This window comes from Solanum dulcamara, chromosome 10, assembly GCF_947179165.1.
Source record: "Solanum dulcamara chromosome 10, daSolDulc1.2, whole genome shotgun sequence".
Classification (NCBI taxonomy): domain Eukaryota; kingdom Viridiplantae; phylum Streptophyta; class Magnoliopsida; order Solanales; family Solanaceae; genus Solanum; species Solanum dulcamara.
Window position 1 is genome coordinate 65,201,876 of NC_077246.1, and position 72,089 is coordinate 65,273,964.

At 32.7% G+C, this 72,089-nt stretch overlaps 2 protein-coding genes across 4 annotated transcripts; one reads left to right on the top strand and one right to left on the bottom strand.

The window, feature by feature from the left end:
• Nucleotides 1-3,095: 3,095 nt before the first annotated feature.
• Nucleotides 3,096-3,605, bottom strand: LOC129869883 (E3 ubiquitin-protein ligase RHA2A). Its single transcript, XM_055944463.1, has one exon. The coding sequence runs from the start codon at nt 3,603-3,605 to the stop codon at nt 3,096-3,098; it is 510 nt and encodes a 169-aa protein (XP_055800438.1).
• Nucleotides 3,606-24,146: 20,541 nt separating this feature from the next.
• On the top strand, nt 24,147-55,360 carry LOC129870105 (DExH-box ATP-dependent RNA helicase DExH5, mitochondrial). Of its 3 annotated transcripts, none has more exons than XM_055944707.1 (19): nt 24,149-24,685; nt 27,225-27,379; nt 27,456-27,543; nt 27,787-28,017; nt 33,854-33,949; nt 41,270-41,458; nt 41,554-41,713; nt 41,797-41,927; nt 48,488-48,655; nt 48,731-49,003; nt 49,372-49,566; nt 52,229-52,432; nt 52,607-52,676; nt 52,763-52,911; nt 53,032-53,337; nt 53,609-53,668; nt 53,746-53,898; nt 54,032-54,142; nt 54,306-55,360. In XM_055944707.1, exons 1-19 carry the CDS (start codon nt 24,317-24,319, stop codon nt 54,759-54,761), a joined length of 3,564 nt encoding a protein of 1,187 aa, XP_055800682.1. In that variant the 5' UTR covers nt 24,149-24,316; the 3' UTR covers nt 54,762-55,360. The 3 variants fall into 3 exon arrangements, with proteins under 3 accessions (XP_055800684.1, XP_055800682.1, XP_055800683.1); XM_055944708.1 differs by having other exon boundaries at nt 24,600-24,689; XM_055944709.1 differs by lacking the exon at nt 54,306-55,360 and having other exon boundaries at nt 24,147-24,685; nt 53,746-53,959; nt 54,032-54,118.
• Nucleotides 55,361-72,089: the final 16,729 nt, after the last annotated feature.

Below are 72,089 nucleotides of genomic sequence, written 5' to 3' on the forward strand. Positions count from 1 at the left end.
TTGTTATACATTAAATAGTATGTTTGGTAGAAAATAAATATTCTCTACGACAAGTATTTTCTTAGAGAATGGATAAGTTTCTTACTTTTCTGTATTGGGTGGGGATAGGTTCTATTAGAAGATGAGGAGGAGATAACTAATGTGGAATGCTAGTAGAAATTAAATCGAGAATATTTTTTATGACAAGAAGGCTATGGAATATCACTCATATGAAACTTGTTTTTCCTAATTCTATTGAGAAAGTCATTTTAAAATGTTTGTCAAACTCCTATGAAAGTATGCAAGTTATCTTTGTTTAATATTTGTAACTCTTACAAGATGTTTTAACCAAAAAACATGAAATTATATTGATATCAAAAATAAAATAAAATGAGATGATGGAATAATTTTGAAAAGTTTAATTTTGGTTATATAAAATAAAATAATCAAAAAATTATTATGACGTAATTTTTTATAAAATAAACTATTGAATCCTACTATTGACACAATAAAATAAAAGAGACATTTAATGACAATAGATGGCCCTTTAACTGCAATATTTATTATAGCAAAAATATTGAGTTGCAATTGAGTTAATGCTAACGTTTATATATAGAGTGTTGTTATTAAATACTCATATTTGTCATTGTCACTAAATATAATATAACAACAATTTATTATTGCTGCTAAATAATTATTGTTAAATCATTTATTTATTGTAGTGACACCCCAAACATGTAAAGATTATATTAAAAAAATAACTAATTACTACTTCTATTGACCGGTAATTAGTGAATCTTTATAAAGTAATATATTTGAAAATTTGTAGAACGTAGTATGCAACAACAAATATTTATTTATAAAAGAAAAAAGAAAATATGCAATCTATTTATCCGTAATTTAAGATATTTCGATATTTTGTTCATGAATTATGATATGTTCGTGTGATAAAATTGTACAAGAATAAAAAAAATTACTAATTTTCACAATTGTGAAACATTTCTATTTACAAAAAAAAATATAATTTAAAATTTTTAAATTACATATTTAAGTAAACATTTTATATTAAAATAAAAAAATTATTTTAAATTAATATAATTTCAAATCATAAGATATCATATCGACCTAATTAAGCCCATCTAGGTAGGTGGAATTTCTTTTAAGTGTGGCTAGAATTAGTTTGAGACTAACGCGTTTTAAAATTATGTTTTTCCAGTACACAATGATTAAACCAAAAAAAGAACGAATGGTAAAATCCAAAAAGAAACAATAGAACACTTTTTCTTTCTTCTATCTTTTTTTTTTTTCGAAATTTCTACGTACTTCCATTATAGACGGTGCGAATATGAGGAGCTTCACATGACCCCGATTGGTTATTGAAATGACCCTTCACCTTATTCTTCAAATAATTTTTTATAATAATTAATTACACACTTAAAATCATAAATAAATTGTTTTTTATAGCGAATTTGGAATTGATAATTTTGAATTCTATTTTTATAATTCAATATTACAAAGATTGTTGGACAGGGCAAAGCTAGATAGGAGCAGGGTTTATTCGAATCTCGAATAATTATAATATATGTTAGATTTAGAATACACTCGATAAAAGAAAGGCACAGTCTCTTTAGTCACAAACTTATTTTTTTTCTTTTTTTATTCATCACTTTGTTCCTTTATATGTGAAAAAGTAAGGACAACCTATAACTAACGATGCACTTTCCTAGAAGAAATTATTGGAAAACAACAATATAGTACTATTTTTTAAGAAAACAAACTGTTACAAAACGCAAAATAGAAAGGGAGAAAAAAGATATAAATGTGAACGCTGAAAAAAATGGTTTTTTACAGAAAAAAAAAATTAAAACTTTTGGAGGTAAACTTTTTGATGTACATAAGGATTCTTAGAAAATTTGATTCATTTTTTTATTCTTTATTAAAATACGTTTTTTAGACAATATAAGTTTTTTATTATTTTTCTTTAACTATTATTTAATTGTCCCTTCACTTAAAAAAATAAAACCGACTATATCCTAAATTATTTATTCATATTATAAGTTAATAGGAATCATAAGAGAAGAACAAGATAGATTTTTATGGCTCAATTTTTTCCTTATTGAACTATTCTGTTAGGTTTAGAACTCCATTCTTCATTATATGATTATACCTAAATAATTTTTATAATTTAGTGACTAAGTAAATTGAAAGAGAAAAATTGGAGAACTATAGAAAATTAAATATCCGTACAGTTAACACCTCCTTTTTAGATCCCTGCTAACATTATATTTGAACGGAGTAAAAATAAATTTTAAAGTATTAGAACCTTAATTCTTTTACCAATACGTGCCACTGACATTAAATAAATAAAAGAATCTAAAACATTAAATAAAAAGGTTCTTGTTTTTTTTCTTAAATTACTTTTTAACTATTTTATATAAAAAGATAAATATGATATTTATTTTATCTTCAAGTCATCAATTGCTATTTGCTAATAATTTTGTTCTTCTTACATATGACTTTATTAATTAAAGTAAGATATACATACAAAACATCGTACACTAAACAAAAAATCGAAGCTTTAAGAAATAAACTTCCGAATTATGACAAATCTGAAAATATGAATGTACTTAAATTTTATCCTTCTTAATCTTACTTCGGCAATAGTACAATTTGAAAAAAAGAAAATAACAGTGTGTGAAGAAGCCAAAATCAAATACTACAAAAATATGGTCCATAAAAAAAAAATTAAAAAAATACAACTTTATGCCCCAATGAGTTTTTAGTTTTTATTTTTTACGAAGAAAAATTGCAAAATAAATATTACTTCCGTCAAAAACTACCAACAAAAAGGCAACCCCTTCCTTTTTACAGTAATGGAAAAGAGCTTCACATCAAAGCTCTTCAAAAACTGGAAATAATTCCCCAAAAACTATTAAAAATTATAAAATAAACAACCAAAAAAAAAAAACTCATCGTGAAATTCATCACTTATCATCACCAAAAGATCATTTCGTTTAGTACGAGATGGCTTCACACATCGCGATGAAGCGATACTTACGCCTTTCGTCTATCGAAGTTCCCGGTTCATCACATTGACTGCATCATCATTAAAATTTTCACCTCAACGAGAACCAATCAATCACATCCCACACAACGCGCCGCCGCGTGATGTCCACGCGCTCATCAGAAACCACCAACGACGACCGGCAAATCGGACAATTAAAATTAAACGTATCTAACCATCCATCAAAACACACCTTATGAAAAACATGCTTACAATCCAATTTCCTCACATTCTCGCCATCACCCAACCGGTTCAGGCAAACAACACAGCTCGAACCGGTGGCTTCATCTCCTTGAATATCAAATGTATACGAGAACATCCGGTTCAAATTGAGCTGTTCGGCGAGCACTACAACTCCGGCTAAACCGGAACCAACGGCGTCGTATAGAGTGTTATCTTCCATTTGAATCGGATTTATCATCCCAGAAGTCGACATGCCGAGGAATTGGAGAAAATCGAAAACGATTGAACGGAGATTAGCTATGCAATTAGCGAGAAGAGTTACGAGCAGAATTGGGATTGATTCAGTTGATACATCAGTTAATTGATTTTGTAATCCCATTTTTCAATGACTTTTTTGGTAATGGAATTTTGAAGATTAGTGATTACACAAAATTTGGTGTGGAGAAAGAGAGTATATATAAGGGGTTGAGGGTGGGGGTAGGCGTGGGGTAAGGAGTGGGGGTAGGGGTGTAAATTCGGGGTTAGGGGGTGGGGGTTACGTGGAAAGGAAAAGAGAGGGACAGACAATTAGGGTGTTCTCAGTGTCATCGCAGCGTATTTTGCAAATTTCAAACTTTACGTTATTAAATTATTATTTTTTATTGGTTGAAAAAATTGTGCTAACTTACATAATAATATGCTTATTTCACTTCAAACAAACATATATTTTACTTCTTTTTTTTAAGGGATAATGCACAAGTAATTTTTGAACTATGACTGAACTAATGTTTGATTAAATATTGGACAAATGAGAAGATGATAAGTGGAATGTAGAATAGCTCAGAACATTTAGATTCAAGGATCTCGAATTTGATGTCATATTTGTAGATCTGCTTAATTTTAAAATTATGAGATAAGATATCAGCCTACAGTCATATAGGATAAGAGTAAGACTCAATCGTTACTAATTATTCCCTATGTAATAGAAGTAGATGTGAGTAAATATAAATTTTTATGAGGTTGAATTTCACAAATAATATTCTCTAAGATTTAGCTATAAATTAAATAGTCTCGTATTCATTCATCTTAAGACATCAAATCTTAAGCTATGCGATTCATTGTTTTGAACAACATCAAGAAAGATTAAGCTTATTTAATAACATTATCAACAACACTGGTTCTTAAGTCACATTAGCAGAATAGTTACTTATTTCAATTCACAAGTTCTTGAGTTATATTATATAAATTTAATTATATAATTCTAAGGATAAAAAATAATATTATTCTTTTTTATGTTTTTCTCTTTCGAAATACATTATTCAAAACTTTAATATCATGAGATATTGAGTAAAAAATCTAAGGGTATGTGTAGATTTTTAATCTTGCACAATGCACACTGAGGAAGCAATAGCTTGATGATAAAATTAGCCAGTGAGAGCGTGGAGGTAACGCATGGGGCAAGCACAAGTGGGGCGGTTTGAGGAATAGTAGTAGTATTTTTATGAAGAAAGAAAGGGGGTGGCCAAAATAGTTGGAGAATTTCACTAGTATAATCAAAGTGACATGTGGGGGTGGGTCAAGTTTTGGGGGATAAGCGATGAACCTATAAGCTTTGTCCACTTTTATAATGTTTGAACTCTTATTAAAAAAACATTATAGAGTAAATGCACCAAAAAAGAGCATAGAGAGATTAATATCTTATTCAACTTTAAATTATTTTTTAAATGAATTAAAATAATTTTTTATTTATAGATGAATTAAAATTTTGTTGGCATCAGTGTTTTAGAAGGTGAGGGCGTAAGACGAGGCGTTTTATGCAGTATGGAGCGAGGCGTAAGCCTCGAGACACGGAGCATAAGTTTCTTGGATCTACGGGGCGTACATCTCATGTATATTCAATTTTATAATTTTATTACTTAAAAAATAAGGAAAAGTAAAATTTTCGATGACTTTACAAATAAATTTTAATAAATAATCAATAATATACATAAATTATTATTTGAGAAAGGTATTCATAATTAATAATATAGAAAAAAGTATTATAATTACTATTTGAGAAAGGTAACAACTAACAACACAAAAAAAATAGCTAAAATAATCTTTAAGATAAAATTATCATTCATCTTCACATTTACTAGTTTTTCTCACTCTCAATTAATATTTGCACTGATTATTGTTTTTATGTTATAAAGAATAAGAAAGATAAAAAGTGTAAGAGTAATGATAAAAAATGAATAAAGTTGTTCAGAAACATAGTGTTATGAAAGATCTATTTTATTAATTTCAGACACTATTATCTAAAAAATTATCTATAGCAATGTCATTTTCTATATGAGTTTATTTATACATTTTAGAATAAATCACTACAACCTGAAAAAAATATGATAACATAAAATATAAATATCATTACACCAATAATATAAAATATAATTTAAAGCAAAAATGGATTAAAAACCCCAAAAAATAATTAATGTCCGGAGCGTATGTTTTTACGCCAAGACTTACGTTTTTACGCCCGAGGCGCCCCAAATTCTAGGACTCATCCCCTATGGATCTACACCTTCAATTTGCGCTCCGGAGCATTTTTGATACGCTCCGCCCCGTGGATCGCTCCGAAAACATTTTTTAAAACACTAGTTGGCATAGTTGCTTATAAACTTCTTATATGAACCTACTTGCAGAGTTGCTTGTAAGTTGCTTATTAGGAACCTGCTTATAAGATTAATAAATTGACATCCTCAATTAAGTGTATTCATAGCATGAACATTTCTTCCTCTTTTCTTCCCTTTTTGTCATAGATAGAGTCCGATTAGATTAACAACTACTCATTCATTCTAAAATAGTAATAGTTTTGAAATGAAGTCGTATTTATTAGAAAGTGCTTTACATCTTAATGCGAAACTTTTAGGCATGAATTCAAATGTAACTGACTGCAATACAAATATTATATATCGAACAAACATTAAAAAGGAAAAAAAATGACAAAGGGAGTGAGGTAAATGAAAAAGTATGTGTAGGGAAGTTGCTTTAAAATACATTCAGTCTTTTAAAATTAGTGCAATTTAGCCTATAACAAAAACATCAATTAGAGAGATTTTATCTCAAAAATCCCTTACCATGCATATTTCAAATGTAAAAGCTTAGCTAAATTGAAGAAGAATTGGTGGCTTAGAATTTAAGTTGAGGAAGTTGTTATTCTTAAGCTTGCGTTAGGTCCACTACTTATCAATGAATATTCTATTATTATTTTTATTATATGGAAAAGTGAAGAGGACACTTTTGTCAATGCACTCACTATCAAATATTTTTATTGATTAAAAAGGAGAATCATAGTGTAGATTGCTATTAAATACTTTTGCACCTTGACTATTTTACCCTTCCTCTTTCAAAAGCTACAACAATGAATGTCATGCCACAAGTTCTCTCAAGCTATTCTAACCGTGTCATTGTTTTCACTTTTTGTCTCTCTGTTTTCTTTATGCCCACATGATTTTCACTTCCTATTTTCATAACGTTTTGATTTTGGTTTTGGTTTTGATTTTGGTCGACTAATCTGCACTCATATCAGATAGTGCACCATTCGGGTGTCCTATCAAAGAATATTTTATACACAGGATTCAAACTCAAAACCTCAAATTAAGCGAGAAGTAACTATATTCACTGTCCATCTGCACCACATACTTTAGTGATTTTTTGATTTTGATTTGATGGGCGGTGGAATGAATTTAAACAGGGAATTGTTCCAAATGAATTCAAATATTAAAAAATAAATTATTATAATTATTGAATATTTAGATTCAGATATTTAAATCCTGTAAATATATGGTTCGATTGTTCAACAAATTTAATCTAATAATAACAATTCATTAGAGAAACCAAAAAATAATAATGAATATTTCTTTACACCTTTTTTCTTTATTTTCTTGTTTGTTTGTTTGTTTTTTCTTCATCTTGCAAAAGCTGCAGCAGGCTAACAACCAATTTTTTAAAAACACGTTGAGGTCCTACTAAATCGAGAACATCTCACAAATTTGTTTTCTTTTCGAATAATTTTTTATTTTATTTTAACATAAGTATTTGATCAGAAAATTTTCAAATTTAATTTAAAATATATTTCAAAAAAATTTATAATTTATAACTTACTTTTAAATTTTAAAATTATATTGAATAAATTCAAATATGAATTATTTCAATTTATGTAACAATTTTCTTGCTTTTCTTTTTTGGCGATTCTTGAAATTTAACTTTTCACATGACATATGTAATATCATAAAATTAAAAAATATTTTAATTATATAATATATATTTTTAATTAAAAAAAATTACTTTTTTTATACTCTCAAACACACATAGCCGACTTTCGTCCCGTATACTGGCGATTCAAATGAAACAAAAAGAAAAGATCTCAAGAGGAAACCTTTTTCCCTTTAAATTTATATTAAAAAGTTTCATATTATAAGATAAATAATTTCTAATAGGAAAAAAAATTAAAAAATGCCCTTAAACTATTTGAAATAAATAAATATGTCCCCCATTTATAATTTGGTCCAAAAATATCATTGTCGTCAATATTTTGGTCCAAAAATGTCTTTATTGTTATTTAATGGATAAAAAATGCCCCTATTATTACAAAATGGGTCAAAAATACCCTTTTTCGAATCTTTTTTTTAAAAAAAATAATAATCTTGTTCCTTATAAAAATATTACTTTTAAGGAACTCTATTCTTGTTTTCTTCCTTTTTAGATCACTTTAAGTAATAAAAATGTAGGAATTTTTTTTTTCTTCTTAATCTCATTTTATCAATTAAAATAAAATAATTTCATGTACTCTAAGTTTTAACGGATAATATATGTCATATATATAAGATCATAATAAATCCATCATTAATTTTTATTCAAATAATGATATAAATAATTATAATAAAATAAAAAATATTTTTAATTTTTTAATTCTTTTCTAATTGAAATAGAATAAACATTTGTTAATAAAAGAAATATTATTAGGAAAAATATGTGTTCAAAAAGAAAATAAATAATATATTTATTTGAATAAGGACATTTTTGACTCATTAAATAATAATAAGGACATTTTTGGATCAAAATATTGACGACAATGATATTTTTTGATCAAACTATAAACGGGTGCTATTTTTATTCAAGCCAAATAATTTAAGGATATTTTTAATCTTTTTCCCTTTCTAATAAAGACAAATTTATATTTAAATAAAGTCAAATCTAAAAATTTCTAATTAAAAATAAAAATAAAATCACTTCACCACTATCCTCATTGGTCAAGAGGAAATCCTGCATAAGAGGAAAGAGTCAAACCATTGCAAATTGGCAGAAAAAACAACATGTATGTCAGTCATGATGTGTATCACTTGTTCCATTAATAGACACTTATTAGATTCTGTAGCAAAAGAAAATCTCTTGCTTATTTATGATAGGGTACACACATATATATATATTTATCTATATATAAAATAGGGTACACATATATATAGAGAGAGATACATTCATACCAACAATGAAATATAAAAGTATAGTTTATAATTAAGAGACAAGTATTTAATTTTATACATTATATTTTTTATACATAATGAGAATTTTTAAAAATTATCAAAGATAGAAAGAGTTTTTGACATTTGCTATATATAAGTAGTACAATAAATTTTGAAATTTGTTGTGTATCAGTGATATAACAATTAATTTTATATATATTGATGTAATATTGATACAAAGCGAATTGGATCAATTTCCAATAGAGAGCAGATTTCATAAATTATTATGTCATCTATATACTCCGTTTAGTAATTCCAAACTAGTGTTATATTTAATGTTGGTGTATATGTATTTTATTATTAAAATAAAATATTAATTGCATAATTTGGTGGATATAAATTGATAAGAATATGGTCAATTATTTTTGGCGTAACTTATATAACAATTAAATCATGTTTTACCTTATTATGTTTTGTAATATATGTAACTTTCAAGGCATAATTCCTCCATTCATTTACCTACATTATTATCCACTTTATTTCTATTCAAGACAAAGAGGAATTCACTACCTATAAATAGTGATGTTTCTTCTCTTGTGAAGTGTATGTCAAATAAGATGAGAAGAAATATGTTTAAGTGTGAAAAAATATTCTAGCGTGAAGTAGTGAAAGAGAGTGTTAAAAAAAAAAATATTATAAGTCTTCAACTATATTCACTATCCAAAAGAGGATATCTATATGTTAAAGGAAGGTGTTCTTTTTGTGGAGCTTTGGACTCTTCAACTAATCCGGAGTTGTTTGAGTTAGATGACGTTATTGGATTGTTGTATTCTGGATGGGACAAGTCAAGAGTATTAATGCTGAATCGGTGTAAATCATGTCGCAGTGGACTTGAATCTCCTTAAAGAGAGCGAGATATCCGTGCTTCAGCCTAAATATATTTTTATTTATTTTGTTTATTTTATTTTCAACTATAATTTATTATATTTATGATATATTACACCAAAATTTAATAATTAGGCCTTAAACTATTAATATTTTAAATTTTCTCTTAGTTTAATTTGTTCATTTATTGAAGTGGAGGATATAAATCTTATCAATAACATGATTGGGGGTTGGGGATTCAACACACCAAATACATTAGTTGATTTGTAATTTAGAAATCTCTATAAATAATACATGTTTAAATTATGAGAATTATAAATTATTTACATAAAATAATATATAAATTTTCTCATAATTCAATTTCAAAATCTAACTCATGGGAGATGATTGCTCAAGTTCATCGAGACCACATTTTTTTTTTGAAAACTCCAGGATAACCCACAACCGCTACAACATCTGCCACAATCTCTGTCCTTTGGCTGATCACTTTATGCGCACTAGGTAAATCTCCCACTGTAGTAGCCTGCAAATCACACAGGAGATGTAAAGCACGTTAGTAAGCGTTCTCTGACAGACTCGACTCAGAAGGCACTGCAAACCAAATGAGCCATCCCAAAGGATGAGACCACAGATTTCATTAATTAATCATCAACGTGGGGCTTATTTCATTCTTCAATACTTCATAATTAATCTATATACTATTAATATCATCATAACTCTAACCAACTATTAAAAAACCTAATTTTGATTATAAATTCAAATATAATTATTTTAAATTTTATTTAAATTTTTATAAATATATGTCTAGTAATTATGTCATTTTTCGATGAGAAGAAACAGTGCCGCTCAACCCCAAAAAGATGATGATAGTATTGTAACGAAAGATTTTATTTTATTTTTTAAAAAAATACTTAATACATACAAGATATTTACAGGTTACTAAATTTCATCAAATTACATCAGAGAATGAATTTTTTTCTACCTCCTATTTTTACGTTAGAATTAATAATAGGTACTATATGTGGCTGGCATAACCATTAATGGGGTTTATCAGAATCTTTTAGGTCGAAAAATTACATTAGTATTTAGTAACTATTTCTAAAATTACTCACTTAATTTAGCTTTTAAAATAATTTCAAATTTTTTTGAAGTGATTATAGTATTAGCACTTCCATCTTTGGAAATTTTAGTTTAATCGTAGCATAAGTTTAAACAAAATCATAACTTTTAAGAGTGTGTTTGGTATGAAAAAAATATTTTCTTATTTTCTCATGTTTGATTAGTCAAAATTTGTAAAATATTTTTTCTAGAAAAATAAATTTCTTAAAAATTAAAAAAATGACTTCCTTAATGAAAATAGGGAAAACAAGTTGTATATATGATATTTTACGTTTATTATATCCTCCACACCCACCCAACGCACCCAACTCATACCCCTTGACCATCTCTCCCCCGCCGCCCCCTTCCACCTCTATCGTGTTTCGCTAAATTGCATATTAATGCTCTTGAAATAACTTTTCTTGCTTACTTATCAGTTACCAACTTTTCGCTAAAAATATATTCTTTCATGCCAAACACACCCGGAAGATGACATTAATAAGTCGACCACTATTTTCAGAAATAACAACACAAAATACTACTCTATCAAGTATTTGTCTATGATATTAAAAATATATGACTATTTTTATTTGTCTAGAAATGATTAATTACTTTTATTGCCTAAATTTGTTTATTATTATTAGCTAAATTATTTTAAAATTATTAAATCTATTATTTTATTAATTATTTTAAAATGTGTGTCAACTGATAAATTAAATATGAACAAATAAAAATGGACGGTAAAATTCTTCAAGTCATCAATGAGTTAACAGTCGCGCGTTTGTTCAAATCATCATTGCGACTGGAGTTTATATATATTTAACATTACTTTGAAAAAGACCAAATTTAATAAGAAATAATTAAAGACTAATTATTAATTAATTATAATTAAAACGCGTTGGGCGGTGGATGATTAGGCCATTCTGAAAGCGACCATCTGACTGAGAACAAGATTTGCCGCGATCTTCGAATGCAACTTGCAAATTATCTGAATTTCATTAAACAAAATAAATAAAAATAATTAATCATTAACTCCCACTATATAATATTTTAATCCGTCCTAAAAAAAATTATATTAGAAATAATTTTTAAATTTAAACTTCTTAGTTTACCTTTTAATGACATATCATATTCAAAATTTAAAGCTTATGAATTTCTACAAGGATCTCAAGTTAATATATATCCTCTCTGTTTAAAAATAAATAGTTTAGTTTGACTTAATACGGAGTTTAAGAAAATAAATAAGACTTTCAATCATGTGATTTTAAATTAAAATTATGTCAAATGTACAAAAATGCCCTTTAATCTTGTGGCTTTAAATATGTCACGTGGAAAGTTAAAATTAAAGTGTTGACAAAAAAAAAGGATCATTCTTTTTTAAACAGACTAAAAAAGAAAGTAAAAATTTGTGTCAGAGATTTCCTTTGTCCAGAATGAGCTTCTACATAGGTTCTTCTATAAAGGGATTTTCCAATCTATCTAGCTTTGGTGTGTTCTTTACTTAATTAAAAGGCATCCTCCTTCTACTCCAATCGTCGGGGGTGGTCAAGAGAACTATCAAGTGTAAAAGCTTTAAGAGATTGAAGAAAATTGATAGATTAGTCCATGCTCAAGTACAGACGGAGTTAGCAAATGAAGAAGTATAACATAAGCTAAAAGGGGTCACAAGGAAGTCGAATTTCAATCACAGTGAGTTACGCCGCTTTCAAACCAGTAATAATCATGTCATTCTTTTTTAAATGGAGGGAGTATAATAATAGTTGTACAATTAGACATTAGTTATCTTTATGTTTCCTTAAGAAGATTTAGTAAAGCGATGAATGTTTTTATATTTTCATACCAAGTAACAAATTAAAACAGAAAATAATAAAGATTTTAGTCTCTAAGTTCAGAGTAAAAAATAGCTAATATTTTTGTCTCTCAAAAATAGAAATTAAAATTAATGCAAAATTTATTAACTTAAATATAAATTTTAGTTTTCGTTCCCACAAAATTCAATCGTGTCTCATTAAGAAATTTAATTCTCTCATGTTGCTCAAAGTTTTGGGTTAATTTCTCCTAAAATAAAATGAAAAAAAATATAATCTAATAATGATACTTTAGATTATAGAACTTTGACGAACTCAATAAATGAAGCAAATCATACTTGATATTTACTATAAGAAAATACACTTTTAGTGTAATTCAAAATTAGTGTGCATTTTCTCATTTTTGTGAACATATAAACTATATTCTTCTGTCATTGTCACACATATAACAATAATTTCATTAAAATCCTAAATTTTAATATTTTATTTAAAATTCATAGCTAATCAAATATCTTTATATAAATTAAGACGAAAACATATATCTATTAAGTCTATGATAACATGAGATGAATAAGAATAATCATTAAAATGTGCAAGAAAACTCCACCGTGTGAGAAGATTTGCATATCCACCGACTCATGTTTGATGACCCAAAATACCCTCTACTTGAACCCCCCCCCCTGCACCCACACCCACACACTAAAAAATAATAATTTTATTTTGGTTATTTGATAACATCGAAGGGAAAGAAATATATTTGGATTCTAAAACAATTAATGAATAGGCATGATTCATAAATGTATTTTTTAATTTGATCTTAACTGACATCGTTATGCCTTTCATAAATTTTGAATGTAGACAAAAAAATACTTAAATTATTATAAAATTGAATAAATAGACACACACGTATTACATAATAAGTTTCACGCGATTTGCTTTGTTTGGAGGCGTGCATCTCACACGATCATAGAGTACTTCATTCTTTTTTAACTCTTATTTTTTACATGTCTGTATGTGAAGGTTTGTTACCTCATTAGAATTGATAAGCTAAAAAGCTTAGTTATTGCTTGCACTTCTTTCTTCTAAAAATTTTATTAATAAAAAGTTGTTAAACACTTTGTTTAGTGATATAAATTCGTAATGAAAAAAAGAAGACATACTTAGTAGTAACATATTTTATTGGTGTTCAAAGGGAGAGCAAACCATATATACTTAGAATTACCAAAAAATTGTATATGTAGAAACTAACAACACGGGTAAGAGATTCACGAGAATGAAGAAAATAACACATATTTTTAATTTGATTTTAGATCAAGAAACTTTGAAGGAAAAAGCTTATACCTAACTTGAAAAGAACATGTGAAAGTAAACCAACTTTTTTCAGTAAAAATTGATAACATAATCAGAAATTTTCCGTCAAACAAACGTCATTAGAGAAAAGTTTACCGAGTAAATGTTAGGTATTTTTGCAAAAATTGAAAAAATAATAATTTAATAATGTTTGATTAAAAGAAGTTTCAAAAACATTGAAAATAGAGTTCTATAAAAAAAACTCTTTTTTAAAACAAATACCATATTCGCTTGAAAAATGATGAGTAAAGATGACGACGACGATAACAACATACTTAATTAGTATAGTTCCATAGTGAGGTCGGAAATGTAAGGTTGAAAATAATATTTCTAATAAATTCTGAACTCAAAAAATATTTTTAAAGAAGTATTGTAAGAAAAAAATAATTAAATATGATAATAAAGTAGCCAAATACAAAGCAAGTGAATCATCAAATAGTAATACCCATCGATGACTGCCATTATTAAGTAATACTACTAATAAGGAGAAGAGGAGGTTAGTCTACTAATATTTTATTTTAACTATCGATTTTTATATTTTTCTATCTGGAATTATATTCTTATCAAACTGCAATTATGTCATGTCCTTAAAGGTGCTTTATTAATATGCTTTTTTATTGGCCGTTAAAATTATCAGAAATTTATTTGATAAGATGAATTGTTAAATTGAAAGGTGTATAATGGGGTCATTCAGAACAATCCAGATATATATTGATGATAATGAAAACGACGGTACATCGACAGTAAAAGTGATTTAGAAATGATATTGAAATTTTTATAATTCACCCGTTTTAGTTTATTTGTCTAGTTTTAAATTGATACGTATTTAAAAAAGTAAAAAAAAATAAAATAAAATTTTATATTTTTTGAACTAAAGATATATAAAATGTATCAAAATATCCTCTATTTTTATGGTCTTAATTCTTAAACAAGTTATGTGGAAAATTGGACTTAAACAGTTGCAAAAACAAGAAAAGAGTCATTGTTTTTAAATCAACTAAGAAAAAAGGTAAATAAATTGAAATAAAAATGAGAGTGAGAAATAAAAATCACCAATTAACTAACTACTTTTGATGTCCCATGATTCTACTAGTTTAGAAACAAAGGATAAGAACACCAGCGGAGGCAAGCGCTAAATCAGAAAGATGAAGTATTTTATTTTTGCTTCAAACATTGTCATTTTTTTCAAATCTATGAATCCTTTTCAACAATTAATTATTCAAGTTAAAAATAAATTAAGATAATGAAAAACATAAAGGTACTTAATTGTTTTTCTATGACTAATAGGTTATTTGAAAGTTTTTAGAAAGTACTTATATTTAAAAAAAAAATGGTGTTTGATAAACTTTTCGGAGAAAATAAATAACTTTAGGAGTAGCATAAATTGTTTTCAAAAACTAAATTTTTTATTCTTTTTTCTAGAAGCACTTTTTGGGAAAAAACATTTTTTCATTTTTCGTAAACATACACTTATAAATGAACCAAAGGTTAGGAGCCTCGTGAAAATACATATTGTTGTGAGAGAAGAAAACTATAAATATCGAATTCCATTTTCAATTAAAATGAAATATTGTTATCGATATTACATTGTACATTCAGAATAATTGAAAAAAGCACAATCCAAGACGCTTGAGAACTCATCAACATTTGTGAAAATCGAATCTATCAATACTCTATTTTTTTGATTTTTATAATTTACTAATCTCTCCCTCTATATATAAATTGAAGTCTTAAACGGAGGAACTAAGCAATGTCATTCTTGGGATAAGAATACCAAATTTTACATATATTTTGTTAATTTAGTTCCATTAAGATGAGGAAGTCAAATATTGGTAATTAAGTTGAATAATTGTACTTGTTCTTGACTATGAAGAAAAATCAACAAAATGTCCCTACCAAAAGGGTCTTAGTTCACCGGCCAAAAGCCTGTGTAAAAGCATATAATATAAGACAAAATATTACTAGAAGACATCAATCCCACTATCATCAATGGTTATATGCACTCAAATTTGTTGCATTAAATATACATAGGAGTTACCCTTTTTCAACGAGAGTCATATGATATTCATTCGTTGGAAAACAATATCATATAAATACGTAAAAAATAATTTTATATATGTACATATTGAATCTCATTGACATGTTATATTTATATTTTAATTTTTCTTATTGAAGTTTTTAACTCCGCTACTTTAAGGATAAAAAGGAAAAAGAGTAATGAATGAAATTAAAAAGTGGTAAAACTGATGACTAATTGGACTCTAGCTTGCAACCAATATGAAAAAATTACTGTAAATATTTCAGCACATTCATATAAAGATTCTAAAAAGAAGAAGAATGAAACTCAATTTCCAAATGTTTTACAAGTAGAATTTAACAAACAACTCAGTTCAATGCATGAAATGTTCTGCATTTAAATATGATTCAAAAAAGGGTTGTATAGCATCGCCTCAAGGGGGTATAATAAGGCATCCATATACCTTATTGCAAATGTATATATCAATGGCTGATTCCACTACTTGATCTGATGAGTTAGCTATATACAAAAATTGAACTAGAATTTTTAATTTATAGGATCTAAATCAATATTCTTTTTTTCAATAAATTATTTTTATATATTGAATGAACTTTTACACAAATATAAAAGTCAAACCAAATTTAATTATTGAATTCTGTCAAATACGTAACTTTCTGTATGACTTCAATCCTGCCTTTATATAGGTTAGATTGAGATAACTTTTATACGGCTGATTCCTGTTTTGATGAGAACAATTGGAACAAATAAATAGAACACAGAGAGATTGAGATTGATTGTTGCAATTTTGTTTCTTTTTGGTCATGACAAAAGTTAATAAATGAGTAATTAATCACAAGAAAGGGACATGGTGATAATCACGAGTACAAATCTACATTTTTCGTGTAGATAACTTTTACTATGCATTCATTTTTACTTTGTTAAATTTCGGACGAGAACTAATTTAACTAATTTGCATACTCAAATTGAATTAGATTAATATTCTAAAATTATATAAAAAATATTATAAATTATAATATTTTCTCATATTAATATGATGAAATGCATATTAAAATATTAATCAAAATTCATATAATTTGATTTTTGAGAAGCAAATAATGACAAGTAAAAATGAACGTAGGGAGTATGTTGATCTCCATATTATTTTATATTGGGTACTTAACATATAGCTATATGATAATTGATATGTCCAAGAAAGAGAAAGGCTTAAAGAAATTGTGCCCGAGCTAGCTAGATCTGTTTTATTCTATTGCATATTCACACAAAAGTCAGTTAGTGAACTCATCAACATTCCACAAAAATAGCAGTTAGGTTCATTAAACTCTTTACGGTGAGGTTTGAGAAAGGATCAGACTTTAAAGGTTTGTTATACATAATTTTATCTTATATTTTTATAAGAGATTGTTTTCACGACTCGAATATATGATAATATTCAAATAACATAACAATAACTTAATCAATTACGTCAAAATCTCTCGACTCATGAAAATAGGATTAGTGGTATCAACTGTCAATTTATGTCAATAGAATTAGCTAGAACATTTCCTGTTGGCAGTTCGAATAGAAAAAAGTACTTATATTAAACTGCCTGCAAATGATATAGGATCATGACAACTGAGAAAAGACTCATCTCTTCATTGAAATTGAGGTAAAATTCACTCTTTTTCCCCTTTATTTTGAAGCAGCCGTTAGTAAAAAGTGTATTTTTTTTAAAGTCATTTGGCTAGTTGAAGGATATTTGTTAACAAGTTGACTAACGACGAAGACATTTTAAAAAAAAAAAACATAACAAAGGATAAAATTAACCTATTCCTAATAAAAAAAATAAACTTATTCGAGTAATGTCTCGATAGTAGGACCATTGGCTACCATGAATAAAATATTTTATCAATCTACAATAACATATTCAGTGAAATTTTATAAATATGATCCAGGGAGGATAAAGTCAACACAGATCATACCACTATCTCATGGAAGTAGATAAATTGTTTACGAAAGACTAATCTAAATACAAAAAAAAAATGATGTAGAAAGGAATATCGAAACACAGTAAACAACTGACGATTTATGACATCATAAGTAAAAACTACAATAGTACCAACTGATATTAGATATCATCAGCCAAAGACTACATGAATAGGCTAATACGACGACTGACATGGTGCTCTATACGAATGCCCAACCAATTACTTGAAAAGACTAGTAATATGACTACTCTTAACTATCAAACATGACAAAATCTAAAAACATGTTTTCAACATACCAAACACACCCTAAAAGGATATTTGTATTTGGCTCCATCAAAAAGCAGTACCGAAAAGTTTAATCTATGAGTTAAGTGTCAAAAATACGCCTAATTTTTTTTTTTTTGAGTTTCATATCTAAACTATTGAAAGTGTGAGTTTCATACAGAAACCATCACTCATTTGTTTGAGAAACATACCCCTCTCTTTTACTACACTTTCTTGATGGTGTGTGTATTATCCTCTCTCTTTTATTTAAAAATAATTATCACATGACACTCCACATGGACAAAAGATTCTATATTTACAAAAATTAAATAAATTATTTAGTATTAGTTAAAAGTTAACGATTAAAACAACACTATCAAAAAAATTCAGAATTTTTCTTACCCCATTCCACCACCTCGTCTGTTACTGCCTTAACCTGCCGTAAATGGTATCCACACTAACCTACCAGTGGGAGAACCCTTCACACAACCCAAGATAACACACTTGTGAAATATGACAGTTAAATATTTGCAGAAGCATGAATAAATCAAGAATTAATACCAAGTCCCCATAAACTTAGCGAACAATCTAAACAACAAACTGAAATGCGAAAACATCCTAGGAACTGAAAATCGTTTGTACCAAACCTCTAACAAAATATCAGTCTAAGACAAGGAAATACACTCCCAAAAAGTAGTTATGAAACTAAACAGTGTTTGAAATCTTAATCCTCGAAAAAGGACTATAGTACAAAGGAGAGTCTACGACAGCTTGAAAGAAATAGCTCACCCTTGAACTCGAACGAATCTCACTCCTCTAAACGAGGTCTCTCCGCAGCCGATTGAATATGCCCTGTACTCAACAAAAGATAAAGCAAGTGTAGTATCAGTACACAAAAGCAACTGTGTACTGGTAGAATCACGCGATTAGATAGTAAACGGATCATAAATAGGTAAACTCAACAAAATAACCCATATATATACATAATAAGTTAACCATTTCCACTCAATTCAATACTCAGCAAGATCACAGTTTAATAACCTCAACTCGTATAACTTCACATAAGAGTCCTCTCGTAGGACCTACAAACACTCAACTTGTGTCGGAACGTGACACCCGGTCCAAAGTTTGTGTCAGAACAAGACATCCGATCCAAATGTGTGTTGGAACGTGACACCCGATCCAATTTATATGTCGAAACGTGACACCCGATCCCAACACATAAACAACCACAATTTCATTTATTATTCATCATTATATCACCAAGAACAGGTTCACCACAAAACATGCAACATGTGATCATTTCACATATAATCTAGCATGTTTCCCTAAAAAATATACACATATGCATATCATGAAGCAAATTAACAAGTATATTAAACATATATCGGAAACAAAACCATCACCTACCTCGAATTTGAGCTTTGACCACTCTAAGATGCAAGAGTTTTCCCTTTCCGGGTACTTTCTGCTAGTACTTAGTCTAAAAATAAGTCACATATACACAAGGATCAATAAAATGGCCTAATTCACAAGAACTATAACATAATTCCCTCCTAGGCCAAAACTCATGATCCTAACACCACCGTAGGGCTATTTTCCACCATTAGTTTCATTTCAAACTCTCCTCCAATGATTGCCAATCATAGTTTTTAGGTTCTAGAAATCAAATGATGAGTTTAGAGAGTAAAATCCTTACCTTAAGCGTGAAAATCCTTGGAAAATTGATGAAAATCACCCTAGGTGGCCTCCTGTCGTTCTAGAACCGTTTTTGTAGAAAAAAAATCATTTTTGGGGTTCTTTTCGACTTAAATCGTGACTGTCCCGCTCTGGAGGGAGAAATCCCACTCTGGCGGGATATGCGAAACCAGTGAGATCAGATTTTGAGCTCCAAACCCCTATTTCGCAACACCCCCCCTTTTAAAGACGTATTGAAATATACCCTTCACGCCAAATTCAATTTCGGGAGTTTTACTCGCCCGAATGCGATTCCGTGAAGCCGTAAATGCTTTGTATCGTCTTGAATATCATCTTACCCACTCAAATTAGAGATTTGATCCCCCACCATTCACATGATTACCCTAGACCTCACCTGACTCAGAATTCATCCAAGTCTGGCTTAAGCTAAATTTTTTCAAAGTTACTATCCGAAGTTTTCTAGCCCAAAATCCTTTCACATTGACCTATCCATAACGACGGAAACATGTTGTTACATCGTCCCACCATACCCCACCAACACCACTCCCCCCTCCCCAATTATTTGTTTTAAAAAAACAAATCCTACCCATCCAACCTAACCCTGTGCTCCCGATTTTTTTTCACATTTTGTATTAGATATATACATATGTTTTTAGAAAAATATTTTCTACTTTTTATACGATTTTTTTAAAAATAAGTTTTTTATTTCAATTATATTCTGTACGCAAGTAGAAAAAAGTGTCGTACCAAAGAAATACTTTCCTAAAAACATATGTATATATCTAACACAAAAAGAGAAAAACGTAAAAAAAATAAAAATAGGAGTGGAGGGTTAGATGTGTTGTGGTAGAATTTTATTTTTTAAAAATAAAAATAATATCTATTTCTTTTTTTTGGGGGGGGGGGGGGGGAATGGAGTGGCTGGTTTGGGTGGGAGGGAGGGGGTTGAAGTAAGTTTTTCTTAAAAAATAATTTTGATAAAAGATGTTTTATAAAAATAAAATAAAATTGGGGCTTTGGGGTGTGGGGGGGGGGGGGATTGTCTAGGGGTAGGGGGGAGGATGTGGTTGATTGGCCGGAGCAAGAGAAATATTTTAAATTTTATTTTAAAAAAAATCAATTTCTATTTTTGGGATAGTGATCATACTTTAATCTTTAATTTTTAACTAATACTAATAATTTATTTAATTTTTGTCAATGTGGAATGGCAAGGTTTTTTGAAATAAAAGAGAGAGTATTGTATACACCACTAAGATGTGTTTTTCAAACTAATGAGTAGTATTTATATATGAAACTCACACTCCCAATATAGATATGAAACTCAAAAAAAATAAATTAAGTGTATTTTTAACACTTTAATTCTTAATCTTTTAAAAAAAATGCAAAAGCAAACATTCAAAATTTCATCATTAACCAACATTATTCATGTTATTGTCATTAGGCCCTATCTATATTTGAAATTTCTCCTATTTTACATTATTATATGTTAATATATAAAGTATATACATAATTACATATTGAATATATAAAATGTACACACTTCATATATCTTTCTCTTCCTTCAAAATTCAAAGAAGAAGAATACGTTACAACTTAGAACTCGAGATAAATAGAAAATGAAAAAAATTGTATGTGCAAGATTTGATGAAAAAGATTGCAACTCACAACGATATAAAAAGAGATAGAGAGTCAATTTTTATGGTTATACAATGAAAATTATATAAACATTGTATAAACAACATATATAAATATACATACCTTTCTGATGTATAATTATACATTATATATATATATATATATATATATACTATTTATGCAGTATTAATGCATGACATAGACATACGTTCATTTTTATAATTTTTTGTTGTTGCCCGTACAGTTGAAGCTCTAAAAACAGATCATAAACCAAAAGTTCAAACCCAAATTCTTTTTTTTTTTTTTATAAAAAAAGTTACCTTGTAATTAGATTTTGTTAAAATTACTAGAATAGTAATTACAAGACATGTTTGATTGTCATAATATAAATTTAATAGTGTTTGATTGCACAAATATAGTTAAATAGTTAGATCTTTTAATATTTTCAAATGAAAGTTATATATAAGAAACTAAACGTTCGTGCTAAAAGTGAGTCTTGATTCACGATCGTCCATAGGATGTTTTAAGCATCTTAGATTTATTATTCAAGAAAATATAAAAATTGATGATTACATCACACACCGTATTGGTACAGAGTGGGCAATATGGAGGTTCACTTCCAAAGTCCAATGTGATAAGAATATACCATCAAAGTTTAAAGGAAAAATTTATAAAATGGTGATTAAGTCGATTGTGTTGTAGGGGCGGATTGTTGTCCATTAAGTACTCTCATGTTTATAGGATATGAGTACAAAATGATGATTTTAAAGTGAATGTGCAGGCATATCAAGAGAAATAATATTATGAATGAAGACATTCATGAGAAGGTGGAAGTAACTTCGTTGGTATACAAGATGAGAAAAACAGAGATAAGATAATATAGGCATGTGAAGAAGAGAGATGTCGATTCCCTAATAAGGAGGCGTGAGGGGATGACTATTGTAAGCTTTATGTGAGGTATATGTAAATCAAATAAGATAGGAGAGATGTGATTAGTTAGAACATGACGATTGATGTATTTGAGTACATGACCGTAGATAAGAAGTTATGAAGGTTACATATTAGAGTGGTTGATTAATAGGCAGTAGAGTGCCATCTTGTTGTCAGCGATATATGTTTTTTATTGCTTACTATTATACTAAGGGGTTGTTTGGTGTGATGGATAAGAAAGGTTAATCTCGGAATAATTTTTGAATGCCCTTTCATTCATTGTTTGGTTGTAATGGTTGGGATCACTTATCCCAGAATTAACAATTAGTACTGAGATAAGTTATCCATCCCAGAGAGTAGAATAGTTATCTAGGATAACTTATCCTGGATAAAGAATGTAAAATAACAAAAATACCTCCTTTAAGCTCTCTTTTATACACCACTTTTTACATTCATGTACATTAATATAAATTTTAATAACATTTATAATAACATTCACAACCTTATTTAATTGTTGTTATGATGATAATATATTTTTCTATTTAAAATTACATTTTATAAATACAATTTCTATTTATAAATATATTATAAGTTGAATTTATTTCTCTAATTCTTATATTTATTTATATTTTGATTTTTCTTAAAATGTTCACTCCACTACTAAAATACATATTTTTAATTAAGTAGTTTATTACACACTCAAAAACTATATTTTATATACCAATTATAATGTGGATAACTTTAAAATGTCGATAATTTTAATAATAAAATTTCTTTTACTTTAATAAACTTAAAATTAAAGTTTTATTTTTAAGTTAAATAAGATGAAAATTTTATTTAAAGGTAAATAAGATGAAAATTTATGTTTAAGTTAAATAAGATGAAAGTTTAATTTTAAAAACACACAACACAATCATGGAAATGTATACAAAAAAATATTTAAGTTAAATAAGATGAAAATTTTATTTTTAAGAATGAATAACTAAAGCTTAGAAAGAAAATATTGAAAAAAAAACTAAATAAGGAAGAAGATATTTTTGTAAACAAACAACTTATTCTTAGAAATTATAAAATGAATATAATTTTGAATATGACAATCCAACATAAATTATCTCAACATAACTAATCTCAATCAAGCGACCCTAAGGCCTCGTTTGGTCCCAAGTTCCTAAATATTCTTGACAAGTTATTTTTGGAATAAATTTTGGTGAAATTGCACCATGCGTTTGGCCCAAAGTTTTTCCAAGTTTTGGTGAAAATTCAAAAAATATTATTTTGTACCTATAAGTTCTAAAAAATATTAAAAATGTTATCATTTTATAATGAACATGTTCCGTTAAAAAAAATCTTTATAACATAATTGATAACAATCAACAACAACAAAATAACATTATGTACAACACATTAATCGTTTCATTTTACATACACTTAATGATCATATTATAGATAAGTTTTATTTAATGATATTGGTTGATCATATTAATGAAGTAAATTGATAGATAAATATTTAATTGGAATCAATAAATAATTAATGTTTATATAAAATATAAAAATTAAGGCTATTTTTAAATTTTCAAAATTTTCCAAGTTCCCGAGATTTTTTTTTTTAAAACTTGAGAACTTGGAGATGAAACAAACACAAATTTCTAAATATTTTTGAGTTTTTTCTTAAAAACTACTTGGGCCAAAACTTATCTGCATTCCACATCCTTCCATAGAGGTTACGTGGGCCTCTACCGTTTCAACATATACTCACGTGCACATCACGGGATTAAGTTTCCTTCCTGAATTTACAAATCATCTTCACTCTGTCTTCCTCTGAAAAACTAGCTTCAGTTCCATCCGCCGTGAAGGTTTCAACTTCCGACTAACCGCCTGTACGCCGTCGCTATAAGACGGAACTCCGTTACCTTTTTCTCCGGAGTGGACTCGAATAGTTTATGAGTCTATATCCTCTCCATTTTTTCACATACATTTCACATTACAGAAACCTTAAACCCTTCAGCATTCCACCACCGTCGTTAACGATGAAGGACCGGCCGCTGTCATCATGCGGCGCTGTTTACGTCCCTCCACATCAACGCCTCCGTTCAGTAATCACTGTTCCCTCTGCTGTTTCTCCACAACCTGGCGGCTTACGTCCTACAGCAATCGATCAAAAACCTAATCCTAACACTTTCAAGTCCTACTTTCCACCTCAGAAGAAAATTCAGCAGCAACCAGTGCGACTGCAACATAAGAGAAGTTCTGAATTCGATGAGGTTTCTGAGGAAGGTTCCGCTTGTGATATTGAGCTTACGCCATATCAGGTAGGTGAGACACGTCTATCTGTAGCACTTTGAAGTTTAATCAACATGCATTACAGCTTCAGTGTTAAATGGACAAAGTATTTCAACTAAATGGCCTAAATGGAGCAGAATGTATAGATAGGATTCATATTATTGGCCTCAACTAGTTTGAGATTGAGGTATGTTGATACTTAATTTACCGAGGTAGCTTGAGCAATTAAATGTGCGAACTAGTTTATAAGAATCTTGGGGTCCAAATTCAGTATCCACATTGCTTATAATTGTTTAAACAATTAATTTGAGGATTGTTTCTGCGAGATAACTACCAGTATTCCCCCTTTATTGCGCTATGTTTGAATTGTTGTATAATGATCCAATTTGACTTAGTAGGAACAAGTTAATTGGTTTTAGGAAATGAATAAATGTGGAAATCTCAATGATGGCCTAGTTTTTATGGAAAAAAGTGATTGTCTAATTTCATATAGAACTCAATTAGTGCCTAATTTCCATTAAAACTCGGTTTCTGAGCAAGTTAACTCAAACCAGTGTTTTGAAGTTTCAATGGTATGTTAAAGTGGATTTGAAACTTAAATTTGTGTCATGATTGTACTAAGTAAGCTTACTTCAGTAGTTACATAATCTAAAGACGGGAGAATATTGTCATTTGGTTTTGGTTTATGGGTGATATACTGACATTTTGATCTACAATTTTGTGGACATTGCATCTTTGTGTCGTCTTGAATCTTTGACTTCGGTCTTCGTTTTTAACATGATGACTTGTATATTTTGATAAGTTAGATAACCAAATCTACATATCTGAATATTGAGTTTTGGATCTATGATGTGACCCTATGTGAGTAAAGATGTAATCAAGGATCATTTGTGTTTAAGCACTGAAGTGCATTGGCATGCATCACATGCATATTAACTTGAGTTAGGCATGGTTGTTTTCTTTTGCCTTGGACCTTTGGTGTTCAGGCATGTAGCAAGATATGCATAAGAAAGCCTGATTAAAATTTCCAAACTATGTAATTAATATAAAGAATAATAAAGTTGCCATTGCCAGCACCTACAACTTTGTTTCATTAGATAATTGGTGTACAATGCGGTTATGAGTTGACTTGAATTAATTAATTAATTAAGTATTATCAAGGAAGGGGAATTTTGGAGTAACTGGTAAAGTTGCAGCCATGTGACCAGGAGGTCACGGGTTCAAGCCTGAAAACAGCCTCTGGCAGAAATGCAAGGTAAGACTACGTACAATAGACCCTTGTGGGCGGGCTCTTTCCCGGACCCTGCGCATAGCGGGAGCTTTAGTGCATTGGACTGCCCTTTTTTTTTTTAATCAACAATATAAACAAATTAAATTCAGTCCATCCCTTTTCCTCACACTCTTCTAAGCTATTCTTTTTTGGCTCAATGACTTTTCTGCACTAGTATGGCTCTTCATTCTTCTTGGACTTTGTAATTCTTCTCATTTCTTTTTCAAGTTTTCCATTTAATAAAAAGCTTGTATTGTAGTATACATGAAAAATATAATCCCATTCTTCATGCGGAATTAGATACTATCTTTATCCTATCCTATCTGGTGTTGTTGAACATGGATTAAGTGCTTCTTCTTGTTAGTCTTCATGATATGCTCTTAAGTTACTTGTCCTGAAACCTGCCTAGTTAACAATTAATATGCTGATCAGCGGTTGCACTAGTTTTTTTCTGGAGTTAATAGATTATTTTAATTCTGGAATTTGCTGCAGTTATATTCTTATCCAGATATATATAGTTAATAGCAATTAACTGAAAAATGTTACACTCAAGTGGTGTGACCTAGTGGTCAAGGAAGTGGATTGAAAACTCTGAGAAGGTTCAAATCCCAATAGAGGCAAAACACTAGGTGATTTCTTTCGATCTTTCCTAGCCTTGTTGGATAAAGTTACCAAGTACCTTTGCCGGTTAGCAGATACCCATGTAATTAGTCGAGGTGAGAACAAGCTGGTCCAGACAAGACAGTTATAAAATAAAATAATTTAAAAATGCTACAACTTGTTTAAACATAAATATGGCATTAGTTTGCACCTCTTCGGTAAGTTGCATCTGAATAAGAGTGTTCTTGTGGCCCTAATATTGTATGCGTCAACTTAACTACACATTTATGTTGTCAGCATTTCTCTGTTGCTGAAATGATGGAATCACTGATCTGGACATATGGTGAATGAATCAACATACACTTGGATGATAGGAACACACGGCGGAGACATGAACTTGACTAGTAATCTAAAGGAATAAACCTTAACCCATAGGTTTCTGACATTTTTTTTATTTGGAGCATTCCTGATGTGGATGGGGTTTTTAGACTTTCTATTTTGATCTGATGATGAGGTTTTAAACGTGTCAGCGAATGTTTGCTTTGTCATGGAAAATAACTGCTCATGTCCAGCTACCTTCAATTGCATATACAATCATAGCCATGTTATGGCGTGCATGCATTTACAGCTAATTCTTCCGTCTGCATGTATCACAAATATAAGCCACCTGACCGTCCTATAACATCAATGGATTCCAGGGTGCTGCCACATCTGATAACGCTGAAGCATGGAAATGGAACCTCACCGCTCTGCTACACAACAATGATAAACAAGAGGTTCTCTCAAGGGAGAAAAAAGATAGGCGTGATTATGAGCAAATAGCAGCTTTAGCAAGCAAAATGGGTTTATATAGGTATCTTTGATCAGGAAGTGTCTTGTTTCTGCATTTGTTTTGGTACAGGACTTTAAAATTCCACCATCCTTTGCAGCAACCTATATTCAAAAGTAGTTGTTGTCAGCAAGCTTCCATTACCTAACTACAGGTTTGATTTGGATGATAAGCGTCCTCAGAGAGAGGTATGTTCTTCACCTGTTTTTTAGTCTTATTCAGTAATTTAAATTCTGACTCAACACCAATGTTTCCACTTATATTTTCTCTTATTTTATTGTCTTTGTCTGGATTTACATTCCTGTTGCTTCCGACTTGATCAGGCTCTTCTGGTTTTAATTCATGCCTGGTTCCTGTATTCGCTATTCTTCTTCTCTTTCCTGTCCTTTATCTCATTAATGATAAGACTGTGACCTTTAAACAATTGTCAGGTGATCCTATCTCCGGGTTTACCAAGACGAGTCGATGTTTTTCTTGGAGAATACTTGTCTTGTAAGCCAAGGAGCATGGATGTACTTTCACGATCAAGCAGTAATGGCAGTATAACTACTGATGAGGGCCTATTTGAGCAGTCAGAGGCACACCCTCAAAGTAAGGCTTCCATGAAGAAAATCCTTTGGGAAAGGAGTATGCAAATGCAATCAGAGCAGAAAACTTGGCAGGTTCAATCACCTCAAAATTTTTAAAGCACACTGACATCTGTAAAAATTAAGAATTATCTCCCTCTTCCAACCTTGTCTTTTCTTCAAGCAAGATGCTTAGTTTCCTTGGTCTACTTTCTATAGGTCAGACATGATAATCGGAGTTTTTGCTGCGGAAACCTCATAATGGAGTGAGAATTAAATGTTGTAATGAACTAATGATACATGCTTCTTAATTTGTCTGGAGTCTGGACTAAGCAATGAAAATAGGTGTTGAGATTTCATTCTGTCCAATAACATGCTAAAGGTGTAACAATACAAGTAGGTGCATGTATTAATCAAGTACCATAGAGGAAACGGGAATAAAATTACGCTAGCTGATCTGTCAAAATGTTTATAGATAGACCATGTAGTATTATTTTTCTCGTTAATATAGTAAGACACCAGGAGCTAGAGTTGACAGGCCAGGAGATATGCACAATCTATTGCAGGAAAAACTTAGTACAGACTTTTATCTTCTAAATACTTCCTTAAGCAGGTGCAATTGAATCTACAGTTGCTGGGGCAGCCCTTAAAATATCAACGACATAATTAGCTAGTAGCTGTTTTTTTTCCCGCACACATTTGTTGGAAAATAATTATCTTTTCTCTAACTTCTCTAGAAAGGAAAAAAATGTTGTTCACTTGCTGTTTTCCTCTAACCAGCGTATGGTGAGAGATAGGACATCTGTGAACTTAATTGTGGTGCCAAAACAACTCTTATAATTTGCTGAATTATTTGTGGTATTTATGTAAAAGATAAGGAAGCAACATACTCAAGTCAAAAGTTATAACTGTTGTTTATTTGGAAACGCTTTTTATTTTTATTCCCAAAGGATTATACAATTATTCCCAGTTAGTTGAGAAAATAGTAACAGTTACAGGATATAACACATCATGATCTTGCTTTTTCCTATATCCTTTTTCTCCAAGATGCCCTTACTTTTCCTAACTAGGTACTCTCATTCTTTCTCCACCAGTTCTCTTTTCTTTCTCGACTCTTGAGGGGCTCACACTTCGTTATTTCAGACTGCACTTCAGTTTTTTGATTTTAGCAGAAATATTTGGGCATTCAGATAAGAAGAATTTTAGTCATCTTTAAGTTTGGTGAATTTGATGTCTTGATAGGAACAATATTGATCATATTTGAGTTATGAAGAATCTGATTCATGGACCTATCTAAAATAATTGAGGGCTCTGGTTTTAGTTGATAGATGTGATAGACTTCTGGTTTAGATTCTCAAATTAGGAAGTGTAAAAGCACGAAGCTTTGTTCCTCTTCTTATAGGTGAGCTACTTTGTTCCTCAGCAAAATGTTCCCTTGTTTTTCTCCACGTTTCATTCGATTTGTTGAAGCTTAGGTGGTGGAAAATTTGACATAAATGTTGGCGCTAGCTGGAGCTTGCACGTTGTGAAATGCTTTAGTTCATATAAAAGCTTAGTATTGATAGAGAAACTAAGAAAAAATCTCAAGAGAGGTCCTTGTTCATAACGTCAAGCAAAAAGCCCCCCATGTCTTCAACTGAATTGCATAAACAAAGGTGCAATTTCTCTAGTCTTAAGTGATTTTTATGCAAACCTATAGTACCTGTACTCAATAGGAAAAGAATATCTTCAAATCTTAATATATGTCTGACAACTTTAGCAACCAATACTGAAATTTTTTCAGAAATGAATTTCTGAAAATCGGTGTAAGTGGAAACCCAGTATCAACTGTTTGTAGGGAGAACGGTATGTGATAGAGTGAGTAAACAGTCTGCTGTGACTTTGTTCCTTTGATCCTTTCACATAGATCTTTCCTGCACTATATGCTCTATGCTGTTTCTTCTCAGATTGCCTCTCCCCCCCTTCACCAAAAGCAAACCCTAGCTGCTATTGGGTTAGGGTTCAGCGAACCCATATCCTTTTTTTTTCCCTTTCTCGTTTTTTTTTTCTTCTTCTTGCCTCCTCTACATAGAGGAACATACACCATCAGAACGCCAGAGCGATTTTGGGGACAGCAGGCTCTGCTCTCTAGTACGACTTGGGTCCTCTGTTCTTTCTGGAGTATAGCTGCGTATTGGACAGCAGACAACTTCATTAAACAGTAACTTCGACTGGCAGCAGTGCTAGGATATCTACAAGCTTTACTCAGGTTCTACCTGCGGAGTTAGTACCTTCGGTGCACCTGTTGATTCTTTAATTTCCGCTCTTGTGTATATATATATATATATACTGCTGCATGATCTGGTTCATATTCGATATTCATATTTGTTGTGAACAATATTAAGCTTTCTCAGATTTATGGTTTTAATACTGTTCACCGCTATATGCAAATTTAGTTATTGACTTTACCTAATTGTTGATTGGATAGTATCTTTCATCTTGTGTATGTTCTTGTTTTTCTTTGGTTTTTGGATTTGCGAGTGTGTTAGACTCTGCTTGATTCAGATTTTTAGTAGAATCTTTGTCGTGTGCTTGTTGTCTAGTTTTACTTTTGCCTAGTGGCTTGGAAGAATGATGGTGGGCTAGGGTCATGTCTTCGGTTGAGGTCGGGGTTGAGAGGGAGTAGTGGTAAGCGGGTTATACGGTCTCATAAACTAAGAATAGGGTCGTGGAACATAGGGTCGCTGACATGAAAGTCTATAGAGCTAGTGAAGATTCGCAAGATGAGAAGGATTAATATAACTTGTATCCAGGAAACCAGATGGATTGGTACCAAGGTTCGAGATGTGGACGGGTTTAAGTTGTGGTTCTCAGGAGGCTCGAGGGATAGAAATGGGGTTGGTATTTTAGTAGACGGGGACCTTAGAGAGAATGTGGTGGAGGTTAGGAGGATCAATGACAAGATGATGACAATTAAGCTAGTCATTGGTGGGGTGAATGTGAATATTAGTAGTGCTTATGCCCCTTATGTGGGCCTGAACGAGGAGGTCAAAAAGCTCTTTTGGGAGGATTTGGACAAGGTAGTGAGAGGTATACCGAACTCCAAGAAAATTTTCATTGGTGGAGATTTTAATGGCCATATTGGGGCAACTTCAAGTGGATTTGATGTACATGGAGGCTTTGGTCTTGGGGAGAGAAATGGAGGTGGAGCTTTGCTTTTGGATTTTGCTAGAGCTTTTGGGTTGGTGGTTGCTAACTCGTGCTTTCCAAAAAGGGAGAACCACTTGATTACCTTTCGTAGCATGGTAGTCAAGACTCAGATAGATTACTTACTCCTCAGAAAGGGTGATAGAGGGCCTTTGTAAGGATTGCAAGGTCATTCCGAGTGAAAATCTTACTACCCAATACAAGCTTTTGGTTATGGACTTGGAAATTAAGAGGGATAGGCGGAAGAAGACCTTATATGACCGATCGAGGATTAAGTGGGGTGGTTTGACCCTAGTCCTTTCTCGTGAGATGGGGGAGAATTTGATCTGTATAGGGGCTTGGAGTAGTAGCGGGGATGTGAGCAACATGTGGGATATGACAGCTAATTGCATTAGGGAAGCAGCTACAGAGGTGCTAGGGATATCGAGGGGTAATTTTGGTGGTCATCAAAGAGATTGGTGGTGGAATGGAGAAGTCCAAGGTATAGTGGAAGCAAATAAGGTTGCTTATACTAAGTTAGTGGAGTGCGCGGACAAGGAAGAGAAGCGGATGCTTGAGGAAGTTTATAAGACGACAAAGACAGAAGCTAAGGTAGCGGTCACAACTGCTAAGACGCCAACGTTTGAACGCTTATATGTCGGCCTAGGGGACAAAGGTGGGGATAAGAAATTGTATAGGCTCGTAAAAGCGAGAGAGAGAAAGGCTCGTGATTTGGATCAAGTGAAGTGCATCAAAGATGAGGACGACAAGGTGTTGGTGAGGGAGACCTCTATCAAGCAAAGATGGCAAATTTACTTCCACAAACTCTTAAACGAATATGGAGACAAAGACATTGTGTTGGGTGATTTGGCACATTCTGATAAGACTATGGGACTTTGGGTACTGTAGATGTATTAGAGTTGAAGAGGTTACACGCGCTATTAGTAGCATGAGAAGGGGAAGAGCGATCGGATCCGATGAGATTCGGGTGGATTTTTGGAAGAGCATAGACAAGGAAGTGTGGAGTGGTTGACTAGGTTGTTCAATGCAATGCTAAAGACGGCAAAAATGCTCGATAAATGGAGGTGGAGTACAATGGTTCCATCGTAGAAGAACAAGTGTGATATCCAAAACTGTAATAATTACATGGGGATCAAATTGCTAAGCAACACTATGAAGGTTTGGGAAAGAGTGGTGCAGGTGAGGGTGATGAAATCGGTGTTTATTTCTGAGAACCAATTTGGATTCACGCCAGGACGTTCGACTACTGAAGCCATCCATCTTACCATCTTATGTGGAGATTGATGGAGAAGTATAAGGAAAGGAAGAGGGATCTTCATATGATGTTCATTGACCTTGAGAAGGCTTATGACAATCCCGAGGGATGTTCTCTAGAGGTGTTTGGAGGCTAAGGGTATCCCAATGGTGTATATCAGGGCGATAAAGGACATGTATGATGGAGTTAAGACTCGGGTTAGAACAGTGGGAGGAGACTCGGAGCACTTCCCAATGGAGATGGGGCTACATTAGGGATCAGTCCTTAGTCCTTTCCTATTCGCCTTGGTGATGGATGAGTTGACGCGATCTATTCAAGAGGAGGTTCCTTGGTGTATGTTATTTGCAGACAACATAGTATTGATTGATGAGACACAGAACAAAGTTAATACTAGGTAGAAGGTTTGGAGACGAACTCTGGAGTCCAAAGGGTTCAGGTTGAGCAAGACCAAAAATTCAGCGGTGTGGCAGATGAAGCAGATGCAGAAGTGAGGCTTGCCACACAACCTATTCTCAAGAAAGAAAGTTTTAAGTATCTTGGGTCCGTACTCTGGGGTAGTGGGTACATCGACAATGCTGTCACACATCGCATTGGGGTGGCTTGGATGAAATGGAGGCTTGCATCTGGAGTCTTGTGCAATAAGAAGGTACCGCCCAAACTTAAAGAAAAATTTCACGGAGTGGCGGTTAGACCGTCCCTATTGTATGGGGTGGAGTGCTGGTCAGTCAAGAACTCTCATGTTCAGAAGATGCATGTTGCGGAGATGAGGATGTTAAGATGGATGTGTGGTCATACTAGGAGCGACAAGATTAAGAATGAGGTTATTCGGGAGAAGGTAGGAGTGACCCCTTTGGCAGACAAGATGAGGGAAGCAAGTTGAGATGGTTTTGACATGTGCGAAGGAGGTGCATTGACGCCCCAGTGAGGAGGTGTGAGAAGATGGTTGTAGGGGGGAATTGGAGGGGTAGAGGTAGGCCAAAGAAGTATTGGAGAGAGGTGATTAGATAGGATTTGATGCAACTCCATATTACCGAGGACTTGACCCTAGATAGGAAAGAGTGGAGGACGCGTATTAGGGTAGAAGGTTAGTAGGGGGAGGGATTAGTGGAGGATCAACGTATTGTGTTGTGTATCGTGTCTCTATTATCATACTTTTTTGTTGTTAGTGTTGTTTCTCCATTGTAGACTTTTCTATTCATTGATATGCTGTCCTTATTGTTTTTTAATCTTTTACTTGGATTTGAAGCACTTGAGCCGAGGGTCTTTCGGAAGCAGCCTCTCTACCTCCTCGAGGTAGTGGTAAGGTCTGCGTACACTCACCCTCCCCAGACCCTACTTAGTGGGATTCCACTGGGTATGTTGTTGTTGTTGTTCTTTTTGAGTTTATTTCTGTTTGTTTTATATAATGTTGTAAAATTGTATCAGCATTATTTGTTTTTTTTGTTCCCCGTGGAATATCGATTCATGGAATAACATTCTTGTTTGTTACAGGAATCACCTGAGGGTAGGAAGATGCTGGAATTTCGTAGCACTCTACCTGCGTATAAGGAAAAAGATGCAATATTAAGTGCCATTTCACAGAACCAGGTACATCAGATCTTGAGAAATCTATCCTTGCCACTTGGCCCGTCATAGCTGTATTAGAGCAGTGCCATGTGCCATGTGCCATGTGCCATGTGCCATGTGCCATGTGCCATGTGCCATGTGCCATGTGCATTTTATGTCACTGGTAAAGGAGAAAAAGAAGAAAGGGAGAGCTTCTTTTGATTTGTTGTTTTTATGATACATTTGGGTAAGATCATAAAAGATGTGGTTGTGAAACTATCAAAAAACAATATTCTAGAAGAAAAAAGCCTTTCTCATATTTTTAACAATTAACATTCATTTTGGGTGGTTGGCAGGCAAGCAAGACATCCCATGATTAGAATCCAGACATGTTGGACTGTAATCAGGAAACTAAATGTGGTATTACTTTCTTTTGTCTAATGATAGGTTAATTGGACAACCAACTGGAAAAATTGGCAACTTTTCACCCCGATGTTCAGTTTGAACTTGAATAAAAATTTTAGTACCAAAAATTCTTTTGAAACAACTTTTGTTTTTAGTTGAATTTTTTTTCTACAATGTTCATCATCAAAGTAAATCTGTCACAACCAGTTGATACAAATTTTTTCGTTCTTTCAACAACAACATACTCGTCTCAAAAGAAAGATTTTCAAAACAGGGTTGCAAGAAAAATATGACAGCAAAATAACAAGATACAAAGCAAATAAAGCAACAAATAGTAATATACATTAAGGTGTCGTTCGGTAGAGTGTATTAGAAAAAATAATTTATGTATTAGCTTTGTGTATTTATAGGAGTTTGTTTGGTACACTTTTTTAGCCTATGTATAGTTATACACTCTATTATGTATTGAGGTGTGTATTATTAATACCATGGATTTTCACGTATTAGTAATACAAAGGGTTTCACCACGTGCATTAAATTGATTAATACATAACTACCCCTCACTCTTAAGATATTTCCCATTTCAGTGTGGAGGGTATTTTTGTGAACAAACATTTATTTTATAGAAGTTGTGCAATGCATTATTTTTAATACACTAAACCAAACACTGCATAATCTCTGCATAACTAATGCATGTATTATTAATGCAAGCACTATTAATGCATGCATTACTAATACACACTATTCAATATTATTCTTATACACCCTACCGAACGACTCCTAAGAGGAAACTACAACAACAACATACCCAATATAGTCCCACAAAGTGGGGTCTGGGGAGTATACAGTGTACGTATAACTGACCTCTACCTCAGAGGTAGATCGACTATTTCCGATAGACCCTCAACCCAAGATAAAAACAGTCAAGAAAAAGAAGTAATAGAAATAAAGAAAACAACAGACAATAATAAAACTACAACAAAATAATACTATAATCAAACTACATGAAACAACATATAATAACAAAAATTGAAGAATAAGAAATAAGAGTAATACTACGACTACAAAATGAACATCAAGTCAATACTCTCCTACCTACCTACCTACTAGTATGGACACACTTCTACTTACTATCCTTCTAGTCTAATTTGTGTCCTCCACACCAACCTATCATATCCTGTCTAATCACCTCTTCCTAGTATTTTTCCGGTCTACCCCTACCTCTCCTGAATCCATCCATAGCCAAGAAACTACACAATTACTAAATAATACTACTAATAAGGAGAAGAGGAGAGGAGGCTAGCTCTATGCCTCTCCCACATGAAGTGTGACAACACTCGCTACCCACTAACTTTTTACCCTAATCCTCAACCCCCATACCTTCCTATTTAGGGTCTTGGCCTCAGTAAGTTGAAGTTGGGCCATGTTTTATCTAATCACTTCTTCAGTTCTTCCTCGCCTACCTCTACCTCTCTTGACTCCGGTTACAGACAACCTCTCACACCTCCTTACTAGCGCATCCGCGCACCCTTTCTTCACATGTCCGAACCATTTCAACCTTACTTCCCTCATCTTGGCCGTCACAAAGGCCACTCCCACCTTGTCGTGTAGTTCTTAATCATATCTCTCTTAGTATGCCACACATCCATTTGAGGCTTTGAGCATCCTCATTCACCCCCCCTCCACATTCATCTTTAAAATTTGAGCGCTCTTGACTGGACAACACTCTGCCCCATACAACAAAGTTAGTCTAAGTACCATTTTGTAGAACTTACCTTTAAGACTTGGCGACATGTTCTTATTGCACAATACTCGAACGCAAGGAATTTCATCCATCCCACTCTAATACAATGTGCAACATCATCATCAATCTCCTCGTCTCCTTGGATTATGGACTCGAGATACTTGAAACTTCCTTTCTTGGGTATGACTTGTGCATTGATCTCTTTTTCCACCTCCGTCTAATGCATCATATCACTAAACTTGCACTCCAGGTACTCTGTTTTAGTCATGTTTAACTTGAAACCTTTAGACTCCATGGCCATCCCCAAATTTTAGGCCTATCATTACTCCATGCAATAGCATACACCATGATACCTCCCCTTGAATATGATGTGTCAATTCGTCCATCACTAAGAGCATGCTAAGGTTTTATCCTTGGTGCAACCCATCATGACTGAGAAGTGTTTTTGAGTCACTTCTCATTGTCCTAACCCGGTCTTGGCTCCATCGTACATGTCCTTAATTGCCCTACTGTAAGCCGCAGGTATACATCTAGATTCCAAACATCTTCAAGACCTTCCTGGGACTTTATCGTACGCCTTTTCTAGGTCAATGAACACTATTTGCAAGTGTTTCTTCTTGTCCCTATATTGCTCCAACAATCTCCTTACAAGATGAATGGCTTTTGTAGTGGATTGCTTAGGCATGAATCCGAATTGGTTCTCAGAGATAGACACACCCCTCCTTATCTCGACCACCCTCTCCCAAACTTTCATAGTATGGCGTAGTAGCTTGATATTCTATAGTTGTTGCAATTCTATATATCACCCTTGTTCTTATACAACGACACCATTGTACTCCATCTCCATTCTTCGGGCATTTTAGCTGTCCTAAGAATGACATTAAACAACCCATTCATCCACTCCATACTTGCCTCGCCTACATTTTTCCAAAAATCCATCGGGATCTCATTTTTTGTTCCTTCAAATTTATAAAAAATGCTTTGTTATCTACAAACTTTTTGAAGCAAGAAAATCCAGTATATAGCAATATAAGTTAGAAGGAGATGAAAGGGAACAATTAGCAACATGTTAAAAAACTTGAGCGTTCAACCCAAAATCTTAATTTGGAGAAGTCCAGGATGATTAAAAATTCCTTTGGAAACCATAGACAGTTTAGGCAATTTACGTATTACGTCTCTAACACCTTCTGGAACGTGTAACTGCTTCTAGGATTGACATGAGATAAAACATTTGTTCTTTTTTTTTTGGCTTGGCTCAACATGTAGAAATGTGGACGTGGAGTAGAGAGTAGGGTTGATGAGTAGGCTAATGTTGAGAGAGGAGGGCGTTGAAACGTGAGCTTGGAGTAGAGAGAAGGCCTAAAGTAGAGATAGTAGCTCAAACGGTTGGGTATAGAGAGAATCTCAAGTTGATAAAGTAAAGCAATTATACAATTGGATTAGAAGTGAGAGTGATTGTGGCAGTGAACTTGCAGGTGAGAAAATGAGCCTACTGCAGTTTGGTTCTAGTATCACGTGAAAAAATCTGATTAGCCAACCTAAAACATTAAGCTCACTATTAATTCCTCCAGAAATTCTTACAACCGATATGGGATAGTTATATATTACAATTGTGAGAAATATATTATTGAATTGTTGTATCTACATTATTACTTAAAGACCCTATTTATAGACACTACAATACAATCTTTTACCAAGTAGGATACTATTTACTATTTCTATTAATATTCCTATTTCTATTCCTACTCTAAGTAGGATTGTATATACCTATTCCTATTCTAACACTCCCTCTCAAGCTAGTGCATACAAGTCATATGTCCCTAGCTTGTTATAAATTTAATTAAGGGATAATTATTGTTATACACCAAAAAAAGAAACTATTTACCATTGGATACTCCTTTACTTTCATACCCCTTATTTTGAACTATCTCACGCATTTGATACCATGAGAGTATACAATATACTCTGATGCAGTTTAATTGAAGCACTGTCTCTTCCTTCTTGATACCATCAAAGTATATTATACTCTGATGGTATCAAGAAGAAACTGTTTGATAAATTGCTTGATACCATCAAAGTATAATATACTCTGATGGTATCAAAGAGGAACAACGGAAGGGGCACTGGCATAAATACACATTTGATACCATGAGAGTATATATATACTCTAATGGTATCAAGAAGGAAGAGACAGTGCTTCAGCGAAACTACTTAATATACTCTGATGGTATCATGAAGAAATTGTTTGATACCATCAGAGTATAATATACTCTGAAGGTATCAAAGAGGAGTAGTGATGCTGACGACAGCATGACGTCATGCGCGAAATTAAAAGGAAAAAGGTGGGTTAAGAGGGTAAATATTTTGGGTCATGAGTCTATTAAGGATAAATAGTTTGGGTTGGGTCCAATTTGGGTAAATAGTTTCACAATTGGTCTATTAGGTGTAATTTTTCCTTTAATTAATACGAGGACCGATGAGGAGCTTAGTGAGATATGTGCAAGTTGATCATGGTTATATTTTCTGTTACTCCACCCATTTCATAAAGTATTCAAATGGTGATGGGCAATATCAGTCAGCCATAAACTTTGCGTTTGTGGGTGGAATCCCCCGAGAAGAGTAAGAGTGACCGCTCACAAAATTGGCAGTCAATCTCAATGTGCTCAGTCGTTTCATGAAATATTGTATTTGATGCATAATGTTAGTCAATCTCAATGTGCTTGGTCTTCTCATGAAATACTGAATTTGGAGCATAATGTCGATAAAACACAGAGTGAAAAATTTCTGAATTGCAGTGTTAAACTTTCCAAATCAAGTTTAAGAAGACTGTTTCAATCGGCATATAAGGCTACAAGACTCCCCGGAGCAACAAAATCAGGTGGTTTCTCTATATAGACTTCTTCCTAGAGATCACTGTGGAGAAAAAACACTCTTAATGTCCAGCTGATTAAAAGGCCAATAGAGAATGACAACTATAGATAGAAAAAGACAAACATATGCTATTTTAGCCACGGGAGAGAAAATATCACAATAATCCAACCTAAATATCGGAGTGTACCTTCTTCTTTCTTCTTTTTTTTTTTGGCAAAAGTAAATCTGAAACAGAAAGAGAACACTACAGGAAAATTCAGATCTCTCGAAAACAATGCAATGGTCGCTGGAAAGTGCTCGAAATTCGGTATAAAATATATGGAACGTCTCGAAATGAAGAGAATATCTGAAATAAGAAAGTCGCCGTAAAACTGGCCGGAACATGCTCATGCGCTGGATTAGTAGATTTGATAGCTGAAAGTGATCACAATCTGAGAAATAAAATTATATGGGTAGGGTCGGAATGATGGCACAATCCTACTGAGAAAGAATTATATGGATAGGGTTGGATTGACGGCACAACCCTATTGGGAAAGAGAATTATATGGGTAGGGTCGGAATGATGGCATAACTCTACGCAGATCAGATTTGAGGAGTCACTGAAAAGACGCATAGAACAACGCAAATCAAATTTGAGGAGTCACTGAATAGACACAAGGTGCTATGCAACTCAGATATGAAAAAGTAATTTGAAAAAAATTGTACTACGCAAATTAAATATGAGAAGTAGTCCGGCGAGATGCACGGTGCTGCACAAATTGGATATGAGAAAGTAGTCACTGGAAAGATGGCACGGTGCTACACAAATTAAATATGAAAAAGTAGTCACCGAAAAAATGGCACGGTACTACACAAATTAGATATAAGAAAATTGTCACCGAAAAAATGGCATGGTACTACGCAAATTAGATATGAGAAAATAGTTATCAGAAAGATATACGGTGACCCCGACTTTTGCTAACATAATTGGCCAAACGGGCGACATATATGGTTAATAGCCGCCCGCCGGCAGCGGAAGCTCTTTGATTCTCTACCAAGATCGTAGAGGCTCTGATACCATGTGAGAAATATATTATTGAATTGTTGTATCTACATTATTACACAAAGACCCTATTTATAGACACGACAATAAAATCTTTACCAAGTAGGATACTATTTACTATTTCTATTAATATTCCTATTTCTGTTCCTACTCTAAGTAGGATTGTATGCACCTATTTCTATTCTAAGATTTAAGAGGGAATTGTTGCAAACAGAAAAAAAGACAAAAAAAGAAGCTAGAGAGATGGTGTGAGAGATAGATAGATAGATAGATAGAGAATGAGATTATGTGATAAGAGCGGAGATTGAGAAGGGGTGAGAGAGAGCGCTATTGACATGCATTTGGGAGGAAGGGAGGGAAAAGAGGTCAATGGTAGGAAGGGGAAACAGAGAGGCACGTGGTTGAAAGACGGAAGCTGACAGGTAGGGTGAAGGGGAAAAGGTGAGGGGCGAGAATCCCTGGAGAGGGGTGGGGATTGGAGGTTGTTCCATAGTGGATTGAGGGAGAACGAGAACAAGATTGAGATGGCAGAAGAAAGAAAGAAAGAGCGATGGGCTAGGGTTTGGATGGATGGTGGATCATAACTTATGATCTTTTGAGTCCTAATCCTAGGATTGTTTATCCCACATGACTCCTCACTCCCTTTGGATGGATGGTGGATCATAACTTATCAATCCCAAATTAGTCCAGTCACCATTGATTGTTTATCCAGTTCCTTCTCAGAAACCAAATGAACCTTCACAAATATTGCCATGTGAGATATCTAGGAAAGCATTCACATATAGTGGAAGAACCAAAGTCCTTTTCGTTGGTCAAGCATAAAGCAGATGAAGGGCGATGAAATGAAAACAAATAATGGTACATAAAAGGAGTCTGTTTTGGAATATGTCTCAGCATTGTAAATCTCTTCTTCTTGCTTGGGATTTAGGGGTGTGGCTTAAGCGAAGAAGTGCAAAATGAAAAGATTTAAAGCATACAGATTGAATAGGATAGCAAAATGCAGTTCTTGGAGCCCTTTGAAGCTCTATTAAATTCATCTAGCATTCTGGTAACACCATTTTCTAACCATTACTGGATGTTAGCTTTGTCTGCAAATGACCTCTTTGCCATTTGAAGAGTGTTGCCCGCTCTTAGCTTGTTTTTTTTTTGTTTTTCTAATTTTAGTTAGGAAACTAATATAGTTCAAAATGGAATGTGTAAAAGAAAACATGAAGTAGCTAAATGCCTTGGGAAAGGCTTGATCTTTTTAAACCTTCTCATGATGATGCTGATGTTAGGATATGCTTTTCCGTGTGCACAGGTGGTTATTGTCTCTGGTGAAACTGGCTGTGGGAAGACCACACAGATTCCGCAATTTATTTTAGAGTCTGAAATTGAGGCTGTTCGTGGAGACATGTGTAGTATCATATGTACGCAGCCAAGAAGAATATCTGTTATGGCAGTATCTGAAAGAGTTGCTGCAGAGAGAGGGGAGTTGTTGGGTGAAACAGTGAGTATCTGTACTAGCTAATTAATTGGCATCCATTCCATCACACATGACTTAAGCTTGGAATAAGTATTCTGTCTTCTTTGTTGTCTTTGCAGGTTGGATATAAAGTTAGGCTAGAAGGTGTTAAAGGAAGGGACACTCACCTCCTCTTCTGTACCACTGGTATTTTGTTAAGAAGACTGCTAGTTGATAGAAATCTGAAGGGAATTACGCATGTAATTGTGGACGAGATTCATGAACGTGGAATGAACGAAGGTATATTGCTGTCTTTAAAGAGATTGTGGAGTTCATGCCTTCATGGAATCTACTTTCTAACAATTGAGTATGTATTATGCCAGACTTTTTGCTAATAGTGCTTAAGGATTTACTCCCACGCCGGCCAGAATTAAGGTTGATTTTGATGAGTGCCACCTTAGATGCAGAGCTTTTCTCTTCATACTTTGATGGGGCTCCACTAGTCCACATTCCGGTGAGTAAGTTGGTAGACTAATTGTGTTTTCAATTGATGCTCAAAATTAATTTATGCCAATGGTCCCATTCCTCTCCCTGTTGTTCTGTACTACCTGAATCCCAATTTATGTGATAAGACAGTTTGACTTCACAGAAAGTTTAAGGTTGATTTCTCATGTATATTCTTTTGGTCGTAGAGGAAGAAAACATTAAAATAGTTGTTACAGAAAAAAATTAAATTTGAATAATGTGATGTTGTCTGAACAATAATATCGTGAGGTGTTTCTCTCTGAAGAGATCTTTTTATCTGAAATTTGCTACTTCATTCTATATATTTTGTACATTGATTTTCTCTTTTTTATCAATTTAACTACGTGTATCATATTTTAATTATTAAAACATGAGAAAATAGTCTAAAAAACCCCCAACCTATACTTGAAATACCAACTACACGGGTGTCCTATCAGCCCCCTGAGCATTTTTTTTTATCTATTTTATACACCCCTGAGTGCTAACCTATCCACATAAACCAAATATAGTGAGTATCGTGTATACACACGCGGGTCCCACTTAAACATTAGACCCAACCACTCGATTGTTTTTCTTTTCCCTCGATTTCTTTTCTATTCCCTCCTAAAGAAATCAGACCCGGCTCTTTTTTCTCTTTTCTCATCTCCCTCACCCCATTGATTACACATTTCTTGGTGATTGTCCAAGCATTCTTGAGTGCATTTTCAACTTGATTAGGTAGTTTGTCAGCTTAATTTCAGTACAGGTTAGTTCTTTGTTCCTAATTTGAGTTTGTGTTTTATTTTGATTTTGTTTACCAATCTTGGAAGGATAAAATTTGATCTTGGATCCACTTCTTCTTTGTCTATCCATCGAAAAAATTTACAATTTTTAGACTGAAAATAGAGAAAAAATAATACATTAGCATCAATTGGATAAAAAGTGAAGGAAGAATACAAGGGAAAACACATACACCATAGCATGGGCAAGACCAAAATCTTCTTCTCAGATTTGATTTTGACCAAGAAGTTTGCAAATTCAGCAAAATTCATGTTTGCATCTCACTTCACCGTTGAGCATTGGTTCTGATTCATCCATACAAAGCTTATTCAAGTTTGCATTTGCCATTTTTAATGAATTTAAAGAAAAATTCAAATTCAAATTAAAGACCCTAAATAAGAAATTGGAGCTGTGATTTCAAACCCTAACTTCAAGATTTGAAGTAGAAATTACCACAAACGACTAAACCCTAGTTATTTTTGGAAGAAAATTGTGAAAAATTGAAGAAGAAAATCGTGAAAATGGTGGGGAAGAAGGATATTTAATGTTGGGGAAGATGACTGGTGGGATTATTTTTTCCCAAAAATTATGTGGATATACATGTGTGTACAATTTTGGGCAACTTGGAGCATTTTTGCCTCCTGTAACGCGCCTAGAGGAGGTGTTCTCACCTCCTATGACAGGTCAACACTCAGGGGTGTATAAAATAGATAAAAGAAATGTTCGGAGGGTGATAGGACACCCGTGTAGTTGGGATTTCGGGTATAGGTTTGGGGGGGGGGGGGGTTAGGATATTTTCTCTTAAAACTTCTATATATAGAAATTTTAATCTGTATTTTAACTTTATTTGTTTGAAACCTAAAATATAAATAAATTAGAAGACAATAAGCTAATTAGTCATTTGAAATTAAAATAATATCTTCTGAGCGTTAATGCTATTTTGTTAACATTTTCTATCAATTCAAAACGATGTGACGTTATATAAAGCTACAAAGATGAACAATTAAGCTTATTTGGATATTATATTTGAATACTGCACTTCTATTTTAAGAGGTATAATACAAACATATGGTTATTATGCTTCAACCGGGTTATTCTATTCCACCTATTAGAAGAAAAAAAAGAACTTAAATAAAAGTTCTTAATGGCATGGTGATACGTTAATACAAACTTCTACCCTGAGCACATGCAATGAAACGTAGATAATTAAGTGAAATGCACAAAATAATTTGGTCTATAAGATTTTAACCATTCTATTCAGGAGATTTTAACATTATATTTTGGCTGAGATGTTTGGTTCTGGCCTTTGTTTAACATAAGATTTCAGAATGAAAGAGAACGTCTAAAGTCCGATATTTCAAGACAGAATTTTATATTTGAATTTGTCATGTTTTAGTTACTTATTTGTTCACCGATTTTCTTTAATTATTTCCATGAGACAATTTTAGCAAAAAGAAAATAAGAGTGTCCACAATTAAAATGCAAGACATAAGAAAACTTTGTCATAAAGTTACTCAAGCTGTATTAAGCTGGAGCAAACACCATTTACTCAACCATATCTGATGACATAGCTTCTCTGTGGTTCAATTTTCTTATCAAATTTCAAAAAAATTATTAAAAACACAGCTAACTTTTGTCCTCCCAACATGTATTTTCTCATATCTCATGGTATCACTGGATAGTAAATATCATATATATGTATTTGCCTTCATATATTACAGATGAATGCCACTAAATCTCCATGAACCCAGTTAGTTAATAAACAGAGATTCCCATACAAAGTCATTTAGAGTAAGCATATATGAGTATTAAATAAACAGCAAATTATATCAATATACACATTTTAAATTTGTTTTAGGGATAATTCAGAGACCTCCCCCAAATTTAGCCTTATAACACTCACTTCCCTCGTGGTTTTGAATATTACACTTACCTCCCCTATTTTAATTTTTTTGTAACCAAACTTGTTTAAATGATAATCTTTCAATAACATTCCAAAAATACCCTTTTGTGACATTGACATACTCCTACTAGATTGATGACCCGAACAATCTTTCGTTCAACGTTCTAACAATATATTTGTTTTTTTAGCTTTAATTTGGATTCATAAGACAAATCAACATATGAAAATAATTAAATTATATTTTAAAATCTAAAGAAACCACAAGAAATTATAAGTGTTAATCGATGGATAAATCCTTTTTTGGGTAAAAAATAAAAGATGCATCCGGATTTGTACTTTGAAATATACATATAAACATCACTTCTTCCATCTAATATGAGATAATACATTTTTTAATTTGATAATATTTTGGATTTAAGGATTAATAATAAATCATGTTCAAATATAAAATTATATGGTCTTAATATATGTACCCGACAATATTTTGTTTCTCAGATACTATCTTGTATTTACTTAAGGTAAATTATTAGTAACAACTTTTTATACTTAGAAATATTGATACGTAACTGGAAAGCATTACATCTAAAATTAAATATGCTTGAATAGTAGCAGTTAGCAAGGTTATGTAGTTCATATACAAGGTAATAAAATAAATGCATTCAGTGAATGATGGTGCAGAGATGAGCAATTTAGTTGGAATATTTATGGTCTAAAGTTATAGACTTGAAGATTTTTGTCCCAAAATTTAGTATTCAACAATTAATGCCACAAAGGGTAACTTTGGAATATTAGATAAGTATTATCATTAAAACAAGTTTTGTTACAAAAAACTTAAAATACGATAGGTAAGTGTAATAGCTGAAATCACAAGGGAAGTTAGTGTTTTAGGCTAAACCTGAGGGGAGTTCTCTGAAATTATCCTAAAACTTTATTACAATTGAAGGGCAAGTTATATGAGAAGATCCAAGTGAAAGAAGATGAATTACAAATTTGGTTACATACAACTGTATTAGAGGCCAACATAATGACTAAAACTATACAATACAACTTTAACAACTGAAATGACTTGAGATAAATGAAGTAAAAAAAGGGTGAAATCTTGTAGCGGAGGAAGAAACCAAGTGTGAGGACGCCCCAAAGAAAGCTCTGATCAATTCTAAACCACATTTTCCCTGCATCCAGTTCACCACTCCTTTCTCTTTCTTCCTTTGTGCTTTTTTTTTTTGCAGCTTCAAGTGCTCCTATAAATATAGTTCTTACTTTTGCATGTTGTAGTAGATACCTCATGGAATTAGTCAAGGTGTGCACAAGTTGGCCTCGGCACCACGGTTATTAAAGAAAATCATCTAGATCTCTTCTCAATTGAGTTTCATCTTCCTTCATAACACCTTGCATCCTCCCTTTTCATAAGACTCAATTTATGTGACACTCTTTCTATTTTGGACATCCAAGATGTTGACACGATTCCATTTTTATACAACTCACAGCTTTCATGAGTTTAACTACTATTTGTTGAGCTTCTATAGTTTTTCTTCATTAATTAAGCAACTGGTTTATTTGTAGTGTGCATTCTTGTTTTTAAGATACTTACTGTTATGAGATGGAGAAAGAGTCTTCAATTTCTTCTGACTAATATATTGGGAGGGTTGAGTGTACGCAAACCTTACCTTGAGGGGGTAGAGTGGCTATTTTTGATAGATCCTCGGCTCGAGAACAAGTTTGAAAGAAGAGCAAGAGTAAAAAGCAATGATAAAAAAGAAAGGAAAGTACTAACAATAAAATAATGTAGGTAGCTAACGTAAATGAAACAAGAGTAGTAATAAAATCGAAGGATATGATAATGCTAGCATAAAAATAATAATAGTGGTAATGAAATTGATAGATGCTCCAGACTAGAACCCCGCTCTATCACAGGGAAGGTGGAAATGTGTCATGTCTTGTCTAATCACCTCTGCCCAATTCTTCCTCGATCTACCTCTACCTCTCCTCAAACCTATCACTGTCAGCCTCTCATACCTCCTTACTGGGGCACCTGTGCTCCTCCGCTTCACATGTTTGAACCATCAACCTTGTTTCCTGCATCTTGTACACCATGAAGGTTACTCCCACCTTTCCCTGTATATCCCTATTCCTTATCTTGTCACTCCTTGTATGACCACAAATCCATCTAAGCATCCCCTAATCTCTGCTACCTTCATCTTCTGATAATGCGAGTTCTTGACTAACAACCAATACTCCACCTCGTACAACATAGTCGATTAACCACCACTCTATAGGTCTTACCTTTTAAGTCTCAATGATACTACCTTATCACACAAAACACCGGACACGAGCCATCATTTCATCACCCCGCTCCAATACAATGTGTGACGTCCTCGTTGATCTCCCAGTTTCCTTAGATTATACACCTAAGATACTTGAAGCTTCATCTCTTAGGAATGACTTGATTATCAATCGTCACTCCCCATCCACATTATGTGATGCGACATTGAACTTGCACTCCACGTACTCAATTTTAGTCATGCTCAACCCTTTAGACTTTAGGTTTTGTCTCCAAATCTTCAGTATATCCTTAACTATGCCTAATGTCTTGTCGATCAATATTATGTCGTCCACAAATAACATATACCATAGTACTTCCTCTTGAATATGCTAGTTCAATTCATTCATCACCAAGACAAATAAAAACGGATTGAGGGACCATCCCTGGTGCAACCCCTTCTCCATTAGGAAGTGTTTCGAGTCTCCTCTCACTGTCCTCACTCTGCTCTTGACTCCATCGTACATGTCTTTAATCTTTAGTGTATGCCACAAGTACACCTTTAGACTCAAAATATCTCCATAAAACCTCCCTCCGGACTTGTTGTATGCCTTTTCTATGTTGATGAACACCCTCCGCCAAATTTTCATAGTGTGGCTTAGTAGTTTGAGATACTCCTATAGTTTGAACCTTACTATAACAACAACATACCCATTGTATGCCTTTTCGATGTTGATGAACACCCTCCGCTAAACTTTCATATTGTGGCTTAGTAGTTTGATACCCCTATAGTTTGAACCTTACTACAACAACAATTCGAAGTATCTCCATAAAAGCTCCCTCTGGACTTTGTTGTAGGTCTCTCACTGTCCTAGGTCTTGGCTCCATCGTACATGTCTTTAATCGCTATAGTGTATGCCACAGTTACACCTTTAGACTCCAAGTATCTCCATAAAATCTCCCCTCTGGACTTTGTTGTATGCCTTTTCTATGTCAATGAACACCCTTCGCCAAACTTTCATAGTATGACTTAGTAGTTTGAGATACTCCTATAGTTTGAACCTTACTACAATAGCAACAACAAAAACATCCCTAGTGTAGTCCCACAAGGTGAGGTTTGGGGAGGGTAGAGTGTACCCAGCCCTTACCCCTACCTCAGATAGACCATCAGCTCAAAAAAAGCAGTCCAGATAAAAAAATAATGGAAGTATAAGAAACAAAATAGTAACAGAACAGTACTACAACAAAATAATCTAGAATGATTACTTGCATGAAGGATTTTGACAATTTTAGTTGAGATTGGGATTCTATCAGCATCTTATTTTGCGGAACTTATTAAATTTAGACAAAATGATAGACCTTCCAAGTGGCTGAAAGGAATAGGAGTGAAATTTCCTGTTCTGTATGTGGATTTTCCTAATTGAATATGTGAAATGCGTGTATGGGTTATTTCTTCTTCTTATTGGGTAGAGCATCGATATCTAACATCATGTCTGTTTGTGATTTCTTGGTTAAGACACTAAACAGTGAATCCACATTCATCCCTTTTTTTTTCTGGATAACATTTGGTCCATTCTTACATTGCTTCTACATTTTTTTTGAAATTTTTTTCCATGGTCTCTATTAGGGATTTACATATCCAGTTCACACTCATTTCCTGGAAAATATTCTGGAGATCTCGGGGTACAGGTTGACGCTGGACAATCAGATTGATGATTATGGTCAGGAGAGAATGTGGAAAATGAACAAGCAAGCTCCAAGAAAAAGGAAGAGCCAGATTGCTTCTGCTGTTGAGGTTTCTAATTTTAAAAGCAGCTTCCACAATTTTCATTTGCTACAACTCTTCTGCTAATATTTGCTTTGTCGTCAGGACACCCTCAGAGCTGCTGATTTCCAAGAATTTAGCCCTGACACACAGGAGTCTCTGTCTTGTTGGAATCCTGATTGTATAGGCTTCAATTTTATAGAATATATTCTATGCCATATTTGTGAAAATGAAAGGCCTGGTGCTGTTTTAGTTTTTATGACTGGTTGGGACGACATAAGTTCCTTGAAGGATAAGCTACAATCTCATCCTATCTTGGGGAATACAAGCCGTGTTTTATTGCTGGCATGCCATGGTTCTATGGCTAGTTCAGAGCAGGTGAAGAAATTTGCATTACTTCTTTTACCTTGCATTTGCCTTGCATGTAAACTTTATGTTTGTTACAAGCTATTCTCAAGGATATATCTTCTGTTACCAATCTAAAATTACAGTATAAGCATTACTAGTCAATTCATATTTTCTGTTCTCCTTGTTTGTTCGGTCATTGGAATAGGTGTTCTGCCCATTAACTGGTGACTTGCACTTTCTGTTTTTCTTACCATTTGACTTGTTCGATTGAGCAGGTTCTATAATTTACTAATTCCTACTTATCAGAAATAAAAAGGAGTTCACGATCTTTGTTGTGCAGTTCAATAGCTAAGCTCTTTATGCTCTGCTTTTTCATAAGTCGTTTTGCTTACATGTAGAGGTTGATATTTGACAAGCCTGAAGATGGAGTGAGGAAGATTGTGTTGGCTACAAATATTGCTGAGACGAGTATCACGATCGATGATGTAGTTTTTGTTATTGACTGTGGCAAGGCAAAAGAGACGTCATATGATGCACTTAATAATACTCCTCGTTTGCTTCCTTCTTGGATTTCAAAGGTTTCAGCTCGGCAAGTAAGATACTTTGCTGGTCCTTTTGTTTCTGAATCTGCTTGGAAGATACGTTATATATGTCTTTATAATAAATTGTGTCATGTGATGGTTAGAATTTTTGTGATGATTGTCTTTTTCCCTGGTTGTAACAGTGTGGGAGGGGAAGGGGAAGGGGAAGGGTGCACATGAGATTGGGAAGGAACACTTAATAGCCGCGAATAGAGAGATTGACTAGCTGAGAATAATGATACCCGTGTAACCCTTCAATTCTTTTAGCAAGCTATTGATTTGTGATTATGACAATGCATCACCTGAGGCTTTGTAAATCTACAAACTGTAGAAATTTCATATGACTAATCACATTTCTGAATCCTCATACTTGAACCTTTTCTTTGATGAATGGGTTGTGCTTTGATGCACATTCTAATTTGAAGTGCAGACTTGACCAGTACTTTTTAAACCTTAGGTTTCATTTCAGGAAGTCCTTCGATTCGAGGGTCTGATAATTTTTTACTTGTGCCGCAATTCACTATATGGGGATCTGCTTGCTAGATTTCTACCTGAGGCATTGATATTTTCCAGTTTTATTTGAACTCCTGCTTGTCTTAGAAGTAAATCTTCATAGTTTATATTGGTAATAGCCCTTTCAAGAATGAGTGATGTGAGGCTTATAAAAGACGCATGTTTCTTCAACTTAAGGTAGAGAAAAATGTTGCACCGAAAGGTGTGGCCTAGCGGTCAATGGAGTAAGAGGAGAACGAGAACCATAAGATCTCAGGTTCATATCCAGTGACGGAATAAAACATGAGGTGATTTTTTCCATATGTTCAAGCCTTAATGTCAGGTTTACTAGGTACCTGTGCTGGTGGGAGGTAGCAGGTAATCAGGTAATCTGTGGAATAGTTGAGGTTCACCCAAGCTGGTCCGACACCACCAGCATGTGACAATAAGGGTAGAGAAAAATGTTTTCGAGTATAATGGTTGTCAGTGAAGATTCTGCTCCCTTGGTGTATTATGCATTTATGCACCTTAATTCATGGTATTCTTGGTCGGATTGTTAGTTTATACTTGTTCTTTTGCTAGTCTAATTTACTATTTGCATTTTTCACAAGCTGCCAAATTAGAACAGCCTTTTTTGTCCTCCTTTCCCTGCTTTTGTGGTCCAAATTATCATCCATACGTCAGTTAATATCTGTAACTGGATGCAAAATTTCATGAAGTTGAGTAACGATTGTTTTCTTTCCTGTGGAATGTCTATATTCAAGGAACACCTATGCATTTTCTCTATGATTTGCCTTTGGCAATCGTTTTGGTACTGAATCCTGCCAAATACAGCTACTGCAAATAAGATAGAAGCTGAAGAATGTTTTAATTTTAGGCTAACAAAGCACCCAAGTTACATGCTTCAGCTGTCCTATAATTTATGTGTGTTTTGAATTGGATGATTAAGTTGAAAAAAGAGGTTATCAGGAGGAAGGCTGAAAAAATTGGTTTGGGTAAGTATTCAAATGGGAAAGCACCATTGAGTTGCTTTTTAATTTTAAAAAGACACCAGAAGTGATTTCGTTTCATTTGTTGGGTGGGCTTTTGCTCTCATGTTTCAGTGTTTGCTTGTCATTAGGCACGTGAATGCCAATTGCAAGTCTGGTTATAAAATATTATTTTTGGATAAGAACTCCGGCTATAAAATATTTAATAGAAGTTACTCGTCAAGAAAGTGATATCATTTTTTGGACATCCAGTCAGGTTAAGTAGACCTTTGGTATTTTTGATAAAGGCAAAGTGGTCATTGTCTTTATCGGAAAACAAAAGGGCTAAGTGGTCATTATTCTTTGGGACAGAGGGTGTCATTGATACATTTTGCCAAGTAACTAGCACTACGAAGAGTTTGTCAGAGACTGAACTCATCAGATGTTTTTTTAGCCAAAGACCAAAAACAACGTCATATACAATTCATTTCAAGTACTTGTACCCTTCGTTTTCTTTGTTGCAGAGGTAAGTGTTGACCAAAAACAACGTCATATACAATTGTAATAGTTGTAGCTTGACATTTCAAGTACTTGTACCCTTCGTTTTCTCTGTTGCAGAGGTAAGTATTGTTGATGTCAAAAGCCAGCTCTAAAAGTGCTGTGGTTACATCCAAAAAAGAGTTAAAAGAAAAAAAGAACAAAAGTAAACCCTGACTATATATACAAAAGACTATATAAACTAGCCTTCATTGATCTTCTTATGTGAAACAAGTTGTTATTACTAATCCTTTTAATGTCAAGACCTAGAGTTCCTGGGTCTAAGCAAGTTAAGTCCCTGGACCTGTGGTTGCAAAAAGCTTGGGATTTGAGTTGAATGCAAAAGAGAAAGGAAATTACTTAGAAAATTAGGTCCTTTTAACGTATGAAAACACACTCACCACAACAGACACACAGATAACAAGGCTCAAAGCTCTGGCATTGGTAAATAATGGCTGTCTGGTATAATGATGTGATGTAAAATATGAGTAAGTGGGAAAGGATTTTATTTAATTATTTCACTTCTTTTCGTCTCCAGTTTTCGTTGCTCATGACAAGTTTTCACCTTGTTGATACTTTCTGTTTCTTTAGTAGGAAGTTCTCCCTTTTCATGCTAATAATCTTTTGGGTACTGCCGACACAATTTTAATTGTATGATGTTTGCATGAAACTGATAGAGAAGGGGACGAGCCGGACGTGTTCAGCCTGGAGAATGCTATCATCTTTATCCCAGATGTGTATATGATGCTTTTGCAGATTATCAATTACCAGAAATTCTGAGGACTCCTTTGCAATCCCTTTGTTTGCAAATTAAAAGTTTAAAACTCGGTAGCATTTCTGAGTTCCTCTCGAGGGCTTTGCAATCTCCCGAGTTATTAGCGGTAATGCTCTTTCAGATTTATTGTTCCTAGTGTGGTAATGAATATGTTAGCAATTTTCTTATTCGGTAGTACAGTTTACTGGCCTCTGATATAAGTTCAGACCATCTTGTGATCGGTACAAGTTCACCCTTTGCTTGTTGCTTCAATGAAGTATTTCTTTTGTTTTGCTGATAGGTTCGAAATGCTATTGAGTATCTGAAAATCATTGGGGCTTTCGATGAGAGTGAAAATTTGACTGTTCTAGGTACAACAACTGAATTTTAACTGTATTCAAGTCTAATTATTTAGTCCGCTGATTTTTTGTCTGCCTTTGTTGTGGTTCAATGACAGGACGTTACTTAACAATGCTTCCAATGGAGCCTAAACTCGGGAAAATGCTTATACTTGGGGCAATTTTGAATTGTTTGGACCCAATATTAACTATTGTTGCTGGTCTTAGTGTCCGAGATCCCTTCTTGACACCACTTGACAAAAAAGATGTAAGTTGAGCCTTCCATGTTGCTGTTAATCATTATTTGCTTCATCTCCATTAGTTGGATCGGACATAACTTCTTTGAGAGCCAGTTATGGTTTTGAGACATGCTAGCTGTTGTTTTCAGCTTGCAGACGCTGCTAAGGCTCATTTTTCACGCGATTTTAGTGACCATCTTGCTCTTGTCCGAGCATATGAGGGTTGGAGGGATGCTGAAAGAGACCTAGCTGGATATGAGTACTGCTGGAAGAATTTTCTGTCTGCACAGTCTATGAAAGCTATTGATTCTCTTCGCAGGGAGTTTTACTCTTTGCTGAACGATACTGGTCTTGTTGACAGCAACATTACCATGTATAGTTCTTGGAGTTATGATGAGCATCTCCTTCGAGCGATCATCTGCTATGGGTTGTATCCTGGAATCTGTTCTGTACAGGTAAAACCTGGGTGTCTTTCTTATTTTCTTCAATATTGTATCTTAGAGATCATATTTGCATTCGCCATAAATCCCATTTAATCTGTACCTTTTTATTCATTTTGAAACAACCTGGACAATAGCGTTTATCCATAATTATAAATGTATAATTCCATAGTAGTAAAGTGCCCTAGTGGATGATTTTAAGCTTTATGAAACAGCAAAAAAAAAACCTGTTGTGAGCGTTGAAGTATCCTTGCTTCCAATGTTACTGAAATTATTGCTTTTGCAGCATAATGAAAAGTCATTTTCATTGAAAACAATGGAAGATGGTCAGGTGCTTTTACACTCGGTGAGTATGCTACCTACGCATTTGGTTTTCTTTAATAAAAGTCCCATTGATCTTACTCTCTCTGGTGTTATGCAAAGAACTCTGTTAATGCCCGGGACTCCAGGATACCATATCCTTGGCTGGTTTTCAATGAAAAGATCAAAGTAAACTCTGTCTTTCTCCGGGATTCTACAGCTATCTCCGACTCAGTGCTGCTTCTGTTTGGAGGAACCATCTCAAAAGGGGAAGTGGTGAGCTCCCATCCTGACTTCTGTTGATCCTATATCCCGAAGGAGAGAAATTTGTGTGCAGGTTAATGCAAATTGTAAATTAACCTGCTTACGTATTCTCAGTTGATTGGAATTATTTACTTCATTTTTACAGGACGGTCACTTGAAAATGTTGGGTGGATACTTAGAGTTCTTTATGAACCCTACTATAGCAGAAATGTACAGAAGTCTAAGAAGAGAGCTTGATGAGTTAATTCACACTAAAGTAAGTTACTACCTCACTCTATTGTCAATTCTGCTAAAAGATTGGTTCACAACTGATGGAATGCTATTATGATTTGTGCCTTGTCAAGTTTGAAGAAGCTGAGATTTTGTTAACAATTTTTTGAAATAATATTTAATTTAAGTTGGCAATCTACATGGTACAGCTCCTGAATCCTAGGATGGATGTACATAGTTATCATGAACTTCTGTCAGCAATACGGTTGCTTATCTCAGAGGATCATTGCGGTGGCAGATTCGTTTTTAATCATCAGATTTTACTTCCTTCCAAGCCATGTGCTGGAGCACCACCACCCGCTCCAACGTCAAGGATAGAAAGTGGTCCGGGAGGTGACAATGCTAAGTCTCAGCTACAGACGTTGCTGAATCGAGCAGGATATGCAACACCAACCTACAAGTCATTGCAACTTAATAACAATCAGTTCCGAGCAACTGTGGAGTTCAACGGAATGCAGATAATGGGACGACCTTGCAACAACAAAAAGCAAGCTGAAAAAGATGCAGCAGCTGAGGCTCTGAACTGGTTGTTGGAAGGGCACCTTGCAGGTCCTGATTACATTGAGCAGATGTCTCAGTTTCTGAAAAAGAGCAAAAAAGCATAAAGTAGACATCACAAAATTGGCATCAGTGATTCTTGGGACAGCCTCATGTCCTTGGTTTGTTCGGGGTGGGTTCATAGGAGCATCTGAGTTTCCCAATTTATGTGAATATGGTATCCTGGAACCAATGAACGGCTGATTCTGGAGTTTCATGAATGCACTGGGCTCAGTAGCAAAATAGACTGCCTCTGAAATCTGGAAGTCAAGCTAAATCCGAGGGGGGAGGAGGGAACAAGGTTGGATGGGTATGGCTTTTTTCGACTTGTCCCAAATTTTGCCTTTGCAGCTGTTCAGTCTGCTCATCAAGCCAATGCACCTGAAATTACAATATCTTTGCGATGAGGAAATGCTTCATATTTTTTCGAAGCAGATCAAATGCTCTGGTATTGTTGCACTTAATGATTATATTTTATCTTTATCCTTTGTATATATTAATAGTTTAGAAAATCACCCTATTTTGCTATTAATGCCCGTTCTTAGACTTTTGAACTTCAGCGATCCAGATTTTTCTGTTCATATGCTTCCATTTGGAGGGTTAGTTGCCTGTTTGGTTACATACCGGGCTATTCGATTACTCAATGATCAATACAAGCAGAGTCGAATCAAGAGCCTTGAGCAATATCCGTGGGGCGTGGAGTATGTGGCTACATTTATTGTTGTTACTTTACTGAAATAACTGTGAATCTTGAATACTTTTAGAACTGTTTTAGCGTGTGGGCGCTCACACAAATTTCAAGTTGAGTCGAGAGCAGCCAGCCCAGTCTCGTATTCCGGCGCTGCCGATAGACTGCATATGGGCTTAAAATTCTTAAAATTAATAATCCAAATGGAACTCGCGTCACTGATTTAACAGTAGGGTTCAAAGGTCAATTTTGCAGATGAAATTTCCTGTTTGCAAACGAAATGCTTCGTCTTTTCATCTACTTAATCTGGTAGACAATATTATATACTTGATAAGCAATAATATAAAACATTCATATTGTTTTACAACAATGTTTAAAACTTGATATATAATATTACACTCAATATACGATTTTATACAAGCTACGGAGTTTATTTTTGGAAATTTAAATTTTAAATTTTGAAACTTTGAGCTATAATAATGAATGACCGCCTATGGAGTTTCTACAAGCTACACCCGTAGAAGTTCATTTTCTCTCGTAAGGACCAACATAACGAAAGGACTTATACTATTTGTATCAGTGTCCGGGTCAATAAGGAACAACGACCGTGTAACGAGCGGAATCGCTGCAACCATAAGCCCAAAAGATCCATATGATGCTTTGGTTTACAAGTTTCCAAGTTAATTAACGTCAAATGTTTTTTTTTCTTACTGTTTCTTTTCTTGAAGCAACTTCATATTGTAACATTTTGTAGTACTGTAGTAGTTGTTAGTGTAAAAAAAATGCAAATGAGGAAATGATGTTTTTGAGTTGTTGGGCAAATTGATAAAAAGCAAGTTTCAATTTATATAGAAATTGAATCAAATTAGGTAAGAAGGTAAAATATGGACCAATTTTGGTAGCATTGTTGCTTCAACTGATAGAGACTGTAATTGTCTCGTGACTCTTAATCACCACAAATCTCAAATGATGAACTGGAATAATAAAGGTTCTTTCAATTTTGATTAGAGATTTTAAATTTAAATATTGAGAATGATATTTTTAGGTAAAGAAATCTCATAGACTTTATAAAACATGAATTCTACCTACTTTGGAGTTTGGACAGTGAATTTCGAATACTAAAATGATAAATATAAAAAAAATAAAGGAATAGTAGTATTTTGGTCCCTAAATTATTGATTCTTGTAATAAATGATTCAACATGTTTCACCTTTAAATATATAAAATGTGTACTTTTTTTTGGTCTCTTTTCATGTAGAAAATATGTTATATTTTACAATTAATAAAACTATATTCCCTGTATTCCATATGTAGTAATAATACTAAATTAACATAATAAATTAGCAATTAAGTGATAAATAATTAATGATATTGATAAGTTTGTGAATATTCCAGACAAAGAGATCAAAAGTGCATAATTTAATAAATTATAAATTTAATGTGCTTAATCTAATATAAAAGAACTACTACAATCAAAATTTATCAATGACTAGGGAATCAAAAAAACATTATTAACCCAAAAGAAAACTAATGGAATAGGGATAACTGGACCACCCCCTTGGAATAGTATAGTTTTATTTATTTCTTTTCAATTAGGACAATTAGGACAAGGAATTCTTATTATTTTTTTAAAAAAAAACATGCCTCGAAATTCGACATTTGATCTAGTTGTCAGAATCATTTAGATTAGGTTAATAATGTTGAGTTGAATGGAATCTGACCATATGAGTTTGAGACAGCCATGGGAAAGTCTGTTCCTTGTTGTCTTTCAATACCTTAAAATTTTGCAACATCTTATATCCTTTATATTGTTGTCTACAATTCTATCAATCAAATCAAAGGAAAAATTAAGTTAGACATTCAATTATATAAAATATGATAAGCATCTATTGGAGATTGAGGTGGTTTCAGAATAATAAGTAAAAGCGTACCAACATTCTCATTATTGTCATTTTTGCACGACAGCACCAATCTGTACGGTATATTAAACTCGAAGAGGATGAATGTGGCCACAATAAGGCGTCCGGAGCTAAAAGGACCATTTTTTTCTTCAAAAATATATAAAGGGGCACTGATTTTTTTAAAGTACCAAAATGGAAAAATCGGTGTTTGGGGAGAAGAATCCTCCTCCTCACAAGGACCAACTCCTTTAGGTGCGAGGTGCGATTAACCGCGATAAATCAGTAATATTCTTTTTCAATTTTTAACCCTGTTAATGCCGTAAAAAAATGTTTTCTTAAAATCGCTGCATGTGTAGCGATTTCGTATTTTTTTTTTATATAAATTTAAAATCGCTAACCGAGGACATGACCTTAGATAAGAGGGTGTGGAGGGTCCATATTAGGGTAGAAGGCTAATACAAGTCTCGTTATTCTGCCTTATTAGTAGGCGCATTAATGCACTATAAATTTTTTTGTGCTATGATTTCTGTTATTAGTTATTACTTTTTGTACTTTCAGTATTCTATTCTATCTGTGTTACTTACGTTATTTGCTTTTTTCATATTGCTTTGTACTTTCTGTCGTATCTGACTTCTTTTATGCTTTTATTGAGTCGAGGGTCTCTCGGAAACAGCTGTCCTACCTTGGTAGGAGTCATGTCTGCGTACACTTTACACTCTTAAGATCCCACATCGTGGGATTTCACTGGATTGTTATTGTTGTTGTTATATAAATTTAAAATTGTTGCTTTAGCGGTGTTTTTTTTAAAAAAATATTTAAAGAAAATCGCTGCCGTTTTTCAAAAAAAATATATTTAAAGACAATCGCTGCATATGCAGCGTTTTTTTAAAAAGCAATTAATTATTTTTTGAAAATAGCTGCTACAGCAGCGTTTTCTTAATTTTTTTTAATGTGCACTTTTCTTTAGTTATTACTTAATAAATATTTATTTTTTCTTCAAATACTTTTGTTGTTTTGTGTTTTATTCACAATTATTTTTTTGTGGTATTTGGATATAGTCTTCTTTGTCTATACCATTCTAAAAGTTTGAGCCAAAAAAGAAAAGGGAATAACATTAAGAAAAAAAAAATTAAGAAAACGCTGCTCCATCAGCGATTTTTAATTTTTTTTTAAAAATTATTTATTTATTGAGAGGCGCTGCATATGCAGCGATTTTGTTTAAATATATTTTTTTTAAAAAGCGCTGCTGAAGCAGCGATTTTATTTAAATATTTTTTTTTTGAAAAACACTCCTAGAGCAGCGATTTTAAGTTTACAAAAAAAAAAACACGAAATCACTGCAGGTGCAGCAATTTTAAGAAAATAATTTTTCACAGCATTAAAATGGTTTAAAATTGAGAAAGGATATCGCTGCCTAGCAACGATTTGTCCGTTTTGGTATTAAAAAAAATTTAGTGGCCCTTTATGTATTTTTGAATAAAAAAGTGATTCTTTTGACTCCGAACTCCCACAATAAGTACCCAAGTACTATATCGACATGTTTGGCCTTCATGTCAAGGCCAACGAGTTCAAGGTGACATTAGTGGCAAAGTCATGTCAATTTTTTTGATTTTTTGTTTACTTTTTTTATATTTTAATTTCTTTTAAATGAAAGTTCTGGCTCAATCAATCGTCAACATGCACCATTATATCTTCATTTGACTTTTGAGATGACATAAAAGCTTAAGCAAATGCCAAACATGGACCTCTCCTACAAACATTGGCAAAAAGGGACCTCATCTTCTTCTTCCTTCATCTATACCACTATATATATATATATATAAACATTGGCAAAAAGGGACCTCATCTTCTTCTGCCTTTAATTTTTTGGTAAAGTGATTTCATTCCAAAGGCATATAAGTTGCAAACCATAAGTCAATAAGAAAATAACAAGTGGAAAATAACAATAGAGGTGTATCCAGAATTTTGAGAAGATGGATGCACAATTACGAAAAAAAATGTATCTAAAGTATAAATTTGATCGGTTTGACATTTAAATTTTATCATCCAGTACTACTAGTTTTAATATACACATTTGATTTAATTATATAAAAAAATTACAGTTTTTAAAAAAATAGAATTTTTCAATGTGACAAACTTGAAAATTTTGAAAGAATAAAGCAAAAAAAAATTAGTTAAAATGTCAAAAGTGCTACCAATAACCACTTAGATGTGTATTATATAATTTTAGAAAGAAAAATAAAACAAGATATTTATAACATTCAAATTTCTAACATCACTTAGAGAGGTGCATCCAATCATCATCACATTGTATGATATTTTGAGTGTAGATACACACATTTATATTTAATTTTAAAATATAGCACTATTAGACATGATTCAAAAGAGAGCATGAATTCACGTGAACCTGGTGACCCCTTTTGATAGTGTTGTATATATATATATATATATAGTGTTGTACTGATCAAAAACCTTTTGATTTTTGTGATTTTGTTCCATTATATCCTATTTACCAAAATAAACAATGAAAGAGCAAACTTTGCTATTTTATTTCTTTACTAATCCTACCTATTGCAATATGCATATAACAACAATGCACAACCCGAGTTTAAACCATTTTCTCAATTTCTGTTAGTTAGTTATTAATGTGTCAGATAGTTAGTTAGCTATACATTTCAAAGTGTGTGAGTTGTGCGTGTGCACTCAGTTAGTTAGCCTAAATAGTTAGTTACACAACTATCAATAATGAGCTGTCAGATAGAATTAGTTAGAAGGAGTTCAAGTGTATGTGTATGTGTATGTATAGATCAACAAGTTGTATATTCTGTAATTAAGATCAATAAAACATTTCTCTTCTCCTTTCTAAGTTTTCCTTCTCCCCTCTCTCTGAGTTTCAGTTTCCTTTCCCTGAGTTCATTAATGAATGATTGAGATCATTCATTTAGTTTTCACGCTACCAAAATAATGGATTATCTTATCTTGTTTGAATCTAAGCTGGGCTTTATTGGATGTCCAATATGGGGTGCCCTAAAATAATGAAACCTGACATTTGTCAAATCTCAACATGTGTGGGTGAAAAGGTTGTCAGACTGAAAAAAACTAATTAGAGCCCGTTTGGATTGGCTTTAAGTTGGTCAAAACCAACTTAAAGCCCCTTTTTAGTTTTTGGACGTGTTTGCCTAATGCTGACTTTAAGTCATAAAGTTCTTAAAGTCAGTCAAAAATGAAAAGTTAGGATTCCTAACTTTTTTTTTCAAAGTGCTTAAAGTCATTTTCTTTGACCATGGAAATTACTTTTATATCCCTTATATTTTAACTAAATTCTCAAACTACCTTTTTTTATTCTTTTAATCCTAAAATTCACATCATAAGCACTTTTATCCAAACACTCAACTGCTTATTTATAAAAATAACTTTCAGCACTTCAAAGTTCTAAAAACACTTCATACATAAAAGTTACTTTTTTTAAGTCAATCCAAACGGGCTTTTAATCAGTCCCTTTTTTCAACCATAACTACATTTTGATATTTGGTGTTATAATTAGGATGTATTAATATCATTTTGAAGTAGTCTATAGGATACTAAGCTACGGTCTTATTGTCTCCATTTAACAAAAGTCTCAATTTGAATCATTATTTGATTTAAATTATTATTAAAATTAAATACTTATTTGATTTAAATAAATTTTAATTATATTTTTAATAAAATTTTAACATCATTAAGAGACATTTTTTGTTTGTGAATAGTTTTCTACACCTCTATATCCAACATCACCATCTACCTCCTTTATCATCATAATCACTATCATCATTGTTGTCAATCACCAATTACCTTTGTTATCACAATAAACTTTTCACAACTGCAACTGTTGTTAATTACTATTGTCAGTCGCTGCAATACTTACCACACACTTATCATTTTCATCATTATAATTATATTCATTGCTACCACCATTATTTTCACGACCTCCACCATCACTATCAACCACTACTATCATTGCAATATTATGTACTATCAACCATCTCTACCATCGTCAATCATCACACATTCTTTAGCCATCACTACCAACACTGTCCATTACTAACATCAACCAACTCCACCATCACAACCACAACTACCACGACCACTAACAACCTTCACCATCGCGCCAGTCAATACAACACCAACCATCTCTATCATCATTACTAGCCACTATGACCAACCATCATTACCACCACCAATATAAACCATCTTCACTGTCACTAACAAACATACTTTTTTTATCAATTTAATTATTTGTTAATTTAAATTGTATATTTATAATGTTTAATAATACATAAATTATGCTCATTCAAATATTTCAAAAACAAACAATCTTTTAATTATTTAGTGTTCAAAGTTAAAGATAACATACATCTTAATTCTTCAAAATGTACATTTATATATTCAAATATATTAATTTTAGTACAAACAAATCGGGCATAAAAAGCCTCTGTTATTAAAGGACAAAGGACAAATGACAAAATGTAGTGAATGTTCTACTTTGTGGGACCCACTTAAAAATAAAATATTGTACTCTCCATTATCCTCTAAATTCATCAGGCTATATAAATAACCTTATTCAGTTTGTGATTGGAACACACACTGATCTTCTCAACTCTCTTCTCTCTTACTGTCTCTCTTCTCTCATTCTTATTTTGCTAAGTTAGTTTATTTCAGAATACGTTATCAGCACGAGCCTCCATCACTTTGAGTTATTTTAAAAAGGTAATAAAAGGGTAAGAATTTTATTTTCTTTAAATGTCGAATATCTCTAAACTTAAATTTGTTGCTCTTGATATATCTGGAAAATGTTACTCATCATGGGCACTAGATGCCGAAATACACTTAGAATTGATGGATCTGACAGACACCATCAAAGATGAAAATATGACATCTAGTCAAGAACATGTCAAAGCCATGATATTTCTCCGCTACCATATTGACGATGTGTTAAAATTACAATACCTCACATTAAAAGATCCCCTTAAACTATAGAAGAATCTAAAAGAAAGATATGACCACCTGAAGTTGGTCATCCTTCCAAAAGCACATCATGATTGACTCAATTTGAGATTAATGGATTTTAAAAATATAACTGAATATAATTCTGCCTTATTTAGAATTATAGCAAAGTTAATTTATGCAGAGAAGAAATCACTGAAAAAGATAAACTTGAAAAAAAATATACTCCACATTTCCACCCGCGAATATGCTCCTGTAGCAGTAATATCGCAAAAAGATTTTTAAAAAATATTCTGAATTACTTTATCACCTTCTTATTGCTGAAGGCCACAACGAACTATTAATGAAAAATCATAATAGTCGGCCTGCTGATTCTTTGTCACTCCCTAAAGTGAATCAGGCAAACTATAACCAATAAAAAAGAAGTCATGGCCCCAGTCGTGGTTGAACAAGAAATTATAATCATCATGCTCGGCTGGCACCGAGAAATGACAGAAGTATAAAAAGAAGAGTGAAAAACAAGAATCTATACCAAAGAAAAATTCAAAAAATATATGTCATAGATGTGGAGGTATGGGACACTGGTCATGGACCTGTCGGTCTTCAAAACGACTGGTTCAACTATATCAAGCATCCTTGAAGAGGGCAAAAAATAATCTAGAGACAAATTTTATCTTTGAAGATAATATTGAGCATATGCGTCTGGATATAACTGATTTCTTGAATTTCCAGAAGGAAATATGGATATTGATAAGCCTGATAATATTTAAATAATTTTTTTTCATTTGTTTGTACTAAATAATATGTTTATATTTTTTAATTCATGTAAATAAATAAAATTTGTATAATGAGCCATGTTTTAATTATAATGTTTACCTTATTTCTTTTTGAAGAAAAATATGGATATGCCTCAAATTTTGTTTGGATCAATGATCAATCACGAGGATATTTGTGTAATTGATAGTGGAACAACTCATGCCATTTTTAAAGACGAGAAATATTTTTCCTACATGCTTAGAAGAAAAGAAAATGCTACTACAATTTCTGGTAATTCAAAAATGATTAAAGGCTCCGAAAGAGCTACTATATTTCTGTCTAAGGGGACAAAGATTGTTATAGAAAATGCATTGTTCTCTTCTGAATCCCCAAAAAACTTGTTAAGTTATAAAGATATCCGTAGAAATGGATATCATGTTGAGACACTAAATGAAATGAATATTGAATACCTTGGTATAACCAAGAGTGTCTCAGGCCAGAAATATATTTTGGAAAAATTACCAACTTTGTCGTCTGGCCTATACTATGCAAAAATTAGTGCAATTGAAGCACATTTGATCGTAAACCAGAAGTTACTGATCTAAATATATTTGTGCTATGGCATGATCGAATAGGTCATCCTGAATCAATAATGATGAGACGAATTCTTAAAAATTCAACTGGACATCCGTTAAAGAACCTGAAGATTCTTACGAATGATGAATTTTCATGTGTTGCTTGTTATCAAGGCAAATTAATTGTCAGACCATCGGCCCTGAAGGTTGGCATCGAATCTCCTGCCTTTTTAGAGCGTATACATGGAGTTATATGTGGACATATTCATCCACCCAGTGGATTGTTTATATATTTTATGGTCCTAATAGATGTATCATCAAGATGGTCTCATATGTGCCTGTTATCATCTCGCAACCTAGTTATTCACCTTGATAATGCTGGAGAATTTACATTCCAAGGTTTTGATGATTATTGCTTATCAATTAGGATAAAAATTGAACATCCTGTTCCTCATGTTCATACTCAAAATAGCCTTGCATAGTCATTTATTAAACTCCTATAATTGATAGCAAGACCTCTACTTATGAAAACAAAATTGCCTATTACTGTTTGGGCTCGTGCTATCTTACATGCAGCAGCACTTGTACGTCTCAGGCTGACAAATTATAATAAATACTCTTCGTTACAACTCGTATTTGGTCATGAGCCAAATATAGCCCATATATAAATTTTTGATTGTGCGGTATACGTGTTTGTAGAAACACCACAACGTACAAAGATGGGCCCTCAAAGAAGGTTGGGCATATATGTTGGGTTTGACTCACCCTCCATAATTTGCTACCTTGAACCGTTGACATGAGACTTATTTACTGCTCAATTTGCAGATTGTTGGTTTGATGAAATAACTTTTCCGCAATTAGGAAAAGAGAAAAAGGAACTCAAAAGAGAAATTGCGTGGAAATTTTCATCACTATCTCATTTTGATCCACGTACCCGCACATGTGAGCAGGAGATCTAGAAGATCATCCACTTACAGAAAATAGCAAATCAAATGACAGATATATTTACTGATTTGAAATGGATAATTAAGTCACATATTCCTTCAGTGAATGTGCCTATCCGGATTGATGTCCCAAAAGGATCATCTACTAATATCATAGCTTCTGATTCCTAAACACGCCTGAAGCAAGGTAGGACATTGGGTTCAAAGGATAAAAATCCTAGAAAGAGAAGTATGAGAAATAATAAAGATGATACTATAAAAGAACCTCTTGAAGAAGGTTAAGATTTGAGTAATCCTGATATTCTTGAAGAAATCAGTGAGCCCGAGACTCAAGTGAATGAAGAACTTTCACTAAGTTCTACCAGTGATGAAATAAATTTAGATCGATCGAAAATCACGATTGATAATGTTTTTACATATAATGCTACACTTAACCTTATGCACGATAGTGAAAGCCTTGAGCCTAAATCCGTCAAAAAATATAGACGTAGATGTGATTGGCCAGAATGGCAAAAGGCAATTCAATTAGAATTAGACTCACTTGCTAAACGTGAGGTTTTTGGACATGTAGTCCAAACCCCTGAAGGTGTAAAATAGTTGGCTATAAATGAGTTTTTGTGCGAAAATAAAATAAGAGAAATGAAATTGTAAGATACAAGGCACACCTTGTTGCGCAAGGATTCTCTCAAAGATCCAGGGTCAACTATGAAGAAACATATTCACCTATTATGGATAGAATAACTTTTCGATATCTCATCAGTTTAACTATACATAAAAATCTTGAAATACATCTAATAGGTGTAGTTATAACTTACCTTTGTGGTTCACTTGATAATGAAATCTACATGAAAATTTCAGAAGGATTAAAATTTCCTGAAGCATGTACTAAGTCTCGTGAGATGTACTCAATCAAATTGCAAAGATCATTATATGGTCTGAAACAATCAGGGCAAATGTGGTATAATCACCTTAGTGATTACTTGATAATGAAGGTTATATAAGTGATATCATTTATCCATGTGTTTTTTATTAAGAAAACAAAATTAGAGTTTGTTATACTCACCGTTGATGTTAATGACATAAATCTCATTGGAACCGCTGAAGAGGTCTAAAAGGAGATAGAATATCTAAAGAAAGAATTTGAGATGAAAGACCTTGAAAAGATAAGACTTTGTCTTGGTCTAGAAATTAAACATTTTGCAGACGGGATCTTTATCCATCAATCTGCCTACACTGAGAAAATTTTAAAACAATTTTACATGGACAAAGCCATCCATTAAATACTCCAATGGTTGTTCGATCACTTGAAGTGGATAAAAATCCATTTCGACCTCCAAAAGAGAATAAAGAACTTCTTGGTCCTGAAGTACCATATCTCAATGCTATTAGTGCACTTATGTATCTTGCTAACGCAACCAGGCCTGATATAGCATTTTCTATTAATTTGCTGGTAAGGTATAGTTCATCCCCAACGCGAAGACATTCGAATGGTATCAAATATATTTTGCGATACCTAAAGGGTACCATTAATATGAGTTTGTTTTATACTAACAAAGGTTGTGTAGACCTTATTGGTTATGCAGATGCAGGTTATTTATCAGACACACATAAAGGTCGATCTCAAACAAGCTATCTATTTACACACGGAGACTGTTATATCATGACGATTTACACAGCAGTCTATTATTTCTACTTCTTCAAATCATACTGAAATAATAGCAATTCATGAAGCAATTAGAGAATGTGTGTGGTTGAGATCGATGATACAGTTCATCAAAGAAAGATGCGGCCTACAAAATAATGTCAAAGTACCCACAGTCATATTCGAAGACAATGCCACGTGCATAGCTTAATTGAAAGGCAGCTTCATAAAAGAAGACAGAACGAAACATATTTCACCAAAATTATTCTTCACACATGATCTCCAGAAGAATGGTGATATAGATATACAATAAGTTTGTTCGAGTGATAGTCTTGCAGATTTATTCACAAAGGCATTACCAATATCAACTTTTGAGAAACTAATATATAAGATTGGAATGCGTCGTCTCTAAATTATCAAATGAAGTTTTCATTAGGGGTAGTAAAATACGCGCTATACTCTTTTTTCCTTAACCAAGGTTTTGTCTCACTGGACTTTCCTGGTAAAGTTTTTAATGAGGAAGCACCCAAAGCGTATTACCAGATGTGTATATTCTTTTTTCTTCATTAGGCTTTTTTCCATTAAATTTTTTCTAGTAAAGTTTTTAATGAGACACATTACACGTGGACATCCAAGAGGGAGTGTTATGAAAGAAAAAAAGACAAAGTGTAGTGGATATTCTACTTTGTGGGACCCACTTAAAAATAAAATATTGTACTCTCCCTTATCCTCTTAATTCATCGGGCTATAACTAGCCTTATTCAGCGGGTGATTGAAACACACACTGTGATCTTCTCAACTCTCTTCTCTCTTACTCTATCCTTCTTATTTTGCTAAGTTAGTTTATTTCATAACAACCTTTAAATTTTGAAGATTGTAATTGCAAAAAGGGACTAGTTTGATTAGGGGTTAGGGAGACATTTATGTATTATCATCCTTTTATAGTATTTGTACACACTCCCTAAGACATTTTAATAATATTAATCATAATAAAATTGTTATACTCTAAATATTACCAAAATACCCTTAGAGGATAGCGCACTCGCATAATGTATTATTCCTAATTTGTTTGGCCATTCCAAGTCCAGAATATCGATCAAGGGAAAAATCATGTGGGGGTGTGGTCTCGATTAAATTTTAAGCCAATCGGATCAAAATATAATTTTTTGAGGCAAAAACAACATAACTAGAAGAGTGCGGGACAGGTCCACCACCTAGTTCATTTTCTCACTTTGTTCATAAAACGCATTTGGCAAGTGTGTTTTATGTGTTGCGCGACCTTTGTACATAAATCGCATTTGATAAATGCGATTTATATGTATTTTTTGATACATTTTTCAATTTCAATGAGGAGAATTCCGGTCCTTTTTTCACATATCATATACTTAACCCACGCCGTTTTGAGGTTGTTTTTGACCCCATATCAGTTCCTAAGCGTAATTCTCGTATCAATTACGCTCTTAAACTTTGAGAACTAGGGCTAAGGAGAAAAGAGGAGGCTAAGGTTCAGTGAATCAAGCCAAATCTTTACAGTTTGATTGTCCAATCTTCATACATGTATGTAAGGCTAATCACAATGTTGGATTGAGTTCGTCCACGTGCCCTACATCTAATTCTATCGATTGTTGTGAATGAGTTGAGTCTAATCTAGCTTCTTGAATTCCGAATGAGTTAATTCTTCTTCTATTGGGTTCCGTATAATTATGTATTGAGATTATTGTTGTTTTCTATCTCTCTCTCAATTGGAATTGTTGTTCATGACTACTTTATCATGAATCCTAATTGATTTGATAATCATGAGTTTTACATATATATTTTTGAGTAAAGATGATGGCTTTTATGCATTGATGAAGAAAGTGATTTAAATATAATATATATTAAAAAATATATTATTTATTTATTTATTATTATTATTATTATTTTATCCCATTTCCAATCCTCCCAAACGGTTTGGTCCAAGGTAAAATTAATTAATACTCCTATGTTATCCTGCGAATCTTTAGAATTTCTGTTACTTTTAACTTTTACTTATTCCCGTTTATATTATTTAACCTTGTTGATTTAATACAATCCTTAAGAAATTTTAATTAAAATTACATTTTATTAGATAAATTTTATTAATGGTTTTCGAAACTCTAATTCAAAAGAATGATATATATTTATAGTATTCAAAATACTTATTTGTATTGGGTGTTTACTGTCTACATCAAATTAATTTAATTTATATAGTTAAATAATTTAATATATATATAATACTTATTTGTATTGGGTGTTTACTGTCTACATCAAATTAATTTAATTTATATAGTTAAATAATTTAAATATCACATGTTATGTTATGTATATTTTAAATTATTATAAATTATGCGAATAATTGTTTATCATATATAAATTCAGTGCGTGAGTTTCAATAGAATTCCTCAGCTTTAAAAAGTAAATATTCATATTAAAGATTGTATGTACAACAGTATAAACTACACTATTCAATCGAAAAGTTTAAGAATGTACTCATTTAAAAGCCCAAAAACTTTCTTTTGAGTGGAAAATCATTTAATTTTTTAAATTCAGTACTGTCTTTCGTTCTTATTATCTGCCTTTTTAGTTTTTGTATATTCTTAAAAAAAGCATTTGATAGCGTTAATTATAAGAATATTTGACTTAACATTTCAAGAATTAGAAAAGTAAGTGTGACTATGAAAAAAAGAAATATAATAAATCATTTTTAAAATATTTAAAATATTTAAAATAAAATAAATTTATTAAAACGACTAATAGTGAGACTTATCAGGGCCGTTTCAACAAGTTTGAGGGCCTAAAGCCAAATTTTATAGAGAGACCTTATATTTTTTAGTTGACATATATAAATTGAATAATTGTAACATACTTAATGTAGTCCTACAAATGAGGTCTGGAGATGTAGGATATACACGGACATTCTGTAGTAAAAATATAAACAATGTAAAATTTCAATGAAAAATATATAATATAAAGTTAAAATAATAAAAATTGACTAAAAAAATCTAAAAGTTTATATAATTATTGATATAGAGTTGCACTAAATTTGATAAGTTGGTATAATGATATTAAAACAATGTTGAATTGTTGATTAGTTTTAATGCTTGAAATTTGAAGAAGACCCAAAAAATAAATTTGATCTTTTTATAAACACACAACAATATATTTTGCATGAGGTAGAAAGTTTGACTGTTTGAGAAACTTTAGAATATTCAATAATGAAAGAAGAACAAAAAAGTAAATGTAAGAATAATAATGTTAGTTCATGATAATCGTCAGAATATAAATGAGGCAACAAAAAATATAGTCACATAAGAAAGAATGCTACAATTAACTAAACACTATTTTATTTTTCAATTATTTCAATAATTTCTATAATAAATGAGGTAAAAAATTATTATATTTTATACTTAATTTTTTTGTCAAATTTATCAATACATGATATTTTTTTAACACTGTATATATTATATACATATACATATATTTTTTTAAAAAAATAAAAGCTCCAATATACTTTAGTAGCTTTATAATCGAGACGACCTGAAAAGTGTTTTAAATGAACACGAAAACAATTATTGATAAGACCTGAAAAAGTCTCTTTCTGTTTGGAATCTCTCGTTTTCAAATGTACAAAGATATTAAGATCTTAATACTTCATTCAATTGTTTTTGGTCCCATTGTACCCAAGTTGTTAAAGAAACTTCTAGCTGTACAATTATCCATTAAAATAATAATTTATATAAATTTAGAGAAAGTTTACAATAAAGTCTCAAGAAAGGTTTATTGGAGGCTAGCTAAAGGAGTTCTTGTATCTTACTCTAAGGTGATTAAGGATATATATGATGGCGTTAAGAATTGGATCAGAATTGTAGGAGGTGACTCAGAATACTTTTTAATGATGATGGGTTGCATCAGGGACTCCACTCTTAGTTCATTTTTATTTGCTTTGGTGATGATCGTACTAACACGTTATATTCAAGGAAAGGTTTTTTGGTGCATGTTTTTAGAGATGACGTAGTACTGATTGATGAGACGCGATGCAGAGATTATGTGAGGATGGAAGTTTAGAGACAGGCCCTGGAATCAAAAGGTTTCAAGTTGAGTAAAATCAAAACTGAATATTAGAGTGCAAGTTCAGTGATGCGTCTCATGTAGCGGACATGGATGTGAGGGTTGATAAATAGGTCATTCCCAAGAAAAGAAGTTTTAAGTATCCGAGGTCAATAATCCAAGATGATGGAGAGATTGAAGAGGATGCATGTCACTTCTCGTAATGAAGCACGGTGGATGAAATAGAAGCTAGTACCTGGTGTCCTATGTGATAAGAATGTGCCACATATTTTGAAAGGTAAGTTCTATAGGACGGTTGTTAGATCGACTGTTATGTCGGAAAAAGACGATTTAAAATTAATTTCAACTTTATAAAGAAAAAAATAATTTTAGAAAAAAGAAGAGTCGCCACTTAATTTTTTAAAGAAATTAAGAAAACTTAATTTAAAAGACCCTAATAGATTTAAGTCTTAAAAAATATAGAGAAAAAAGTACGAGGTTTATATTACTATTTTAAGAAGGTTTTAGCACTTAAAATAGCCGCTAACATGCGGTTTTCCGATGATTTAAAAATTATTTGACTAACTTTGGCAAAATATGTTTTAACAATAATCGAAGCATTAAACAATTTGAAAGAAATATAAATTTTAAAACATTTAGGATAATTTATAAGAGTAATAGATTTGGTATAAAAATAATTAAATAAAAGAGGGATAATTTAAATAAATTAGTTAAATGAAACAGACGATCATAACAAAATAGTTTCTCTTCAAAGGATTTAATTAAGTTAAACTAACAAATAATGTTAGAATTAATACATGATAAATAAATATTATTAACTAATTAAATAAGAGAAAGTGCAATAAAAATTAGTGATGCCTAAAAGGAAATATTTTAGTTCTTAACATTAAACTACGCCAGATATATACAAACAAAAATATTTTAAAAATAGACGGGATAAAAATATTCATGTATTCATATTCTTCGGATCATCGCCGACTTACTAATCGAAAGACAAAATATAGTATTTTTGTCAAATTTCTTCTCGGCGTCTTGTGTGCCCCGTATTGATAATTTGATTCAGACTATTCTTGCAGAGGCTCACAGTTTGAGGTACTCTATACATCTTGGTGCAACCAAGATGTATCGCGATTTAAGACAACATTATTGGTGGAGCAGAATGAAGCATGACATTGTTGATTTTGTTGCCCATTGTCCAAATTATCAACAGGTAAAATATGAGCACCAAAAGCCTGGAGGGACACTTCACAGAATGCCCATTCCTGAATGGAAGTGGGAAAGGATTACAGTGTATTTTGTGGTCGGCATTCCAAAGATATTGGGTAAGTTTGATTCGATATGAGTGATTGTTGATAGGTTAACTAAGTCTGCTCACTTCATTCCAGTCAAGGTGACTTATGATGTTGAGAAATTAGCCAAACTCTATATTCGTGAGATTGTTCGATTACATGGAGTTCCGATTTCTATCATATCAGATACAACAACAACAACAACAACAACCCAATGGAATCCCATAATGTGGGGTCTGGAGAGGGTAAAGTATACGCAGACCTTACTTCTATCAAGATAGGATGACTGTTTTCGAGAGACCATCAGCTCAATAGAAGCATAAAAATAGGTCAGATAAGGCTAAGAAGTTCAAAGCGATATGGAAAAGCAAATAAGCAAATAACGACACAGATAAAATAGATAATAACAAAAATTAGAGCATAAAAAATTATAGTGCGCTAATGCGCCTACTAATAAGAAAGAATAACGAGACTATGTACTAACCCTCTACCCTAATATGGGTCCTCCAAACCCTCTTATCTAAGGTCATGT

Excerpts from the sequence above, each read along its gene's own strand:
- LOC129869883 (XM_055944463.1), bottom strand. The coding sequence starts at position 3,605 with ATGGGATTACAAAATCAATTAACTGATGTATCAACTGAATCAATCCCA.
- LOC129870105 (XM_055944707.1), top strand. The coding sequence starts at position 24,317 with ATGAGTCTATATCCTCTCCATTTTTTCACATACATTTCACATTACAGA. Across the intron at positions 52,677-52,762 it reads TGAAAATTTGACTGTTCTAG|GACGTTACTTAACAATGCTT; the intron begins GTACAACAACTG and ends GTTCAATGACAG. Across the intron at positions 53,338-53,608 it reads CTGGAATCTGTTCTGTACAG|CATAATGAAAAGTCATTTTC; the intron begins GTAAAACCTGGG and ends TTGCTTTTGCAG.